The following is a 72,089-nucleotide window of genomic DNA, read 5'->3' on the forward strand; positions in this document are numbered from 1 at the left end:
ATAGGAGATGTGGGAGTTATAGGATGTAACTCTTTAGGTGATAGTCTCTTTTAAATTCTATGTGATGAATTTTGTAAACTTTGTGATTGATTGCTATTCACATATCACCTCACATGTATCTCAAGCTTTTGCTAGTTGCACACACTACACAAGTTACTCTTTGTTAAACTTGGTATATTTTATTGTGTGTGATCTTGTTGTGGCCTTCCAAGATTAAAAGTTCCTTGATTTTAATGCAAAATGTGTTTCAAGTTTGAAAATTTTGAAAATATCTTGAGATTTGTGCAGAACATATTTGTTGCTTAAGAAAATTTCAATGGGAGAATTATTGAAACTTGTTTTTGAGAAAATTGGGTTTAAAATTTGGGTTTTTGAAAAAGCATTCCATCTCATACTCATGTATTTTGCTTTCGTTGTTTAATGCTTTGAGGAGTTGTTTTCAAAATTAGGTTTGTGTTTTTCAAAACTGTGATTTTTCTCAAAAATTTTGTGAGCCTCTGCCTAGTTCGATCGATCCATTCTGATTTTCGATCAATCGAAAAAGTGCTTTAATTTGTTTAAAAATGACTGTTTCATTCGATCAATCGAATGTATTTTTCGATCAATCGAAAGTCGCAAATCAGGTTTTTAAAAAGGGTTTGTTCTTAATCCGAATTGGGGCTTTTGTGAAATTGAGTTGAATTTGATGAAATTGGCTTGTTGTTTGGATGTAATTAAGCATTATACTCTGTGAGTTGTGTTATGTGATGCTCAATTCATCAATTTGTTTAAAAATTCAACAAGTGGTTTTCATATTTTTGGGGTTTTTGTTAGAAACTCTATGCTCAAACCAATTTTGTCAATTTGATCTCAATTGAACTTAATATTTTACTACATTAGTACATGAATCATGGCATTGTATTTGTTCATGCATCATATAGATTTTCATTCTATTATTTTTGTTGCTAACTTGCAGTCTGCACTTGGTTTTGTTTTTCTTGTGTTTTCTTTTGGTTTTCTCTTTTATGTCTCTGTCCTTTCCTTAGCATCATGCCTAGGAAGACTAGAGCCCGTAGGTCCATTCCCTCTTCCTCTCCATCCCCTCCTTCCTTTGACCGTGAGAGGTTTCCGTGTGAGAAAAACCAAGAGCTTTTTGAGAAACTTAACCTTAAGAGAAAAATTTGGGCTGAGCATTCTGTTCTGTTAGATGAGCTTGATCCTGCCATTAGGGCAAACTTCTGAGCGTCGGGGCTGGTTACCCTTGTTAGACATTTCTGATCCTCCTCCTTCTTCTTCTACAGGTACTGCTGGTGAGGATGTTCCTAATCCAGTTGGTGATGATGCTGCTGCTGCTGATGTTCCTCCACCTCCTTCGACCGACTTTGATGTTCGTCGTACTTTGGAGACTGTCGTGACTGTTCAGGCGGCTTATGGTCAGATTTTGGTGGACTTACTAGATGAGATTCGTGCTCTCCGAGCCGATTTAGCACGTCTACATTCACCCTCACCACCTCCTTTTGATGGTGACTTATGATTGCTCTTTGGCATTCCGTCACAAAAAGGGGGAGTAGAGTTTTGACTTGTAGAGAGTTTTTGTTGTTAGGGGGAGATTTTTTTTGTTTGAGAGGAGCTTGTGGAGTTTTTTAGATTGTATCTAGGTGCTTCACTTTGTATATCATTTTTTTTGAGATATTTATGTTAGGGGGAGTAACATTGATTGATATACATGTTTTTTTATTGATTCTTGTTAATTTGTGATTCACTGCTTATTGATTTATATTTATGAGTTGATCATTTATATATGTCTGTATTTTGTGTTGTGTGAATCTTACAAGAATGTTATACCTGTTGTTTTACTCTTTTCCGTCACACATGCGTTTATGCGTTTGTTAAGTATTTCAGGAATATACAGGTTAATTCAACTAAGCTACTGTCTACACTTGCAACTGATGGATAGTAATTAGGCTGAATTTGAAATTTATGAGCATTTCTTTGTAAAGGGCTTTTTACTTGTAAAACTTTGAGCTTTTAATTAGGGTTTTGTCACGGATTGCCAAAGGGGGAGTTTGTTAGGTTCTAAGGTCTTAGGATTTTATGTATTTAGAACTCTAATTTGTAATGTTGGCAAACCATGATCAAAACAATGTATTTAGTCTTGTTTAGGCTTGCTCAAAGTTGGTTTATTATTGTAAAGTTGGAATCGAGTGGCTGTAGAAGTACTTGGGACTTTCTGCCTGGCTCGATCGATCGAAGAATAGACTCGATCGATCGAAAATCGCATAGGTTGAATTTTCTGCAGAATTTTCAACTCAGCCCTACTTCATTAAACGTTTTGGGTTTTATGTTTTTATCCTAGGTATATAAACTAAACCCTAGCCACGTTTTTGAAGGTCGCTCCAATTGTATTGTTGCTCATACATTGCTGTTTTGTGTAAATCTCTTGTGAGATCTAGAGGAGCTTTCCTTTACACAAAGTTTAGGGTTTTCAAGTTGGAGATCTTATCTACATCTTGATGATCAACTTGGTTGCTACCATTGAAGCTTAAAGAATATCAAGCGGGGGTACTTGTAGCTGATTGAAGAATCCAAGAAAGAAGGAGTCTGTGGATTCGGAGCTTGCACGTGGTCGTGTCAGTAAGTTCTTCTAGTGGGTAGCATTAGGAAGTCAAGCGGGGAGCTTGTAGTCCTTCTGTATGAACTTCGATTCTTTCGCATAGTGGATTCAGGTTTACCTTGAGGATAGCTAGGTCAAATCCTCCCTAGGTTTTTATCTTGTGGTTTCCTGGGTCATCATATCTTGTGTTCATTTATTTTCCGCTGCTTTATATCTTGATATGATTATTTGATTGCTTTAACCTAGAATTGCGTAATTTGACTAAGTAATAATTTGGCTAATTAATCTAGGCTAACCAATTAGGTTGTTCTAAGAGGTCTAAAACCGTTCAGTTTTAATTAATTTGTCAAGTTAAGAAACTTAAAATTAAAATCTCAAATATTGGTTTAATTAATTCAACAACCATTTTCTGAAAACTTAGAAAACATGTACTATTATAATAATGTTTTCTAATTTCTACACATAACTGTGACTCCAAAGAAGGGTGGCTTCTTTTTTTTGGTGACTCCAAAGAATAATAATATTTGAGTAATTTTGAATAACCTGGTGCAAGGAAACGATTTTTCCAATGAACCACATAAAAGTAGAAGTATAAAAACATTATTTAGTTTTTCAATGAGATTTGCACATAAAAATGTAATAATAAATAAATAAAAATTGTCAAGTATACATAATACATTGAAGTATTAACTAGCTAGGGGGAGTTTTGGGTGGGGCTAGGGGAAAATCCCCCTCCCCCCTACGCAACCCTCTTGGCGACCGCCCTTGCTTGTGTAAATGAGACAACCATCACTTTCACATTAATTGTACTGACCAACTAAAAATCACCCAACATCAAATACTGAATGACTTGTCTAAACATTAGAGTAGCCCTAATTCAGGCCTATTGTCTCTTTCTAAACTTGATGGAACCACGAGGGTGAGATTGCCCCCACTACATCGTTCCCTTTTTTCCTAGGGGGGAATGATCCCTCAAGACTATAAATGGTAAATACCCCCTTTGGTACAATCAAAGGGGCTGAAAAAAATACATAAAACAAAGCTGGAATGAAAAGGAGGAAAAACCATTGTGAAGAAGAGATAGTCCAATGGGAGAGTTAGAGGCTGTTTGGTTCACTAGTTTTCATGACTCAATTCTCAGTTTTCATAACTCAATTCTCAATAATGGTAGGACCTATAGTAAAATACTCGTTTGCCTAGACAATTTTTTTGTTTTCATGACTCTGTTTTCAATACTCAATTCTCTACTTTTTGAGTTATGAGTTGTGAATACTGAAAACAACTTTTGGCTGTTTTCAGTTTTCAATTTTCAATTTTCTGTTTTTCAATGGCAAAGTTGTAATTAACGTTACATATCCGGTCCCACCATCTGACTTTTGCTCCCTCTTTATCTCCTTTTCTCTTTTTTTTTTTCTTTTCTTTTTGTCTTTCACGTGGTCTGGGAAATAGCTCTGCTACTCCTCTTCTTCTTCTTCTTCTTCTTCTTTTCTTTTCTTTTCACTTTCTGAGCTTGGTTTTTTTTTTTTTTTTCTTTCTTTTCTTCTCTTTTCACTTTCTGGGGTTGGTTCTTTTTTTTTTTTTCTCTTTTCTTTTCTATTCTCCTTTCTTTTCTTTTCTTTTCACGTTAGTTTTTGGGTTTGGTTTCTCTGCTTGGGTTCTTCTTTTTTCTTCTTTTCTTTCCTTTTCACTGGGTTTCCATTCTTTTTTTTTTTTTCCTTCTTCTTCTTTCACTGGGTTTGGTCTTCAGTTCATCCTCTTTTTTTTTTTTTTTTCCTTTTCCTGGGTTCGGTCTCCCCGGTGTTCTTCCCTTTTTTTTTTTTTTTTTTCATTGGGTTCGGTGATCTGAGTATTTTTTTTTCTTCCTTTCTTTTTTCATTGGTTCGGGTTTGTGGGAACTGGGTTTTCCTGGGTTCCTAACATCAACATCAATGGCCTGGGCAGATTTGAGTTTGCTTTTTTTTTTTTTTTTTTTTTCATGATTGAGAAATCTGGGTTTGTTCTAGAATATATTTATGCATGTTTAATTTTGTTCTAGATGAGAAATCTGAGATGATAGAGGTGAAAAGGGAGAAAAATGAAAAATGAAAAAAGAACGAACCGAAGAACTGAGAAAGAAGAAAGAAAAATAGAGAAAAAAAAAATCTGACCAAGTGACAGAGGTGGGGTCCATGAATAGTGTGAAAAATATTGAGTTATTGAAATAGAGTGATGGTGCCAAACAAGTGTATATTTTAGAGTGATGAGTGATGAGTGATGGGTGATGGATGATGAGTGATGAGTGATGAGTGATGAAAATTGAGTAACGGAAATTGAGTGAGCAAAAAAAGGTGGCCAAACAGGGGCTTAGTATCCAGGGCTGTTTTAGGAATTAGGGAAATTTCTTGTAAAGATGGATTGTAATTTTTGGGTCGTTGTTCCTAAGAACAATAATTGATAAATAAATAATATTCAAATTAACATTTAAATAATACCATGTCACATAAATTAGATTTACCATAAAATTAGAGAATAGTAGAGAAATGTTACCTTGATAACGCTTTAAATTAATCTTATAACAAGAACCAATTTACCGTCAATTTATGTTTGTGTTTAGACGGCGGGGTTGAGGCATGGAGCATGTCATTGTCTTGAGACGATACATGCATCTACGGAGTTTCTAGTGTAGTAGACTAAAACATTGTGCATGCCACCCCGGGGATATAATAACCTAGCTACTTGTAGGATAGGAAGCTCTCAATAGTAATTTTCTTTTACCCATAAATATAGTATATACAAGAATATATTATTTTCATGAAACTAGAATTTTGACTCAACAAATATGTAGTGAGTTTTACATGAAAATGGTGCCCATAAGAAAATTTGATTTTTTCATCTCTCATACGGACATTTTGGCTGCATATGCATATAGGCTAAAGAAACGTACAATAAAGATCATGTTATTATGGGTTTTAAATACATTTATTTTATTGCTGTTATGATTATCCTTAAAATGGATAGTAACACACGGCTATCGAATTGCACATGAAAATCAAATAAGATACTAGCCTTTTGAACATTAACAATGCACCGGATACAAAATCCTGATTTGAAAAGTTTCAGCTCTATGACATAAAAGTTTGTGGTAAAAAACAATTTTAAGCCATGCGTTGGAGCAAATTAAAAAGCTTTGAAAACGGTAAAAGAAAATCAATGCTATTATAAGAGACATTATTATATTGATTGAATTTTAAATGTATAAAACCGATTTCATCATTTCACTTGAATGGCCATTTAGTCAAAATTTAATATTTTCATCAAAATAATCCAACAGGGTTTCATTGTGCTTTCCTAACAAACAAAATAAGTTACAAAATAAGTTTTAGTTTTTTCTTTTTGGGTAAAAAATAAGTTGTAGTTGAGTTCAATTAATTTTTACCCACTACAGTATCATACAATTATATACTAACACAAAATTCTCTTTTAAACTAGAAAATGCCGTATTGTGTTTTATAATAAGTTTTGATAGAATTAAATTCTAAAAAGTAATAACTAGTTATGAATTATCTGTACTTCTCTCACTCTTATCTTTTTTTTGAGAATCTTCTCTTACTCTTATCTAATTCATATTAACTATTCTATAAATAATTTTTTACTCCAGCTTGTGCGACTCTCAATTGTCATCAATGGTACTTATACAATATTTAATCATTTATATCCTATTATTTAGCTTGCCTTCATTTTCTATCAATTTTTCTGATGGAAATAAATGTGAACACAGCGGAAAAATAGGTTTAAAACAGATCTATATCATTCGAAGTTGATAACATGCGTTAAGTAAATTTCAGAATTAGAGAACAAGTGAGCGTACCTTGAAGTGGTGAATTTCAAAACCGAAGATTGAAGCGCTTAGGAATACTTTTAGTCTTCAATCCAATTCCGCCAACGCCCAAGAAGTGTGGACTCTCAATAGGTTACAAAGGGATGATTAGAGAGTGACATACACTCACTTCCACACCATTACAATGTTGTTTTTCTTACCTAGAAAATTCTGTACGTTTTTCCTTTTTGTATCTAATCAATTATCTAATTGGGCTAGTCTCTTGGGCCTTTCCAATTGGGCTTAAGTGTGTGGCTTGGAGTGGGACCAATAAGACACTAGCTCCAATGGGCCTTGAGCTTTTCTGTCAACTCTTGACAGGTCCAAAGTTACCATTAACTATATTTAATATTACTATATAAATATAGTTGCACTCTAGGCCTTATCTATAAATTATATCTCAAGACTTTATTATACATGTAACCCCTTCATAAAATATTCATAGTAATACAAAATCATTAATGTAAACTGTCACTTTGTAAATTACTACATCTTAATCCTTGAGTACCTGGTTTAATCCTTTCATGTTATTCATTATATACTTATGAAATCCAATTCCATAAATATATATTTTAGTCTTACTAAAGTGGTTAGGCCTAACTCTTTGAATAACAAACTCATTAAACTTATTTCAAGAGAATACTTTATATCTCCGTTAAGAAACTATGAATTCCATCTTGAGATACATGTTCCATCAACACTAAATGTGACTGCCCAATATACTGAGGTTTTGACCATTACTATAGATCTCACTTCTGATATATCAAAGCAACCTATACCTCATGATCAAGTCCATTATTCTCTCAGGATTAAGAGTTTATGCAAATACAAGTCGTGAGATTTATTATTTATATAACAGTCATTAGGAAAATAATAAATCTCACAGCGGTCCAGTTCAATATGTCTTAATTCTTAAAACATATTAACACATCAACCATCATTAAACACAATATTAAGTCATACATAATGTCATACACAATGTCAAACTTAATATCATACATAGCATCATACAATAAGATTTAAGGTCACTAATCCTAACATTTTCATGATGGAAGGTCACTTATAAGGTTATTTATCTATCTATTATCAATATAGTAATATACAAGTAACATAATAAAAGTTTGAGTTTAAAAATCATGCTTAGCTTAAGTAGATACCTCATCTAATTGTTTTTCATTATTATTTTTATTTTTATAGAGATAATATAATTTAAACCTATAATATCAGCTTCATGATAATTGTTTTCTATCATCAAGAGTCAAGACACTAATTAGTTTTGATGTAAATGAAATTTGAACCACAAATCTCTTATTTGTCTGACAAGAAATTTTATCCGTTGAGTTAATTAGAACGAACACTCTTAACTAATTCTAAGGTATACATCCTTTTATAATAGTTTTACAACTGAATTGTTATTAACAATTCTTGATACACAATTTTTGTTCAATTTATGAAACATTTATATATATTTTTAATTAAAAAAATATATTCTATAAATTGATGATTAAAATCGTGTCATGCACGCCGAAAAAAATCTTTCGAGGAAAATTGACAAATCCAAGCTTTTGATAACATTCAATAAGAAGCCAGAAAACAGGAATGATCTTACCCCATGGACATGCAAGCAAATCTTCTGACCAGCCAGTGTAGAACCATATATCCTTATAACAGGAACCTCATTCACTATGCTACCTTCAAGAATTCAAAAATCAACTTAACACATAATGTACATTTCTATGAATACCATTTTCCTAGTGCTATGTTTGGTTCCCTAGAAAAATGAATAACTACATTTTAACTTTACCATTTTTTCACCACAGCAAAGTATGCAAGAGACATCAAGGATTCTAAAAGACTCTTTTTTTTTTTTTTAATATATATATATATATATATATATAATTAAGAGAAATTCTATTATACCAAGTTATTATAAGCATCGGGATTGATTAAATTCTTCCCTACAATCTGTGCAGTTATAAATAGTTTAATATTACCCTTACCAAGTCCTCACTATCCTTAATTTTTCCTCATAATCCTACATTCATGGACTTTTTCTCTCTTTTAAATCTTTTTTCTTTGACAATTTTAGAGTTATCATATTTTCTATTTTGTCCGTTTGTTTATAACTATTTAACAAGGACTTTTTAAGTAAATCAAAATTTGAAACAACCAAATCATACACTCTTTATAATAGTAAGTGTTAAAGTTGTCGAGTGATTGGAAGAAAGAAAATGGAAAAAGTGGAAGCAAGAATTTAACGTAGTTTGGCCTCGCCCTTGACAACTGCATCTTGTTTATTCAACTTAACAAAATGACAAATCCAATTTAAAGCTTATATACTAGAGAACCCAATTTTAGGTTAATCCTAGACTAAGAATTTTTATGCTTGTTTATCAAAAAAAAAAAAAGAATTTTTATGTTTGCTCTACCAGTAAATGCAAGGACAATAAATTTAAACCCTTTTTTTTTTTTTTTTTCATAACATCTCTAATAGTAAGTATAAGTATAAATTCATCTTATAAACTAAAAAAAAAAAAAAGGGTAAAAATACAATTACACGCCTAAAATTAAACGTTGTGATATATATAATTCCGTTAAATTGTCATTTTAGAGTGCGTAATGCTATTTTGGGATTAAAATGAGTATTTGTAAAAACGATATGAGGAGTTGCTAACCCAAAACAACGTCTTGAGTTTTAAAAACACTTTTTGCATTTGTAACAGTTAACAGTGAATAGAGGAACAAAAATGATAGTTTTGTAAAAGTTAACAAAATTTCAACTTGGTAATCGTATTTTTGCCCCCAAAAAAAAAAAAATTCATAATATATATTTCGAAAATTGTGAAATGAGTTTCACTTTCTTTTCAATTGAGAATTCTATTCCTAATATTAAACATTCAAACAAATTACAGTTAAAAAAGAAAAAAGAATCAAACGGCATCATTTGAGAGTAAAAGTAGAGAAGTGTACCTTGAAAGGTACAGTAAGAGATTTCAAGGCCATGGATCGGCAGTAGGGGTGGCAAATAGGTGTGTTGGATCATAAATGGATTGGATGTGTAATTACCTATTTATCTATTTATGACTCATTTATATATAAATTAATTATTCATTACCAACCTAACCCATCTAATTAGTAATCCACGCATTTAACTCAATATGACCAAAATACCTTTAAAACTACTTGAATACTCTCTTGACCTCCAAAATTACCAAAATAACCTTAAATACTAAAAATGACGCAAATACCCATACACTTCCAAAATTACCAATATACTCTTGGACATCCAAAATTATCCCCAAAATCTCTAAAATGAGCAAAACATTGCCAAAATCTCTAAAATGAGCAAAATACACATGAAATCTCTAAAATAACCAAAATATCCCCCGATATCTCTAAAATTACCAAATATGCTCAAAAACCACTAGAATGATCAAAATATTCCCAAAATCTCTAAAATGAGCAAAATACCCATGAAACCTCTAAAATAAGCAAAATACCCCCTGAAACCTAAAAAATGACCAAAATACCCTTGAAACTCAAAAAAGGACCAAAATACTCCAAAAACCCAAAAATTACCAAAATACTCCCAAAATTCAAAAAACGACCAAAATACCCCCAAAACCCAAAAATGACCAAAATACCCTTGAAACCCAAAAATTGACCAAAATACCCCCAAAACCTAAAAATTACCAAAATACCCCCTAAAACCCATAAAATTACCAAAATACCTCCAAAAACTAAAAATTACCAAAATACCCCTAAAACCCAAAAATTACCAAAATACCTCCGAAGCTTAAAAAATGACCAAAATACCCCCAAAACCAATAAAAATGACCAAAGTACCCCTGGAACTAAAAAATGACCAAAATACTCCAAAAACCGATAAAATGACCAAAATACCGTCAAACCCACAAAATGACCAAAACACCCCCCGAAACCTAAAAAATTACCGAAATATCCCAAAACCTACAAATTACCAAAATACTTCTAAAGCCTAGAAACTTACCAAAATAACCAAAAAATCTAAAAATTATTGAAAAACCCATAAAACCTAAAAGATGGCAAAAATGCCCTCGTAATCTAGAAAATGACTGAAATACCCTTAGAATCTAAAAAATGATCAAAATATTCCCGAAATGTAAAAAATTATCAAAATTCCCTCATAACCTAAAAACTTACCGAAATCCCACAAAACCTATAAAATGATTGAAATACCCTTAGAACCTTTAATTTGTCGAAAATATTCTCAAAACATCCAACATACCCCAAACCTCTATTTTGGTAATTTTAGATGTTTCAAGTGTATTTTGGTCATCTTACATGTTTAGGGGAATTTTGGTCATAATTTAGGTTTCAAGGGTTTTTATCGATAATTTTTTTAGGTTTTGGGGTTGTTTTTGTCATTTTTTGGGTTCTGGGGGGTATTTTGGTAATTTTTTAGGTTTCAGGATATTTTGGTAATTTTTTTAGGTTTCGGAGGTATTTCAGTCAATTTTTAGGTTTTGAGGGTATTTTGGTAATTTTTTAGGTTTTTGGTGTATTTTGGTAATTTTTAGGTTTTAGGGATAATTCAGTCATTTTGTTTTTGGGTTTTGGGGGTATTTTGGTAATTTTTAGGTTTTTAGGGTATTTTGGTCATTTTTTAGGTTTTGGGGGTATTTTGGTAATTTTTAGGTTTTAAGAGTATTTTGGTCATTTTTTGGGTTTTGGGGGTATTTTGGTAATTTTTTAGAAATTTAGATTTTATGTTGTTTATTTAAGTTTTAGATGGGTTTTAGTGGGTATTAGTGAATTTATCCATTAAGACCCATATAATTAAATAACCTAATGGGTCTTTACCCATTTAACCTAAATATTCAAATAGATTGGGTTAAGACTTATCTAAATTAGGTGGGTAATTGGTGAGTTCATGGATATGGATAAAAATTACAACCCCTGCTACTAGGTAACCAAAAGAGTGCTGCTAAAAGTTATGTAGTACTTGTTTGAAAGGTCCTATAGGAGAGTCACGAGGTATTTTGGTGCACTCATATGTGGCGTGCTCATTGAAAAGGTAATTAAAAAAAGAAAAAAAAGAAACTAGATTTATTATTAAAAAAAAAGTGAAGAACAAACTCCAAAAAATATAAATAAATTAAAAGTGAGAAACAAACTGCCAACATATTTATTAGTACATGACATATATAGAGCAACCACATTGGTGCCATTCTAAAAACGATTACATAATAATGTTGCCTGATTTTGCAGTGTGAACGAAATAGCTAGTTATTAGAAATATATCTGGCCATTCATTTCACAAAACACATAGCATTATTCAATTGAAGTGGACATCATCCATGTGTAAAGGATAATTAATTTTTTGGAGGAGTGTTGCCATACTGCCATCGAAGATGATCCATGTTTTGAAAGCTTATACCACCAGCTACCTCTTCTAATGGTACAGCATCAGATATCTCTTTTAGTTCTTCTTCTGTAAGTTTCACCTTCAAAGAGCCAATATTGTTATCCAGGTTCCTGATCTTAGTTGTCCCTATAAAAGTTCAACGTAAATGAACGAACGATATAAGAGATTTGAAACATTGGAAAATAAAATCTCGCACAACAGTTCCAAAGTCATCTGAAATCAGACCCAACTGTTTATGAGCATATTTGTGAACATTGATTCGTTATGTTATTATTCCACGAAACCAAACTACCACTCTTTCAAACATTTAGCAACTAGACAGAGCTATGGCCAATGATGCCATAAAGACATGATGATCACAAACCTGAACCCATTATAAAATCTTATTTAGTTATGAATGCAAGCTAACACATTGTTTATGACTATGTTGACATTAACTAACATCTGAGTTTTTCTAAGGCTGTTATGACATTATAAGTTTATAACAGGCATTATCTATGTAATTCCAGCCATGAAATGGACTGTTTTTATTTTTTTGCCAAACTTTGAAACATGAGGCAGGAAATTGGATCGGGATAGTTTTGGCTTTTTTCCTTGACTTTTAATGTCGTGTTTGCTTCTGTAAGATGCAGTTTATCTTAATTCTACATGTTGCAGCGTAATAGGGGAAGAGCATTACACACTTGGAGTCAAATTGATTTCAATTTGCAGCACAAGAAAATAGTATTAGTAGCATTAATGAAGAGAACTTCAGCCACTTTTCTTTTTCTATTTTAAGAGGAAAACTTAAAATATTTTTGAGGAGATGAGAAAAACTTAATTATGTAAAACATTTATAGGACTCAGAAAAAGAAAAAAGAAAAAGCCAATTACCAGGTATGGGTACAATATCATCTCCTTTTTGTAGAACCCATGCAAGTGCAAGCTGAGCAGGAGTGCATTGGTGCTTTCCAGCAAGGCCTTCAATTCGACTAAAAATGGCCTTGTTCTTGTCCAAATTTTCTCCTTGGAACCGAGGGTACATTTCCTTATAGAAGAAAAAGCAAGCTGTCAGTTTCGTTAAAGCATTTTTATTGTTATTATTACTGTTATTAATATTATTAAGGAGAATGGCCAAAATTCTTGAAATTCATATATAAGATGGTTCTCAATGTATTTTTTTCCTAGAGCCTTTACCCCAAAACTCTAGGGTAAGGTATGGATCCTCAACAAACTAATCAAGAATTCGAGATTGACTATAGATGTATTAATCTTCGATATTCTTTCCCATCCAAAATCATATATATATATATATATATTTTACATTTTTAATTAATGTGCCATTTTCTACTATTTCTATTGATATTATTTTAGATCTCCTCCTATTTCTTTTCGTCCCCTTGTCTAGCATCAAATTGCCCTTCCTCATTAATGCAATAATTAGTCTCTTTTACAAACGACTAAACTATTTGAAGCGCCTTATCCTATTATTAGCAAGATCCTTATCTTTAAATGAGTTTCTTCATTTTCTACCCTATCTTCCCTTGAATGATAACTTAAAAATAAGATAAATGGTTCATTTACATGAAACCCTTTTTAGGGAAGATCCTTTTAAGAAAAAAGTTTCAATAGTAGATGTTACAATGTATAATTCTTTTAAATCTCCAACTAAAAAAACAACGGCGAAGATCCAACTCTTTAAGAAATAAAGTGTGGAATATTAATATAGTTCATCCAAGTCATGTCATGTTAGCTATATAACGTGAAATGTCATCTATGGTATTAGTGAGGCCAGTAGAAAAGTTTAATTGAAAATTTCCAAAACTTCAGGGACTTGGTTGCAAATTTTCAAATATTAAAGATGAAATTGGAATTTCTTGTAAAATGGGATGACTAAAATAGTGTTTTCCCTTGTAGGAATTTTCCATTCAATTATCATTGTTGCCTAAAAAATTATTCAGGCTATTTAAAAGTCTAACAAATAAATGACACAAAATATTGGTGAAATTTGTACCAATAAGCTATTTGCAGCCACATTTTCAACAACTCCTTTGCCAGCAAAAAAACCACGGCCAAGAGGACTGTACGGAACTATTCCAATGCCAAGCTCCCTACATGCAAAAAGCATCAAGACTCAATAGAGCATTCTCATGCTTCTGGATAAGATAATTAAAATACACTGAAATCAAAGATACACATATTGGACACATCCCAATTAAATTTCCCTTATTGTAGCAGTCATTCAAAAGAGATAACAGTATTGGAAACCCAAGAAAGAATAGGAAAAAAAACAGGATAGATTTTTAGGATACAAGAAATCTCTCAATTATAATTGTTCACATTGTCACATCAGAAACTGATAAAACATGTCACTGGTGTATTCTTGAAGATTTTTTAAACATGGAAGCACTAAAGATACACAATTTTTTTTTTTTTTTTTTTTTTTAAAACATCATTTGTGAACAGAACAAACCTGCAAAGTGGAATTATTTCTTCTTCAATATCACGAGTCCAGAGAGACCACTCCATTTGTAAAGCTGTGATGGGATGCACTGCATGTGCCCTCCTTATTGTATCTGGGCTGGGTTCAGATAGACCAATATACTTGATTTTTCCCTCTTCTACCAGTTTCTTAAGTTCACCAATCTACATTCAAATGAGATGTATCGAATTAAATTTGCCACCAAAATCCCACCATCACTACAATGAAATAATAAATTTGCAGAGAAATTGACAATTTCAAATTACAAAAAAGAAATAATTCAAAAACACCAACCCTTGCAGGCGTGCGATTGAAAGGGCATGACAATCACTTACAGTTTCTTCTATGGGTACTTTTGTGTCTACCCGATGCTGATAATACAGATCAATGTATTCCACATCAAGTCGCTTCAAGCTAGCCTCACAGCTTGAGCGAACATACTCAGGGCTACCATTCAATTTTACATTAGGAAGTTCCAGTGTTTGGATGCCAAATTTGGTGGCTATTTGAATTTTCTCTCTTGGCAACTGCTTCAAGGCCTGAAAGATATCTACTTCTTCCAGTTAAAATCACATAGTTTTAACATGGTCCACAATTATTAATCAATTCACTAACAGCAACTATAGAAAATGGTATCACAAAGATATTTCCACATTGGTGACCATATTTTTAGATTTACTACCAGATCGGAACAAAAACTTTTGACTTCTTGATCTTGCAAAATTAAAATTAGTGTCAATTACCTTCCCAAGCAGAATCTCATTAATATGGGGTCCATATATGTCAGCCGAATCAAAGAAAGTGATTCCCTTACTGAAAGCATGCTTTATTACAGCAATTCCATTCTCCTCAGAGAGAGGAGAATTGTAGACTCCAGTCAGGCTCATACATCCAAACCCCAACTTTGAGACCTGGGAAAAATGAGTCAAGAATTTCAAAGAACTGAGCAACAAAAAGTTAACAAAAAACTTAGTAATAAGTAAAGCACAACGAATTATTTTAGTAGAGAAAACTATTCCTTAAAACCTTCAGAACCTGTGCATCTTGAATGGTGGGAAAGATCAACTGCTAGTTTGAAAACAATTTGAAGAATTTATATTTTTAGTTAAATGTATTACTAAACTTTCATGGTTATAGGTTATCTATGCAGGTCCAACCTTATGTCGGGAATCTTTGTAGAAGAAAGGAACAGGACTACATAAGGTCTGAAGTCTCCATCATTTCTGTCGTTTTTAATTCCTCTGAAGCCTCCCACATGACAACATATGAAGCACACAAGATTTGGAGAACTTTAATACATAAAAACATTAATTTCTGAAAATGGAAATGATGAAGGAGGATTTTGTTGATTCCTTAACCTTGTTGTAGTCTCTATTATATAGTGTAGATGATTACCCAATATAAAAATATTAAAATGACATTAAAACTCAACATCCCCCTACCCAGAAAATCAAATTGGTGTGTTTGTATCAATTATATGAAAATTTCTTAGTAGACTAGGCAAGAGAATTTTAAATACTCTTTTAAGTTTAACAGACAGCATCTGCCAGATTGTCACACTGCTGTCTTCAGAAGATTAAACAAATCTCTTTGGATTTAAACTTTACCTTAACAGTTTGACAATCACCTCAATTTATTCAGTTCATCATGTTGAGCTTGGTTTTCAGGAATACAGATGGGTGCATTGGTGTCATAAAACAGAGTTTCAAGGGCGTCAAAACCTCAAGACACTATTCAAATATAAGCATAACCAAATTGCTCTAAAGTAGATTCTCACTATGCCAATTCTATTTGGTTCATCATGTTGAGCTCGGTTATTGGGTACACAGATGGCAGCTTTGCTGTTATAACAGCAGTCTGTTAAGGGCATCATTACATCAAAACACATTTCAATTATAAGTATCCAAAAACTCTTGTTTTAGCATTCCCATTTAAACTTTCTGCCAAGAATGGTTTCTCACTATGCCAATGCTTATAGATTGCCCATTATTAAATCATACCTCTTTTTTTGAGATTGAACCAATTAAAAAAATAACCTACAGAACCGCTGCCATTAACTGCTTATGCTTTGATTTAAGAATTGGGTTTCTTAGCAATGACACAATTCCTGCTGCAGTAGGAAGTTCTTGTTGAAGAGCACGAAATGAATATAGAAGACATAATAATTGCAGCCACATCTTAAGATTGGTAAAGTTTCGCACTTCTCTACAAACTCATTCTCAATCTAGCATGGGACTAACTAAATAGGTTCATACAAATTGTTTGAAATTTATGATGCACTGTTCCTTGTCTCTAACTAACATACAAAACTTGTCCCCAAGATATTCTTACAAAATATACTGTACATACACGGTACCATGTGCAAAAGGATTATTTTCATATAATTGCAGCTTAAAGCTTCTTATCACACAAAAGGTTACTTGGTGACTCCCGAAATTGGTCTTAATTTTCTTCTAATCTTTCCTTTATTCAAACTAGCCTGTAACTTGCATTGTGGGTACATTCTTTTTCTATATATATATATATATATATTTTTTTTTTAAAGTCTTTTAGTGGTTTGGTTTTTCTTAGTGTTTAACTCATCCCACAATCTTATAGTAGCACTTAGACCTTTTTCTTATAAAATAGTTGAGAAGTAAATTTTTTAAGAAGTCTTTTATTTATTGGCTGGAAAAAAAGTTAATATATCTTGGGTTCAAATAAAAAAGGATAATTTATCCTAGAATTTAGTGTATCTCCTCAACCTATCTAGTGCATTGCACCTTAAATTGATGCGATAGTCTTGATTCTAGGAGTTCTAAATTCCTTTTGGATTGATGTCATGCAGTTGATTAACTACAGGGAATTTTTTTTTTTTTTTTTAATGATATGAAACAAACTTTTATTATTATTTTTAATCACTGTCCAAAAGTCTAAATTAATGTTACATGTTGGACTAATTTTCTGTTTCCAACCCCTAAAGATTACTAGTTCTAAAAGGATAATAGATTCTAAATGACAGTTTTTTAAATTTTTTTATCAGGGAATGAGATGAGTAGTTAATATAACATATAAGATACCATTTATCTTAAAAGCTTAACATATGAGTGAGTCCAGTTATGTTATATTAACTGCTCATTTTTGTCATTTGTATCCAATGTGTGACTTTACTACTCAACTATCTGCATTTCTTACACATGAATATTCCAACAATGATAGATAATAAACATGCAAGATTAGAGAAGTAATGAGCATTGAGTTACTGTAGATGGATTATTGCAACTTTAAAAACTTGAAATAGATTAAATTATGCAATGGGTTTTCAAAGAAATGTGACTGGAATATATACAAAGTGGAAGTTTCTTTCCCCAAAAAAAAATAAAAATTGAAAAGGTATTCAAGAATGGCATTGGGTTTTACCTCAAGTCCTTGATTGCCTAGTTTCACCTTTGGAATTTGGAATTCGTTCCCTTCCGCCATCTTTCAAATTGTGTGTTTTTCTTTGCAAGATTTTCAATCTCTGAATCTGTTTCTGGGATGATTTTGCTTTCCATTTCTCATTAAAGTCTCAGAAATATATATAGTAACAAATCGAGTAGAGGTAAAGACCACTGGGAACTAGCTGCTGTGAGCGTGAGATGGCTATGCATGTAATAAAAAATAACGTTTGACTTTTTGAAACGCAGCTCAAAACGTCATCAGTGATGGCAACTAGAGAATTCTAACGACATGTTTGGACGTAAAGCTTTTTTTATTATTAATTTTTGGCAAGAAATATTATTTTAGTCTCTACATTTTTATAATCAATTTAATTCTTATATTTTGATTACTATCAATTTGATCTTAATTATTTTTAACTTGCAATCAATATAGTCACTATTATTAACTTATTGGCGAAAAATGCATGTCACAAACTGTTTGTATAGTTAGCACAATTGAAACTGACGATGGATAATAAAATAATATTAAAATATTTTTAATTGATATTTAAAAAAGCCACCTCAATATCATAAAAAATCCATATCCGAGAATTATTTTTTTCAGCAAAATTTTTTAAAAATTATTAATTCATAATTTAAAAAAAGGAGAAAAAATAATTTTTTTTTTAAAAAATCTCATCCGTCCTTCTTTGTTTTTTTGCCTTCAGTTTCTTGGCTACCAAACACATCTAAAGTTACTGTTCCCTTCCCAAACCCACGATCCAGCACCACCACCACCATCGATCCTTCCTTTCTTTATTTAAAGAAAAAAGAAAAAAGAAAAAAAACACCAAGCTTGAAAGAAAACCGATTTCCCAGGTTTTCTCAGCCACCAAACAGAGCATCGGAACCAACCCACACTATAGAGATCTCGAAATTATCATCAACCCCAGAACCCAAGCCACAAGAAAACTGAAAACCCACCCGGAAGCCACAGATCTCAACCGCACCCCACCACCACCAAAGATCTACCGATATCACTCGTCAAAGAACAACTTTAGATCTTTCTGGGATTGGGAAATTTCTGGGCTTTGGGTTGCTTGATACTATGATGGTGGTGGGATTTTGCTCATAAAATAATAATAATAATAAAAAAAAAAAAAACAACAACAACAACAACTCCTCTTCAATTTACGTTACTGAAGAATATGTATAAAAAGAAATTGAAGAAGGAAAAATTACAGCGCTTGAACACTCTTGAGAGGGATGAAGATAAACTCATTGTTTTGGATCACTCACCAATACAAGAATGTTACAGTGGAGTAGTTGTCAATGTGCTAGAGGAAGTGAGGGTGATTTGTGGGATTTTGAGTTATTTGATTCATAGGCAAAGGTGCTTGATTTTGGAGTTTGTTTTTTTGTTATTCATTTTATTTATTTTTGTTATTTATATTTTTCATTCAAATGCTGATTTTTAGAGTTTTCATTCAAATGCTGATTTTTTTAATATTATTTTATTAGTCGTGTCATTTTTAATGTATCAGCTAAATAAATTGTTTGCCATGTAGGTATTTTTTGTCAGTGAGTTAATGGTAGGGACTAAATTGATTATTATCAAAATGTAACAGATTTTTCATTCAAATGCTATTTTTTTAATATTATTTTATTAGCTGTGTCGTTTTTAATGTGTCAGCTGAACAAATTGTTTGCTATGTTGGCATTTTTTATTAATGAGTTAACGGTAGGGACTAAATTGATTGCAAGTTAAAAATAAAAAGGACTAAATTGATTATTACCAAAATGTAAGTACCAAATTTAGGAATGGCAATTTTTACCCGGCCCGGCCCGACCCTAATGGGCTGGGTTTTACCCGGTCCAATTAGGAATATGGTCGGGTATGGGTTAAAAAAAAAAACCCGTAGTGGGTCCGGGTTTTATTAAAAAACCCAAGACCCAACCCGAAACCCGGCCCGGTAAAAACCCAGTTCATTGAAATTACTAAAATACCCTAATATATATATATACCTAAAATGTTCTAACCCTAATTCCCATTTCTTCTGCATTCACTCACTCAGCAGCCTCCTTACTCCCTCCCTCTCAATTCGACAGTCCTACACTCCCTCACCCTCACTCTATCTCAAACTACCACCGTGAACACCACTAAAAACCCAGACGGCGAGATACCCAACCACCAAATCACAACACCATTGCCTCACCACCATCGTCACAAACCCCACCCTTCAGCTGTCGCCGTTTTTCTTCACCAAATCAGAGCTGTTGTCGCTTTTCTTCGGGCTTGACCAAACTCAGACACGCCGTTGACTTTTCCCGTCGAGCTGTCGCGTTTTTTTTTCAGGCTTGACCAAATCGGAGAGCATTAGTTATTCAGCTTCAGCCTTCAGCCAAATCGGAGAGGATCAGATTTTCTTTAGGTATTTACTTGAGAAGATACCTTTATTGATGGTGTTGGGTTTCTCGAATTTCAGAGACAGATAGAATGAGAGATGGTGTTGGTTTTTGATTTTTGATTTTTTTGGGTGTAATCTAGGACCATTTTGATTTTATGAGTATTGGGCTTGCTTTGTAACAAAGTTGATTTTGAATCTGATCATTTCCAAAATCATTTCCTTCACATACGTACACGGTAAGTATTTATATCTGAATTAGGACACAAAATCATTTTCAAGGAGAGTAAAAATTAAAAACATTACCAGAATCTCTAAATGTTTTTTCCCCTAAAAATGAAATGAAGAGAAAGATGAAATCATAGTAGCCTTAGCCTATGATTTGGACTGATTTGGCATTTGGGCCATGTTAATTATTTAGACTTGAATATGCAGGCTTAATATAGGCAAAATCTGGGCTTAAATCTAGGCTTGAATTTGGGCAAAATTTGAGCTTAAATCTGGGCTCAAAATTATTTTTTATTTTTTTATTTTTTCGGTTGGGCCCTGTTTGGGCCCAATTCCTAAACGGGGCCCGCGGGGCCCGGCTGGGGCGGGTTCGGGCCCCAGAAAAAAACCCGGTACCCTAAACGGGTCGAGTTCGGGCTACGGGTCTTGCCCCGCGGGTTAGGTTCGGGTATGAAAAAGCCCGGCCTGATCTCGACCCGTTGCCATCCCTAACCAAATTGACACCAAAATGTAGGGACTAAACTAGCATATTTTTGCGCTCTTTTATTTTTTTTTTTATAGAAAAACCTAGGAAAGTTTTACTAAAGTTGTAGACTTGCAGTACATTAACTTTCCAAACAAATTCAAACGTATAATTGTGTGGAACAATATAATACAAATAATATTATTTTCTCTCAAGTGAATTAAATTCAATTAAATCATTTTTTTTTCTTTTTTGGTAAAAGGAAGTCATACATTTGAATTTGATTAGAAATTTAAGGTATTGTATCAAAGTTTTGTTTAAAGAAAAGAGTGTGTGTGTATATATATATATATAAATTTTTTTTTGAATAATTTAATAATTGGAAGAAGGAGGATTTGAATCTTTGGATCATTTTTACAACATTTTTACAACAAATCATAGGTGATTAGTTGTTATTGATTCTGTAGGGATGATAGGTCCAGTAGTATATATTAGGCCGGGGGCCCGATCTGAGGCTGCCTAGTAATCCGAGGACGGATAAACGTTGTTATGGAGATCGACATTAATGAATAAAGAAAGAGGTCTGGTCATGATGGTCCAAGAAGGTGGTCCGAGGAGGGATACTTCCTGGGTTGAGCGAAGCAGAGGTTAGAAGATGCGGCCTGCCATCTAGAAGCAATATTCTAGGAGATTTTGTTGATAAGGGTATACATCATGAAAGCACAGGACAAAGGAAAACTATGAAATATTTAAGAAAAAGCTGCTACCATCACATTGAATTCTTTGTACTTAACTCTCTGGTCGCATAAATAAGAAAGTGACACCTGAACAGTAATTTTCAGTCTTACAATTACTTCCAAAGATTTCAGAAATGTGCTAATGGGATAAGGATCAACACCAGCAATCCAATCTACACGTGGAGGGTAGAGATAAAAAGAGGATGATAATATAAAACAAAAATAAGACCCTGAGGAAAAGGGATCGGAGAATTAAGAGAAAAATATTGTAGCAACAAGAATTGTGCTTATAATCAAATTCAAGAGATATATACAAGAAATGATCTCCTCGAATTGTGTTGAGAACGATTTTCTTTAGATAAAACCAGTCTATCTTTAGTTTATTGTCATCTGGATCCATTATAATTGTTACTCAATTCATTAGAGCCTAGTTTTCTAACTCACTATCTACAAATTCATTGTATTGGGTTCTTTAGGCCTAAATCTTTTTACCTTTTGGGCTTAGGAACCAAATTGTGTTCTTACAGGTTCAAATTTGAACTTAACACTAAGAGCATCCGTATCAGATGTGCCAAATGCCAAATATTTGGCACATTTGGCACACGAAACACTAAAAACACTCATTTATCAGATGTGTTAAATGTTCTAAATTTTTGCTGTGCGCGCCCGATACCGAAACCCGTCGGACTGGGCCTCAATTGGGCTCACAACTTACTTGTATAGTGGGTTTGGATTTCCCACACTGGGTCGTTCTTCCCGCTGAGACCTAAGGCCCTTTCTTTTCTTTCCTCGTGGGTCTGAGTCACCTTCTCTTTTTACTCACTCTGTTCATACACTCTCCTTACCGCGCGCCATTTTTTCCAACCCCCTTCTTCTCCAAACTTCCTGCATTTATAGGCCATAGTTTAGTGGGGAGGTCATAATTACTTGCCAACGAGTGCAACCGGCGGTCCACTATTATCGATCGTAAGTGGGTGGTCAGGTAGGAGTGGGAAATTAATAGAATGCATTTAAAAAAAAAAAAAAAAAAAAAAAAAAACTGATCTAGATACTATCCATGGTAAGAAATAAAATATGATGGACCCTGTAAAGTGGCTGGTAGTAGTGTTGAAACAAAGGACCCTGAATCGATTATTGGATAAGCGAAAGCCACAAACAACTAGGATTGATAATTAATGGAAGTCACATGAGATGGGCTCTGATACCATGTTAGAAAAGATAAAACAAAGTTTGAAACCAAACTAGAAAAGATAAGAGATAACTTAGGTCAAATGATAAATCAATGCACGAGAAAGTAAGAAGGAGAAAATATAGGAAATTTAACTTAGTTCAGCCTAATAGGTATACATCCATAGCGAGAAGCCGTTAGTGGCTACATATTTACAATTAGGCTCCATGTATTAAAATGAATATATTGATAGCTATTTATGTTAGGTTAAATAACTAAACTAGCAATACTAGAACTACAAGTGAGAATACAATTGAACATAGATGGGGCTTCCGGTGGCAATCCGGGAAGGGCTGGAGGTGGTGGACTGATAAGAAACAGTGCTGGTGAGTGGGTCAGGGGGTTTGCAAGGAGTATTGGATCAACTACAAGCATTATAGCAGAGTTTTGGACTCTAAGAGATGGTCTACAATTGGCCATTCAGCTTGGTGTTCAATATTTGGAAGTGGAACTTGATGCTAAAGTTGTATTATATGTTATTAGTTTTGGAAACTCCCCTACTGTTGCTTATTCTTCCTTGCTTTTTGATTGCAAATTATTGCTGGAGAAGATTCCTCATTGCACTGTGAAGCATGTATTTAGGGAGGCAAATAGAAGTGTTGATGCACTTGCTAGAATGGGCTGTAATTTGCAGGATGATCTTGTATTTTTTTTATTTTCCCCCATTTGATGTAATTGCTGCCTTAGTGAGTGCAGACAAAAATGGGGAAACGGTTTGTAGACATGTTGCCAACTTAGCCATCTTGGCTATTTAGTTTTTTATATATATATTTCCTTTTAACCAAAAAAAAAATTACTTTGCTTGTACTCCAAGTAAATATAGAATTATTTTACTTGCATTTAAAGAGAAATTAGATAGAATGAACCTAGATTAAATTTATATAACAACTTTAACTAGGATTGAACATATAAGATTAGTTTTAGATACATACTTCAAGAGATTGTACTAATAATATAGGCAAAAATAGCATTTTGGTCTTTACATTTTTGGCTAATTCGCATTTTGGTCCCTACATATTTTATCTTCCTATTTTGGTCTCCAAAACTCAAAAATCATTCTCAATTTAGTCCCTACAATTATTTTACCAACAAAAATTGCATACATAGCAAATGAAGTGCACCACTAACACACTAAATGTGATGTGATCATTAAAATAATATTAAAAAAATTATTTGGCATTTAAAAAATGCCACTTTAGCAAGAAACATGAATATTGTTGTGCTAGTTTTACTCCATTGTAATGCGAATTAAGAAGAGTTGTTTAAGTTAGATTATTTTGTTATTTGAATAAATGTTATGTTATTGTAACATTAAAAGTTGGCAGTTTAGGAGTCCTTTGTTTTAGCACTTGGTTGGGATAGTGGGTCAGTTTATTTCAATGATTTTATGGATTTGCAAGTGTGGGATTTCTGGGTCCGAGTAATTTTTTTTGGTTTGATTATTTGTTTAAAGTGAATTTGTTGATGTGCGCGCCCGATACCAAAACCCGTCGGACTGGGCCTCAATTTGGGCTCACAACTTACTTGTATAGTGGGTTTGGATTTCCCACACTGGGTCGTTCTTCCCGCTGAGACCTAAGGCCCTTTCTTTTCTTTCCTCGTGGGTCTGAGTTACCTTCTCTTTTTACTCACTCTGTTCATACACTCTCCTTACTGCGCACCATTTTTTTCCAACCCCCTTCTTCTCCAAACTTCCTGCATTTATAGGCCATAGTTTAGTGGAAAGGTCATAATTACTTGCCAACGAGTGCAACCGGCGGTCCACTATTATCGATCGTAAGTGGGTGGTCAGGTAGGAGTGGGAAATTATGAGGGTGGCGTTGGAACTTGGTTCCTACCTCCACGATAGTCCTCGGGAGCGGTGGCTCTCCGGGGCGCGGCCGGGTAGGTACAGTGCAGGTCTTCCCGTGAGTCAAATATCTACTACTCCATGGAAAGGTGTTGCCGAGAAACGATGAAGAAGCAAGGCTCGGGCTTGCAGTACGCGTGGCCCGGGGGTGGGCTGCCAGGTATAAGGGGATTGGCCCCATGGGCCATATACCCAGGCCAGGGCCCAAGGCCCAATGTAGGATATGACGCGGGGGCCGTACAATAGCCCCCCCTTGATTCGCTCCCCATTCTCGGGGGTGAATCAAGGGTCGTAGGGGGTAGACACCCGTCTGGGAAGTCGAAGGGTCGTTGCTCGGTCGTTGATGGGGACATTAATGCGTCTCAAAAGACGCGATTGGAGTCGACTGACGACCTGTTCGTCATTATTACCTGACGGTTCGTGTACCGAGGCGTTATGCGTGTGGCAGTTAAGGCGGCGGTCCGCGTGTTTTCCCGCCAGGGGATCATTTAATGCTTCCCATTTCACGCCCCATACTTATAAATAGTCCCTCTAGTCTCTGGTTCTCACTTTTGCATTCCTCATTTTAGAATATTTCACTCTGCCGAGCATCCCTCCTTCGTGGTTCTTTCCCTGGCCCAGAACACACTTCCTCCTTAGAGCCCTCAGTAAGTTCCTCTCCTTCTTCTCATTTTTCTGTTTAGCCTAGTTCAATCGATTCTTTGGTATTTATAGAATTTCTTTTCTCAATTTTCTTTGAAAAACACTCGTCTTGAAAAATGAGTTACTCTCACCTTCTTTTAACCGAGCATGCTTTGGCTAGATTTAGGGAGGCCTATAACGTTCCTAACGATGTAGACATTGCCTATTGCAATATGGGTGATATTGACATCCAGAGGCGCCGTGGTGAGAACACGGTGTTCTTTCCCTTGATGGCCATCTTAGAGGGTGGGGTTAGGTTCCCGGTCGACCCTCTGATTCTTAGTACCCTTAGATTTTACGGCCTTTGTCCCGACCAACTCCCTCCCAACTTTTACCGGGTGGTGAGTTGTGTGAGTAGGTTGAACCAGTTGTACGGGTTGCAACTAAACCACCACGACATTAATCAGATGTATAGCCTGTGCGGCAATGTCGAGTCTGACTATTACTTAAAGACTAGGGATGCGCGGGTACGGCTTATTTCATGCCTACCAGATTCGAACCGTAACTCGGCAAAAGATTTCGTTCGGGTGAGCNTTATAAATAGTCCCTCCAGTCTCTGGTTCTCACTTTTGCATTCCTCATTTTACAATATTTCACTCTGCCGAGCATCCCTCCTTCGTGGTTCTTCCCCTGGCCCAGAACACACTTCCTCCTTAGAGCCCTCAGTAAGTTCCTCTCCTTCTTCTCATTTTTCTGTTTAGCCAGTTCAGTCGATTCTTTGGTAATCGTAGCATTTCTTTTCTCAATTTTCTTTGAAAAACACTCGCTTTGAAAAATGAGTTATTCTCACCTCCTTTCCACCGAGCATGCTTTGGCTAGATTTAGGGAGGCCTATAACGTTCCTAACGACGTAGACATTGCCTATTGCAATATGGGTGATATTGACATCCAGAGGCGCCGTGGTGTAAACACGGTGTTCTTTCCCTTGATGGCCATTTTAGAGGGTGGGCTTAGGTTCCTGGTTGACCCTCTTATTCTTAGTACCCTTAGATTTTACGGTCTTTGTCCCGACCAACTCCCTCCCAACTTTTACCGGGTAGTGAGTTGTGTGAGTAGGTTAAAACAGTTGTACGGGCTGCAACTAAATCACTATGATATCAATCAGATGTATAGTCTGTGCGGTAATATTCAGTCGGACTATTATCTAAAGACTACGGATGTAAGGGTACGGCTTATTTCATGCCTACCAGACTCAAACCGAAATTCGGCCAAAGATTTCGTTCGAGTGAGCGGCAATTGGTTTGCCGAGGAGATCCCCTGTGCACTTTCGCCGCGCGACGTTGGTTGGTGACGAACTTTTATTCACTTTTGTCTCTTTTGGTTTTGGTCTGGTTATGTTGTCACTAACCCTTGTTTCCTCTGTGCAGAGAGCAAAGATTCAAGCCGGACCTTAGAGTGGTGCACGTTCGGGACCTGAATTTCGTGCTCAGGTCAGAAATCTTCGTTCACTCGGACGGACAACTCCGAGCGTCTCACCTTATTCTCCGTGTCAATCCCGTCTACTCAACTTGGCAGCCATTCAGCCAAGCTTTACTAGTTGACAGCCCTCTCCTCTCATATATCGACGTCCGGCACGCGAACTTCTTCCCACCAAGACTAACCGTAGGCGAGGCACGTGATCTTGGCCCCCGGTACATTTGTTCGGACGAACGGCAGCCCATCCGTGACGAGTCAGCCGAACGTGTATCTGCCGAGCGTAAGAGACGCGCCCACGAGCAAATCCAACAAGCTCCTGCTCAGCCCGAGAGAACCGTAGAGCCCGAGGCTCCTGTTCGGGAGGCGGAGGGTGCAGCCGCAGATCCAACTGATTCTTCTGAAACAGGATCCGGCCAAGGCTATACCATGGTGGCTAGGAGGAAGATGACGATCGACCGCTTCGTCCCGAGTGCCTGGCCTGCCGTGCAGCAACAACCAACCCCCCGCCAGGATACTTCGCCCCCCGCTGTCCCGTCAACCCGAGTTCGAAAAAGGCCGCGCACAACCGACCAAACTCAGACGGGCTCGGGCAACGTGCCCCCGCGACCTTCGGCCGGTATTGTCATCCGGGAACCGGTGGTGCAAACCGGGATCGATCTGGCGTCTACTTCCTGTGCTCCGGCGGCATGGCGGCCCTCCTTCCAACTCGGCGGCGAGCCTCTTCCATCTACAGCCAGTGCCCGAGTATGGGACAAAGGTTATGGTGGCCGCGTGGCGCAGTCTGGCGTGCGGCATCCTCTTGCCCGAGGACCTGCATGCTTTCACGGAATCGACGGACGAGTCTCTGGGAAGGCGTTTGCAGTGGCACACCATAGCGGTAACTGTTTTACTTCTCTTTATGATTCTCGGCTTTCTATTTGCCCATGCATGTGTACTTTCCATTTTTCCTCACAAAGTGAATGTTGTGTGGTCAGGCTGCGCAAATGTCGTATGTCGTGGACGGGAGGATGAAGGAGCTGGCAGAGGAGGTTGAGCGGGAGAAGGCTCTGAAGGATGTAGCTGAGGCCATGGCGAAGGAGAAGTCGATAATAGCCGAGGAGGCAGAGAATAAAATCGCCACAGCCGTAAATGCCCAGGCTCTTGCCGAAAGGAAATCCAAGGAGCTGGAACGGCAACTGGGCGGCACCGAGCTTAAATTGGCGGAGGCCCAGAGCTTGAACACCATGCTGGAAGGGCAACTGGCTGACTCAAAGGCGGCGCTGGAGGCTTGTGAAAACAAGTGGTATAACGAGGGGTTCGCGGACACCGAGAATTCGGCGGAACCGGTCATTCGACAGGCCCACAGGCTCGGATATGAGGAGGGCTGGTTCGCCGCTCTACAAGCCTTGGGGATTCCCGAGGATTCTCCGTTGAGGGATCGCAACAAGATCCCTTTCCCGAGCATCCCTCAGACCGAGAATCCCGCACCCCTTGTCATCGATGAAGAAGAGACCTCCAGCATGAGGGAACTGGTGAATGCCATCAACTCTCATGCAGTGCCGATTGATATGGAGGGAACCAGCCACCCCCATGTCGGGGACCAAGCCGGGGAGGAGATCCAGCCGCCAACTTCTCACGCCGACCAACGCTCTCAAGAGGACGCATCCTCCGCACATGTGGCAGACATCTGATAGTTTGAAAACCAACCCTTTTTTATTTTTCCTTTTCTTAAGAATTTTGGAGAGCGGAATTGCCTATGTCACCGAGTTGTGGTGACGGGATAATTTGTTCGTTGTCTTTATTTGCAGTTGCCGGGTTTTGGCAAAAACGCTAATTTTAAGTTTTATGCTTTATGAATGCCTTATCGTATTGTTCTTTCGTATTTGCTGAGTAATGAACTTTTGTCAGTTGCCTTTTTATTGTGATGTGTCTGAACATGGCTATGCTTCCACCTGCTCGGTGGCAGTATTGACCCGAGGGCCAGATTTCTGTCCTTAGAACAAAAAGGTTTAGGTTTCCACCTGCTCGGTGATAGGGATCGAACCGAGGCTCAGGTTTCTGTCCTTAGAACAAAAAGGTTTAGGTTTCCACCTGCTTGGTGATAGGGATCGAACCGAGGGTCAGGTTTCTGTCCTTAGAACAAAAAGGTTTAGGTTTCCACCTGCTCGGTGATAGGGATCGAACCGAGGGTCAAGTTTCTGTCCTTAGAACAAAAAGTTTAGGTTTCCACCTGCTCGGTGATAGGGATCGAACCGAGGGTCAGGTTTAGAAAGGTGCAGATCTGTATGAGAAATATCCTTAGTACAACTATCAAAACATATACAACAGGGTGCGGTGTACCGCCCGTTAATGGTAGTACTTCTTTAGATTATGGACGTTCCACGGCCGGGGTAGCTGTCTCTCGTCTAGGTCTTCCAAGAAGTAAGCCCCTGCGCCGGCCACTGCCGTGACCCTGTAGGGTCCCTCCCATGTCTGTGCCAGTTTCCCGGCACCAGTGTCCCGCATGTTGCCTACGGCTTTTCTGAGGACCAAATCTCCGGCGATAAACTCCCTCGTCCTCACGCCTCGGTTGTATCTCTGGGCGAGCTTCTGCTGGTATTCCGCAAGCCGTATCGTCGCCATTTCGCGGCATTCCTCCATCTTGTCCAAGCACTCTACCATCATTTCGTCGTTTTTGGCTAGATCGAACCGAGCTACACGCGCACTACACAGATTCACCTCGGTAGGGATCACGGCTTCCGCTCCGTACGTTAGAGAGAAAGGGGTCTCCCCGGTGGACCGTCTAGGGGTGGTGCGGTATGCCCATAAGACTCTTGGAAGTTCCTCGGCCCAGTTTCCCTTCGCACCCTCCAGCCTTTTCTTCAGCCTGCCCACAATTACCTTATTCACGGCCTCAGCCTGACCGTTGCCCTGTGGGTAAGCAAGAGTCGAGTACCTGTTCTTGATACCGAGACCACTGCAAAAGTCTCAGAACGCCCGGCTATCAAACTGTAGCCCGTTGTCCGATATGATAGTGTTCGGCACCCCGAACCTGGTGATGATATTTTTCCATACGAATTTCTTTACTTCCACGTCTCGTATGTTGGCCAAAGCTTCCGCCTCCGCCCACTTGGTAAAATAGTCGACGGCCACCAAAACGAACTTTCGTCCCCCCGTCGCCCGAGGGAATGGGCCGATGATGTCCAGCCCCCATTGCGCAAAAGGCCAAGGGCTACTGATCGGGCTTAGGTTGCCCGCAGGCTGGTGGATCAGAGGGGCGTGCTTCTGACATTGTTCACACTTGAGTACCTACTCGGCGGCGTCCTTCTGCATCTGAGGCCACCAAAACCCCTGAGTCATTGCTCGGTGTGCCAGTGACCATCCTCCGACATGGCCGCCGCACACCCCAGAGTGGAGTTCCGCCAAGAGCTCGCCCACCTTCTCCAGGCGTAAGCACAAGAGGTACGACCCTCCGAAGGACCTTCGGTATAAAGTCCGGTCTTCTGCCAACCAATACCGAGGAGCCATCCTACGGATCTTAATGCCTTCCTTCTCGTCACTCGGCAGTCGGTCGTCAGCCAAAAAGTCGATAATAGGGTCGATCCAGCACGGCGTAGGGGCTGCGATTGCCGTGACACTGATACCTGTAGTTCCCAAGTCCCTCATTACTCTGACGCTTGGCTCTGAAATGAGCTCCACTTTGATTTGCCGTGGTATCTCTTCAGTTACTGACGACGCCAGCATGGCGAGGGAGTCAGCATGTCTGTTCTGTGTTCGGGCTATGTGGAAAACTTTCACCGAGTTGAAGCCGGCCATGACTAGCCTCGCTTGGTCTAGGTACGCTTTCATCCGGGGATCTCGGGCTTCAAAACTGCCCTGCACCTGATTAACCACCAGACGCGAATCCGAATACTGCTCAATCTCCCGAGCCCCCAGGCTTAAAGCTGCCCTCAGTCCGGCCAGGAAAGCCTCGTATTCTGCCTCGTTGTTGGATGCCCTGAAACCCAATCTAAACGAGTGTTCAAGTCGTATTCCTTCTGGGGTGACTACAACGACCCCTGAGCCGGCACCCATGGAGCTCGAAACGCCGTCTACGAACACTTTCCATGGGCGGGTTTCTAGCCGGCAAACCATCTCCCCCTTCTCTTTGGGTGAAAATTCGGCGATAAAATCCGCAAGGACCTGGCCCTTCACCGAGCTTCGGGGTCGGTACCGTATGTCGAAGGAACCAAGCCTAGTTCCCCATTTGGCTATTCGGCCCGTAAAGTCCGACCTTTTTAATAACGACTGCAATGGGTATTCGGTCAAGACGTGTACTGTGTGTGCTTGAAAGTAGTGCGGCAGCTTCCTGGTGGCGTGTATTAGGGCCAACACGAGCTTTTCCAAGGGCAAGTATCTTGTCTCGGCGTCGACCAGTGTCTTGCTAATGTAGTACACGGGTCGCTGGATTCCTCTGTCCCTCAGCAACACAGCACTCACAGCGTGCTCGGACACCGCCAGGTACATGAATAAATCCTCACCTGGCTCTGGCGCGGTAAGCATGGGCCCCCGTGCCAGATAATTCTTCAGCTCCGCGAAGGCTTCGTCGCACTCTTCACTCCACTGAAATCCAGTCCATTTCTTCAGCAGTTGGTAGAATGGTCGGCAGCGGTCTGCGAATTTTGAGATGAACCGATTGAGGGCCGCCAGCATCCCGGTTAAGATTTGCACTTCCTTCGGGTTGCTCGGTGGCTTCAGTCTTTTCACAGCTTCTATCTGGTCGGGGTTGACCTCGATTCCCCGCACGCTGATAAGGTACCCCAGGAACTTCCCGGACCCGACGCCAAACGCGCACTTCTCCGCATTAAGGCGCAACTTGTGCCGTCTGAGAATCTCGAAAACCGCCCGGAGGTCCTCCAAATGCTGGGCTTCCTGTTTGCTCTTCACCACCATGTCGTCGATGTATACCTCGACCGTGCGTCCTATCTTGTCTCGGAACATTCTTGTTATCATCCGTTGGTAAGTGGCCCCAGCGTTCTTCAGTCCGAAGGGCATCCTCGTGTAGTGGTAGTTTGCTTCCGGGGAGATGAATGCCGTTTTTTCTTGGTCCTCGGGCGCCAGGGCGATTTGGTGATACCCTTGGAAAGCATCCAGAAAACTCATCCTAGGGTGCCCACACGTGGCGTCCACCAGCTGATCAATCTTTGGCACAGGAAAAGAGTCTTTTGGGCAGGCTCTGTTCAGATCGGTGAAATCGACGCAGACCCTCCACTTACCGTTCTTCTTCTTCACTACCACGGTGTTCGCCAACCAATCCGGGAAGAAGATCTCCCGAATCACCCCTGCCTCCTTCAATCTGTGAACTTCCACTTTTACTGCCTCGGAATGCTCCCAAGCAGACCTCCTCGGCCTTTGCCTTTTTGGGGTGAATGAGGGGTCAACTCCAAGTCTGTGCATGATGAATTCGGGATCCACCCCGGGCACCTCGTATGGACTCCATGCAAATACGTCCACATTCCGTATTAGGAGCAGCAACATTTCTATCCTTTCCCGGTCCTTCATGCTCTCCCCTATTTGGAAGTACTTGTCTTCTTCTGGCAACACCTTTACCTTGATCATGCTCTCGGCTCGCGCTACCCCCTTACCCCTTGCGGGTCCTGTAGTTGCTATAAAGGCTTCTCCGACGACGAACATTTGGGGTTGGCCCGATCCTCCAGGTCGGTTTGTTCCTTCTTCCAATCGACCATGGCGATCAGACATTGCCTGGCCGCCTGCTGATTTCCTTGTACCACCGTGACACCATAATCGGTATGAAACTTGACCTTCATGTGCAGAGTGGACGGGACAGCCCCCATTGCGTGTATCCATGGCCTCCCAAGAATCGCCGTGTAGAGGGAGTATAAGGCAACTGTGACGAAGCTTACCATTACCTCCTTGCCTTCCATGTTTACGGGCAGAGAGATTTGCCCCTCGGGAGTCACCATTTTCCCGTCGAACCTAACCAGGGGAGTGCTGTACTTCGCCAGATCCTCCTTCCTCAACCCGAGCCCCCTGAATAGGTCCGGATACATAACATCCGCCCCGCTTCCCTGGTCTATCATTATTCTCTTCACCACGAAGCCGCCAATCCTCGCCGTGACTATGAATGCGTCGTCGTGTGGCTGAATGGTTCCTTCCAAATCACTGTCATCGAAAGCGATCGGCTCTCGGGCGGGCTTACTCTTTTTTGCGGGGGGCGGCACGCCCGTACTTCCCTCCACAGATGTCACTGTCAACACCCCCTTCGCCTTTGCCGTTGAAACGCCCCTCGGGGCGACGTGAATAACATCAATTACCCCGAGAGGGGGCGGAAGGGGATTCCCTCTGTTGGGAGCGCCATGCACTGTTCTTCGATCCCCAGCGTCCGTCACAAATTCCTTGAGGTGCCCTGCCTTAGCCAGTTGCCCGAGATGGTCCTTCAACACTCGGCATTGCTCGGTGGTATGTCCCCGGTCTTTATGGTAGGTGCAGTAAAGGTTCTGATTCCTTCTGGCGGGGTCGCCAGCCATCCGGTTCGGCCATCTGAAATACGGCTCGTGTTTGATCTTATCCACAATTTTATGTACGGGTTCCTTGAACGTCACGTTCACCTCCCCTACCGGTGCTACTGGTTCTTGAATCCTTAAATTTCCCCGTGTCCTCTGTTGAAAACCGCTCTGCCGAGGACGATCTGTCACCTGCGCCTTGCCTTTGCTTTGCATTCTGTCATCTTCCAGTCACTTGTACTCCTCAATGCGCCTCATCAACTGCCTCATATCCTCGGGAGGCTTCTTAGTTAATGATTCCCTCAACCCCGACTCCTCAGACAATCCCATTCTGAAAGTGCTTGCGGCAATCTTCTCGTTCCCTCCGCCAATCTCGTTGTAGAGCTCCCAGTACCGGCTAGCATAATCACGGAGGGTTTCCCCTGCCCTCATCTTCATAGACAGCAGTGCGTCCACCGGTTGCTGTTCTCGGCTGCACGTCACGAAACGGGAACCAAACTCCTGTATAAGCTCGGAGAAACTATGGATGGAGCCCTTACGCAAACCGTTGAACCACCTCAGAGCTGTGGGGCCTAGGCTGGAGGGAAAAACTTTACACATCAGGGCGTCATTTCGGGTATGGAGAGACATCATCTGGATGTAGTGGCTGACGTGCTCCACGGGATCCGTTTTCCTGCCGTACGAATTGAACGGCGGTCGTGTAAATTTGTCCAGCATTGGTGCTCACTCAATGTTCGCCGAAAATGGGGACCGAGCCGCCCTGTGCAACGCACGGCTCATTGCATCCATGGCCGCGTTCCTCGGCCGTCCCTCTGGAGAGCCCGAGCCCCGATTCCCGTACTCCCGTGACCGAGAGCGATGTCGTCTTCAGCGAGATTCCGCTGAATAGGAGCGGTCTCGTCGGCGACGGGACTCCCTCGAGTGTGAACGCTCCCTGTGGCGGTGGGATCCTGATTGATTCGACCCCATCCCGCGTCTCTCTTCCTCGGCATCAGGCCTTCCCCCTTGGTCGTCTTGACCCATTCGGCGGCGCTCATTCCTCGCTTCTAACTCCAGTTCTTGTACTAACCTCCACAGCCGCTCGAGCTCCTCATCCCTGGCGTCGGGCTGTCCGTGCCGAGAAGTATGGGATGCCGTTCTCCCCGTTTGATAGGACCCTTCTCTAAGACCGGATCGCTCTTCTAGTTGCTCGTAAGCCGGATCCTCGCGTCTCTTCTGCCTCCGTTCCCGCCAGGTGGATCCCCGGGAAGACCCTGCCGAGCCGCTCTCTGCGTTACCTCCAGACATCTTCCGGTAAACAAGTCTCAGCGGAACCACTGCTTAGTAGGATTTCCCACAGATGGCGCCAATTGTGCGCGCCCAATACCAAAGCCCGTTGGGTTGGGCCTCACTTGGGCTCACAACTTATTTGTATGGTGGGCTTGGATTTCCTACTCTGGGTCGTTCTTCTCGCTAAGACTTAACGTCCTCTCTGTTCTTTCCTCGTGGGTCTGGGTCACCTTCTTTCTCTGCTCACTCTCTGCATACACTCTTCTTACCGTCCATTCTCTAACCCCTCTCTTCTCAAAACTTCCTGTATTTATAGTCCATAGTTTAGTGGAGAGGTCATAATTACTTGTCAACGAGTGCAACCGGCGGTCCACTATTATCGATCGTAAGTGGGTGGTCAGGTAGGAGTGGGAAACTGTGAGGGTGGCGTTGGAACTTGGTTCCCACCTCTACGATAGTTCTCGACAGCGGTGGCTCTCCAAGGTACGGCCGGGTAGGTACAGCGCGGGGCTTCCCGAGAGTCAAATATCTGTCACTGCCTGGGAAGGTGGTGCCGAGAAACGATGAAGAGGCAAGGCTCGGGCTTGCAGTATGCGTGGCCCGGGGTGGGCTGCCAGGTATAAGGGGATTGGCCTCATGGGCCATATACCCAGGCCAGGGTCCAAGGCCCAATATAGGGTACGACGCGGGGGCCGTACAGCTTCCAAGACCCATCTTTCTTATAATCCTTCTACCTTATATACATAGCACTTTTCTTAATATTTTCAAACCCTAAAGGCCTATAAAATAGGGGTTAGATAAGAGAAATAAAGAAAGAATCATGTAAGAGCATAAATGTCTTTTCTATATATATATATATATACATATATTAAAATTGTCATTAACAACTACTTTTGTTTGGTTGAGACTTGGAATGACATGCTTATTAATCAATCCTAATAATATCATTTGTAAACAAAATTAGTAACCAAGAGTACAAACAATTGACATGATACATCTACATTTTCACCTTATCTAATTCTTAGATAGAAACATTCTACCTCATATGATATCATAACCTCTCATATTTACCTCTATAGATATATATAGGCTAATTTATCTTTTCTTCCGACATTCTCTTATTTCTTCTTGTTAGAATTCTCTTCCTCTAATATCTCCATTCTCCTTCACAAATGGCTTCTTTCTTAAAGTTGTTCATTTTCTTTCTCATACTCCTCTATTCTTCCAATTCATGAAAGGGCTCCGGTGATAACACTTTTAAGTTTAATGTTGATTTTCCTCAATTCAAAGATTCGTTGAAATTGAGTCATATGTGTTGTTCAATATGAAACCTCTACCATATCCAATTTTGAAAACCTTCTTAAAGATTGTCAATTTTCCAACATTCGTTTTGATTGTACAAAGTTGGATTTAACTTATGATGATTGGTGATGGTATTAACCAGACTTGTTAGGATATATGTGAATCATGTTAAGAACATATGTCATTTAGAATTGGCTAATCCTTTGACAAAATGCACTTTACTTGTAATTGAGTAGATCTAAAATGTGTTTAATACTTCAAGAAACAAGTGAAGAAGGGTTATTCATTAAAACTGGACAAATTCCCAATAGCTCTCGACAAATAATATCTATCAATGTTTAATGAATCTCTACAAATATCTCGACAGATACTATCTATCGAGGTCTCGACAGCTGCTTAACAGATGTATCTATCAAGAATTACAAAATCAGAATTTTCAGATCTGATTTTCAGCCCATGCTAACATGTATGTGTAGGGTTTCTTTTCTCACAATCCTAGACATATATATGGCTTATTTTAAAGGTCATCACATAAGAGAATATATGGAGAACACATGTAAAAGGTGACCGAGTGCCTTATTCTCTCTACAATAAGTTACTGCGTCTTTTGTGCCTTAGGGTTTTGTAACCAAGTGCTTCTTGATCTTCATTGTTGATGAAGTGAAGAACTTTACAGCCAACATCTTCTTCAAGTTGATGAATTAGTCACATACTGGGAGCCGTGCATCATTGGTTAGTTACATACTGGGATCCGTGCATCATTGGTTAGTTACATACTGGGATTCGTGCAAAAAGGGTGGCATTCATATATTGAAGAGTTTAGAGGTTCTGAAATAGTAGAAGGTTTCTATTATAAGTTCATCTACGGAGATTGTAGATTCTAGGGACAAAAGTTTTATACTAGATCTAAAACTTTTCTTTACTATAGTGAATTGCTTTTCAGGAAAGTTTCTCCCTAGGTTTTTTTTACTGTGAAACTAGTTTGTTTCATTAGTTTTCCTAGGTCATCATATTTTGTCTTATTTGCTATTCCGCTATGCATGATACATAATATTGATGTTTGTTTATTCTGTTGTGCATGTAATTATCATCTCTCTTCTCTCTCTCTCTCTCTCTCTCTCTCTCTCTCTCTCTCTCATATCAAACCCAAGTCACTCCTAGAAAAACCTCCATGAATACCCTTTACAAATAATCTCAAAGTACCGGAAAAATCAACACAATAACAGTACCAAAATCTCTACAAAAAAAAAAGCACAAAAAATATATCTTTCAAAATCGATTGAAACCCACCCCCCCCACCCCCCCCCAAAAAAAAAAAAAACAGCAAAAATCCAAGCCAAACAACACACATAAATACCTTTGTAAATTCTCAATGAAATCTCCTAAAAATCCTAACAAAAACCCAAAAAACCAACAAAATTCCCAGCCAAGCAACACAAAAAAATTAACCAACCCCAATTGTCAACCTCATAAGAGAAACTAGAAAAAACACACAATATCACAAGATTGGCATCATCGTCTCCTGAAGAAACACTACCCAAATCTAAAATCCAAAGGCCATGCCGCAATCCACGACGCTACCACAAAGAGGATAAGAGAGTTTGTTGAAGATGAGATCTAGATTGAACCACCACCACCACCACCATCATGTGGGTTCCACTTTGAGAGAGAGAGAGAGAGAGAGAGAGAGAGAGAGAGTAAGTTGACAGCGTCAATCTTGTGGTGGGAATCGAGAAGATCCTTGCATGGTGGTGTTGTTGATGCCAATGACCAAGCCATGAGTTTCGCCAAGGCTAAGGTTTGGTTAGAGAGAGTTTTATGAGAAAGAAAAATCAGAGAAGAGAGGGAGAAGAGGGGAAAGGAACAAGACAGAAGAAAGAGAGAGGAAGAAGAGAAAATCAAAGTAATGGTGTTTGGATGTTAAGGACAAAGTTGTCTTTTGAGGACCAAATTTGTGGATTTTAAAATGTTTTGGATTTAGTTGGTATTATCACAAATCTCAAAGTAAGTTTATAATGTTTACCCTTTATTTTAAGGTTTAGGTTGGGTCAAGTTTAGGTTGATAGTGTTTCAACCAATTTAATCCAACCCAACCTACTATATATTTAAGTTTATTTTATTACCCACTTTTTTTGTTTGATTTATTTTTGGTATTTTGAGAATTACTTTATTTTTAAGGAAGTTTTGAGAATTACTTTTGATGAGTTTTAAAGTTTTGAGAATTACTTTTGATGAGTTTAAAATATAATTTAGACATATTATATAATTTATAATGATTTATTGAGGAAAAAAAAGTGCATGAATATAGTTAGTAAAACCATATGTGTAGTGTGAGCCAATAAAACCATATGTGAAGTGTGACTATGTTAGCATTTTCTTAATTTTTCTACATGTCGTTTTCTTCGAGAGGCTTTGTGCATTCCATAATTTTCTTTTTTTGGATTCCATATTCCATTATAAATAGTAAAGATTGAATAATTGTATCATACGCAATATAACAACCTGGATTTGAACAACCCGTCAATGTCCAAATTCAATTAGCAATTGTCCCATGTGCAGACATATAGCAATGGTCCCTCGGATCTCTAAAGCCATGTGAGAGACTTGTGAAGGCACGGGCATCTCGCATGCCAACCAACAATGGGCACACTCTCTGCATGTCCATTTCATGTGTTTTCTTCATGCCCTTTTGGTTCAACCACATTGAAGGAACTTTTTGACAACTTAAATTACTTTAGTACCTCTAACCTTCTTCTTCTAGAATGAATGTCTCAATAATTTTAAGTTGTAACATGACATTAGGATAAAATATCTTGCTCATTTTAATTAGAAAAATAGATAAATTTATAAGGTTTTTATTTTTATTTCTTCTTCTTCTTCTTCTTCTTCTTCTTCTAGAATGAATGTCTCGATAATTTTAAGTTGTAACATGACATTAGGATAAAATATCTTGCTCATTTTAATTAGAAAAATAGATAAATTTATAAGGTTTTTATTTTTATTTTTTATATATAAGATAGAAACTCTACTCTAGTTTAATCTAAAGTTAATAATTCTTATTTCTTTTACCCCTTGCCTAGGGTATTTGAATACATTTTAGCCAATATCTATCTATCTATATATATATATATATTGGATGTATGAAAGAGAATTATAATTAAGTTATTGATCTTTTTGTAACTAATTACCACTTAGATAGTTTAAACTTTGAACCACGCTGGCCTAATATTTTTGTGGAATATATTTCTTCTACATTTGCATCCTAAATCTAATCGGTACCTATATACAATGCTGGAGGTATAATGACTATGTAGATATGATTATTAGGAAGATAAATATATAATAGGGGTGTGGGAATTTCTCTTGAATTTGTGATTAATTTTGTTAATTTAGAGATCTGCATGTCAAAGGGAAACGGGATCAATAAATAAATAAAATCCAAAAGAATTGATAAAGAGTGAATTGTCCTTTTATGGTAATGGATGGCATCCCCACTAAAAAGAATACAAAGCAAATTTACTCCAAAATTGTAAATTTGTAATTGGAACTACATATTTTCAACTACAAACTAGCATCTAACCATTTTCGCACTAGTGGTTTAACCTAGGATTGAGTAGGAACCCTTGTAATCCAACCCGCCTACCCGACTAGATCCAACTCGACCACGTTTTGGGTTTGGGTCTCAGGACTCACCCATGTAACTAAACTTCGCTCGATCTTGAAATTTAATATTTCTTTCTTTCTTTTTTCTTCTGAGTTTTTACACTATTGGTGGGCTTGTTTAGATATTTTTTTTAATTTTTTTATTTTATTTGCATGAATCAATAATTGAGTTTTAAATAAATGACATATTATCATCCTTTTGTAAGCCTTGTATAAAAACTAAAGATTAAAGAATGGAGAGTGGGTTTTCAATTTTTTAGTTTCTCCCATTTGCATCGGAGTAGTACTTGTGAAATTGAAGTTACAAACAAAATTATTAAAAAAAATGTTTGGTTGTTAGAAAGTTGACTGTGCAGCTGTAGTCTCATCATAGTGCATTGATATGTCATTACGAGTGTTACCCATTTTCTCATTCAATAAGCTCATAAGCCTTGTTTAGTGACTGTTTGGATAGCACGTTTATTGTGTCTGTATTTTCTTTTTTTTTTTTCTTTTTTTTTTCATGCGTTTCAGGGAGATAAATTTCACTGTTCACACATTGTCACACTGTTTATACATTGTTCGCACACTGCTCACGGGATTTACACTTACTTTATTCAAGAAAAAAAATATTAAAAATGAGTTCTACAGTAATATTCACACATTTAAAAATTACTTTGTTATAATATTTTTAATTTTTAATAAAATAAATTGTATCTAAACAAACTTTTAGTGAAGTACTTGCTAAGACTAAGCATTTTCAAATTGGTAAAGTAAGTCCTGGATTGATAATGGTGTCCACCAGTTTACCTACTAGAAAGATAGACCAAATTGATGTCATACTTTGACAATTATTGTCTGCAATGCCACTTTATTTCTTAAATCCAATTAATAAATATCCACTTTTGTTTTTAGTTAAGGATCCGTAAAATGACCAAAGGCCCACGACACCTTGTCACTTTGATTGAAGTGTGAATCGATGAAGAGCATTCTCGTCACTCTGAATCTATGGAAGCTTACGTGGACAGATATGTAGAATTCAGAAGCTCCCAAAACACTGTCCGTGGTGGAGGATTATGCTCTCGTGTTGTACACACACGTGTCACGCTCTTCCTGCTGCATTCACGTTGCTCTACTCTCACACCTGGCACGTCTCTTGAGTCTTGCCCTTTGTCGTCACGTGTCACCATTACAAAATGGGCTGCTTTTATTAATCGGCCATCCTTTGATTTCTTTTTTTCTTTTTTCTTTTTTATAGCAAATATCCTCAGAATTTTTTACTGAAATTTATGGAAGAGGGAAATGGAATTCCTGAAAAAATGTGGAATAAAAGTGGTATGTACGTAACAATTTCTTAACAAACCCTAAATAGTAAATTGTTACTAATTCTAATTTAAATTCACTATTAAAAATACTTTTTTATTTACTAATAATAGCTAATAACAACATGTCACTCAATATTTATTTTGAATATATCATTTCTTAAAGAAAAAAAATCCATCATTATGAGAGACATAGAATTTTTTTTTTTTTTTTTAAGAAACAAATACACACACATGAGAAAGAGAGAAATGAGTTTTAACACAAAAGGCATACCACAAATTTTACTCAAAAATCATGGTAACTTTTAAGGAAGTATGGAGCAAGTTATACTATATACAATACACTTTTTAAAATAATATGAGACAATTACCCTTTTTTTTTTTTTTTTGAGAAACAGACACATACACACGGGAGAGAGAAATAGGAAAAAATGAAGAATGTAACATCCATAATATTTTCACAATAATTATAATTGATAAACTATTACTAGTTATAAAATTTTAATCTGGGCCGACCACTTAAATTACTTTTTTCCTCATCAATAATAACTAATCATTTAAGATTTGTTGTGAAATTATTCTGAAACGTAACATTTCTTAAAAAAAAGAAAAAAAAAGAGGAATTTAATGTAAATCATTTAATAGAAACTCCCCCACAGTTGGATATAGCTAATGACATATAGCTAGCATTTACATGTTACTATGTGAACTCGTAAGTCATAACATTAAAAATGTCTTCTTATAGAATTAGGGTAATCACATTCCAAGCCGTTTGATATAATCTTGAAATTTCATTAATTAAATTGATTAACATATTTCTTATACAACAATAATTTTTTTGAGAAGGTTATACAACAATAATTGAAAATTATATATTTTTTACCTAGTCTTTTTATAAAGTAGTGACAGAATAGTAAAAGGAATATTTAAACATATGAATTTTTTTTTTTTTTGGTAATAAAACTTTTGTTTAATATTTTTTTTTTTGATACAAGATAAAATTCTACTTTAGCTTAATTTATGTATATATGTGTGTAAAGTCTCCTTCTAGAGACTTGAACCCCAGCTTTTGTCCCTTTCCACACTTCACAAGCACTTATACTTATAGAGTGATCATCGTACCAAGAGTGTGCAATGGTAAAACTTTTGATTAATAGATATGCTAGATTAATATACTCCATAACAATTACTCTTTATCGTTAGGCTAATAGTGTATGCAGATATGAATCCAAATCTCTTTATTCGACGACAAAGAACTTTACTAACTTAATTTTTTTTTTCTAATAAATATTTATGCTATGAACCATGATTATCATAAGAATTGTGAATAAAATTCATCACTACTTATTGAATTTTTATAGTCATAAACATGCGCCAGCACACACATGTATGTATAGCATCATTAATGGCAAAATAAGCATTTTGATATAGCATCATTAATGGCTTAATAAAAACAGGAATCAATGCTCTAAGAAGTTGAAATTTCAAGAAGTTACCACCGCGCATCCTTGGTACAACGAGTCCAAATCTTCTGTCTCATCAACTATGCTCTACTTCATGCTCCACCAATAAAATTTAAATAGATAGACTCTCTCATTAAATAAGATAACTCTGACTTTAACTCTCACGTTACTGAAACGTTAACGTTAAAATACCTTTCTTTTCTTTTTCCTTTTTTTTCTTCCGCAGCTTTTTTGGACTCCTCTGTTTCCGACTTTTGATTTCTTTCTTTTCTCTTCTCCATGTGGTTTGAGTCAACAAGAACTTTTGGCTGAGTTTTGTCTCTTGCTGCAGCCTTTGTTTTTGATTTGGACTCTTCCCCTCTATTGTCTCATTATATTACTCTCTCAAAGTGTTTCCAGCTTTTGCTTTTATTTTTGTATGGCACAGAGGCTCCTTTTGTTTCAACTTTTGAGAGACTACTGCTGGAAACAAGCAACCTTCAAGGCTTTCAAGGCATCTTGACAGGTATTTGATTCTGATTAAAAAAAAAAAAACCCAGCTCTTATATTAACCCATAAATTATTCATGCAATTATTTACTATTTGAAAATATTGGATGCTACGTGTGTTAGAATAATTTACCATTTATGACAAGTTTAAGGATAATGTAATTGCACTAACATACGTGCAAAATGTATAAGATAATCTAATTTTTTTTTTCCTTTAATGCCACCATTATGATCAGAGAATCGCCCTCCATAATGATGTCATGCAACCCAACTTGCCTTGTGGCCCAAGTGCTTGACACACACAGGGACGGCCTAACATAATTTGGGGTTTAAGACGAAAAATTTATGCGGGGCCTTTAATATGTAAATATTAATTAAACAAAATTATTTAATACTAATCAAATTAAGGTTAATTTAATACATTAAGTACATAAATAATACCAATTAGATTAATGTTAATTTCATATAGAGAATTGAATATCATAGTTGAACCTATAAATATTAATAAAAAGAAATAAAAATATATTGCGATTGAAAAAGATACTTTATTTTGGATATAAGACGATGCATAGTTAAATAAAATTGTAATCTAATTTTTAATTTTATATTTTGATTTTAAGAGAGAGAGATAGATATTATTTGATGTATGGTTTTGTAGGATATTATTTTACAAAAATCAAAGTCTCAAACTATTAGGAGAGATTAATCTATAATTGATGATTTAACACATTTGCAACATCTTTTTGAAATATTTTAGGGTTTCAATTGAGTTAAGGTTCTATTGGTCTCGTACTTTGAGAGTCTTAATAGAAATGAAAAAGAAAAATGCGCTAATTAAAAGCACTATAAAATGTTCAAAATATAATGTGATATTGTCTCTCATTGATGAACTTCATCAATTTAACTAATGAATGTTTATATCACTTTTTGTGATTAATAACATGGCAATTTATAAGCTAATAGTAAAATTTGTAATATTCTTAACATCACTAATAAAAAAAATGTACAACCTTTAGAAAAAAAAAAATATATATATATATATATATATATATATATAATTTTATAAAAATTTGGGCCTCTAACTATGGAAAGTGGGGCTTTTTTTCCTAAAGAAAAATTTGTTTTTTGGTGGGGCCTTAGGCCTAAGCCCAACTTACCTATGCCTTGAGCCGGCACTGGACACACAGCTACTATCCTTCTATGCTTCGTGCCAAAACACTTTACATAATTTTTACTGCAACATGTGGGAGTTATGAGGGGTAAAGATGTGAATACACTAATATTTTTTCTCTATCACTCATAAGTCACTATATAGTGAGTTGTAACAAAAATTATGTAAAATATTGTGATACCAACATTTCTCACTTTTATAACTAGATACTATAGCTTCTTGAGAAAGTTTAGCAAAATTTTAGTTTTTTGTGTTGTAACTTTTATCACGACTTTAATATAGTCGATTGTAAGTGGTTGACAAAAAATTGTAGATCCATATGACAGTTATTATTCACTACTCATACTCAACCACTTCAGCACATTATGACAAAGTTTATATATATATATATATATATATATAAGATATAAATTCTATTCTAACATAATTTAAGTATATATGTATGTAAAACTCCCTCTTGGAGACTTAAACTCCAACTCTTGCCCCCTACACCCTACAAGTACTTATATTTGTAAAGTGACCGTTGTACCAGAGTCCAAATCTTCTGTCTCATCAAATATGCTCCACTTTATGCTCCACCAATAAAATTTAAACAAGTAANTTTTTCTCTATCACTCATAAGTCACTATATAGTGAGTTGTAACAAAAATTATGTAAAATATTGTGATACCAACATTTCTCACTTTTATAACTAGATACTATAGCTTCTTGAGAAAGTTTAGCAAAATTTTAGTTTTTTGTGTTGTAACTTTTATCACGACTTTAATATAGTCGATTGTAAGTGGTTGACAAAAAATTGTAGATCCATATGACAGTTATTATTCACTACTCATACTCAACCACTTCAGCACATTATGACAAAGTTTATATATATATATATATATATATATAAGATATAAATTCTATTCTAACATAATTTAAGTATATATGTATGTAAAACTCCCTCTTGGAGACTTAAACTCCAACTCTTGCCCCCTACACCCTACAAGTACTTATATTTGTAAAGTGACCGTTGTACCAGAGTCCAAATCTTCTGTCTCATCAAATATGCTCCACTTTATGCTCCACCAATAAAATTTAAACAAGTAAACTCTCTCATTAAATGAGATAACTCTGACTTTCACTTTCACGTTACTGAAACGTTAACGTTAAAATCCCTTTCTTTTCTTTTTCCTTTTTTTTTCTTCCGCAGCTTTTTTGGACTCCTCTGTTTCCGACTTTTGATTTCTTTCTTTTCTCTTCTCCATGTGGTTTGAGTCAACAAGAACTTTTGGCTGAGTTTTCTCTTCTCCATGAAGATGAACACTTGAGACGTCAACCACATATAGAAGAAAAAAAAAAAAAAAAAAAAAAAAAAAAAAAAAAAAAAAAAAAAAAAAAGCAGGCCCAGATAAATTTTATTTTTAGAGGATAAGGTCAAACTTTGTTACTTATAGTTATAGGACGAGCACTGGGCCAAAAGATCAAGGGAATGATGAGGGAAGAAATCATGAAGTTAAATTAGTTATTAATTAATAATCATAAAAACTACCTTCTTGAGAAATTATAGAGTTCTTTGGTAGATAAGTGATATGATCTATTATTCTACTAAAAAATTTTTACTTGTTTAAAATTATTAAGTCAGTAATTAATTTTTGTTTAAAAAAATTTTCTAACTAACAATTTTAAACAAATAAAATTTTTTTAGTAAAATGATGGACCACATTATTTGTTAATTTCTCGATAAACACAAACACGCCGAAAAATAAAGAATAATTACGAAACTGGAGTCTGTTGGGTGGAAAAACTTTTAACTTTGGTTACAGCGTGGCCTTGTGCCGCCACGTGTACAAACAATATAAAGAAGACATTTCTCCTCCTTTCCTCTATCTACCGACTCTCTTTCATTTTCGCTTCAAAACAAACACAACTCGTGTTTGCCTAAGGCTAAGCTTTTAGCCCCAGACCGTTTCACGCTGAAAGCGCGAAAACCCATTTAACAATAACAAAAACCAAAAAGCCAAAGGCCAGAGAAACAGAAAGAGAGTAAAATCTAGGGTTCTGAAAAATCTGATTCGGAATGGGGACGCCATTTCCGGGCCTGCAACACCGAGACGGTGGTGGAGGCGTGGCGGTAATGGCGGGACCAGTGAAAGCTATGGAGTCCACACCGTCGAAAACTTGTTTGAAGAACTCGTCGCTTAAGCCCCCGATCCTAATCTTCTTGTTCTTCCACAAGGCTATACGTTCCGAGCTCGAGAGGTTACACCATGCCGCCGTGACTTTTGCTACCGCCGGTGGCGATATCAAGCCCTTGTTCGACAGCTACCATTTTCTCCGAGCTATTTACAAGCACCACTGCAATGCCGAGGACGAGGTGTGTTTTGTAATTTTTTGGATTTCTTTCAGATTGGAAATTTTTTTTTTGGAGGTTAAATAATATGAATTTTCTATCAGTTTTTGTTTATTTAGGTTTTAGCTTGAATAAAATTGATTATCCTTTTTGGCTGTGTGTTTACTTAATTTGGAATTTTGGATAGTATACGGATTTATGAGTATTAAAAATTTGGAACTGTGTTTTTCAAATTTTACTTAAAAAAGAAAAAAACATTGGAAGGCTTTGGTTGATGATAGTGGTGACGGTTCAATTTTCTTCTGATATTTCAATTGGTTTAATTGAGAGGTTATGTTAATTGGAAGCGAATATCAAATCTTGCTCCACTTTTGTGTTCATTCATGTGTTGGATTGAGCTACATGTGTTATTGTGTGTCTAGCTTCCCCGTTAGGATTGCGAGAGGAAGTTAGAAAATGATATTAGAAGCTAAATCCGCAGTTGGTTGTTGCATTATCATGATAATTTCAAATAATTTAAAATGATGATTTCAAATAATTTAAAATTTTCAAGCTTCTTTGGCAACAATTCATTGTAAGTACAATTTTGCAGAAACGTTATTCATGCTTCATTGATATGTGGCCCTGATGTATGAGTTATCGGGATTTTAATTAGAGTCTTGGATTTGTATATGGGTGCCTTAAGTTACAACTTACTCTGACCTAAATGTATTGTTTCTTGCCTCCGAATGTACTTGCCAATAAAGGCAGTCTTACAAGGAAGACACCAACTGCTGAACTGCCACATGGCTCAAATTTAGGGTTTTTTGGACACTTACATCGCCATATTATTTATATATTTATTTATTTATTTTTAATATTCATGATAAGAAGAAGGGTAGAATCCAGTAAGAGGAATACAAAAACCAGGAACATTACAAAACTGCTGGGTTTACCCAGCAATAATGGGATCACCATATTAATCGGAACACTAGTTTCGATTTACAAACATGGTCTCAGTGACACCTATTTTTGACACCTATCTTGGTATGCAATCCATTGGATTAGAAAACTTTCCCCTTTTATAATAAATTCCAAACTATTTTTGATTTTGTTCATCATTTTAATGAGGTTTATCTCTAAGAAAGTATGAGTGGTTATATTTCTCTCATTTATCACACCACAATAGCATGTAAATTTGACTCACTTGTTCTATTGAAATAAACAATGGGGCATTCCCTCACTTGTAACTCACTGAATGGCTTTGAATGTAGGTAGAGCTTTGTGATTCAAATTTTACTGGATTCATAACTATTTTACTATCAGGAATTGCTTGCATATGTGTCTTTGGGCTATACAATATCACTCTTTTCTAATTTTTAACATGTCTATTGATGTTTGTTGTTTCACTTTGCTCATTAAGAAGATGCTGCCAGGACAAGTGAATAATGGTGTCGCCTTTGCAGCGTTTGCTATAATTTCTTATAATATTAAATAAATATGGTGTGCCGTGCATAGATCTCCTTGTTGTGGTTAGCTTAGGAAACGTTTATTTGGAGCTTCCATTGTTGCTATATATGTTGCTGACTCCATCTGCAGCCCATCAGGACCTTAAATTGCTTGTTGCTCTGACATAGTTGATATTTCAAGAATTGAGAGGATTAGTGTTAATGATAACAATCCAGGCATGTAAGCTTTATTTTATGTTCTGTAGAGCTTAGTTGGCTAGGATATGTTTCTTTTTGCAATATGGGTTATGCTAATGGGGAACGATACTTTGACTTGAGGTATGATGGAGACAAACAGAGTTGGTTCACTACTTTGGGTCATCAGTTCACTTGGAAAGCTAATTTTGGGTCACAATCATATAATGTTTATGTATGTATATATACATATGCACAGACATGCACATCTAAAACTTAAAGATCAAAAGAATTTGTATATAAATTACAGAAGTGATAAGTAACATTCAACACTTTTAGTAGTAAGCTCTTAAATAAATGAGAAATGCAGACTTATTAAATCATGTGTTATCAGTTCACTTTGGAAAGTTCCTTTTTGTCTTTCATCAATTAAGATTATTACATCATTTTTTCTTTTGGCATTGTAGGTTATCTTTCCAGCTCTGGATATACGTGTAAAGAATGTTGCTAGAACTTACTCACTAGAGCATGAGGGAGAAATTGTTCTTTTTGATCAGTTGTTTGAGCTGTTAAAGTCAAATTTGCAAAATGAAGAAAGCTATAGAAGAGAGTTGGCTTCTTGTACTGGAGCTCTTCAAACATCAATCAGCCAGCATATGTTCAAGGAAGAGGAACAGGTGTTTGTTTGTTTCATTTCTATTGTGATAGTTTTTTTAATAGATTATTATGGTAGTTTTATTTCATTTTATTATATTTAGGGTATACTTGATTGGATCTAATGAATGTCATACAAAAACAACAACAACAACAATCAAGTCTTAGTCCCAAAATTTTGGGGTCGGTTGTGGATCCTTAATAGACTAATCAGGGTGGGCCATATGTATTATTTTCCATCATTTGATAATTAAAGGGCAATTTTTTTAAATCCTTGTGTACTGGGTGGCGTTTTTCATGTTCAATAAAATTTTAGTCCTTATATTAAAAAAATAAAAATTATATGAATTATGAAAGTAAGTAGTATACAAGATTTCATAGGGAGTACTAATTTTTTATTCTTTTTGACTGTAATCCTCACTAAAAGTTATATTCATAACAGTAAATGTGTTGTATTTTTTGCACAAATTGGGATATATACATTCCTTGGATGTCTTGATACATTTTGTATTCTCCTCTGGTCATTGCTTCTACTTCAGTAGGCAGCTGTTGTTTGAGTAGCCAGTGATAATTTCAGAGAAGCTCTGATCAGGTCATTTTTTAAGAAGATGCTTTACATGTCAAGGCTCCCTTGAGGAACCCCTCCCTTCCTTTGGCTGTGCAGGAATTTTTTTTTAATGAAACCATCATGGGCCATTACGAATATCCAATTTGAGGTTTGGTGTGTCTAGATCGTTTATATGTGATGTGAGAAAGATATGCATCTTTGCTATATAGTGTTCTGTAAGCTGGCCGGTCTGCAGACATTATATGGAGGGCCTCTATTATGTCATCAAATTTATGAAGAGGGAGGCTTCTTCTTCAGTTGTTTTAAGCTCTCCAAGTTTTTTTGGTCCTGGTTTCTTGCCAAAAGGACTTTTTTCCCCTAAACAGTTATATAATGTATATCACACATCAGTAGTTATCCAAGTGCCTAAGATGTTTTATCGTACAATGAGAATGATTCTGAAAACGATGATAAGCTATTAAACTCATCTTTAATTTTTCCTTAAGGTTTCTTGTCCACGGCTTAGTATGTGTTGCTACTTGCATGCCAAGACATAGAATTTAACAATTTGTTTGATTGGAAGGGAAGAAACAGGAGGGAATGAGGAGGAGGAGGGGGGGGAGATGGCTAACTACCTTTTTCTTCCTATGTTTGGTTGATCAAAGAAGAGAGGAGAGAAGAAATAACAAATGGTGGGCGTGAGTGGAATAAAAAATATATAGACATTAGACAACCATTTTTTCCATCCCGTTCCCTCCACTTATGGATGAAAAAGTTTGGTGGGGAAGAGAGGAAAGGAACCCCTTTCCTCTTCCTTACATTGTTCCACTTTCATCCACACCAGCATGAGTAATAATGAAACCTTCCTTCCTGCTTCATTCTCAGCCAAATGATGTGTAAGTCGTACACGATACAAAATTAGCGGTGGGTTAACTCCTTTAAAATTCTCCATTATATGTTGCTCTAGATGGAGCTGACAGTTGATCATGTGCTCTAGTCTTTAGGATGTAAGATTTGATACTTGTTACAAAATACACGGAACTGAGTTTTTTTTTTTTTTGATAAGTAACGGAAGATATATATTAAAGAAGAACACAGCCCCATACATAGGAAATGTACTAGACAGTCAAAAACAAACTGAGTTTGTTTTTATACTACCCTCCGCACTTCACCAGCCATCCATATAGAGCTTACTATGCAGGGCTAGAACTACTTATCAAAAAATAAAAAGTATGCTGAGTTAGAAGTAAGTTTGGACCTTACTCTTTTGGCAGGTCTTCCCCTTGCTTATTGAGAAGTTTTCATTTGAAGAGCAGGCCATGTTGGTATGGCAGTTTCTTTGCAGCATTCCTGTCAACATGATGGCGAAATTTCTTCCTTGGCTTTCTTCCTCTATATCATCTGATGAACGTCAGGACATGCAGAAGTGCTTGTGCAAAATAATTCCAGAAGAGAAGCTTCTTCAGCAGGTGAGGACTCTTTTTGGTGGAAAATCATTTTGGATGGTTTTATGAGAAAATTAGGCTAACTTTATCTTGGCTCAAGTGAAGGTTGTATTTGCCTGGATGGAAGGGCTAAGAGTGTCTGAAATGCAGAAAAGTTGTGAAGATAATCTTAAGGTCAGATGTCAAGATTCTGTGGCTAGCACCTTTATCAGTCAGACTGAGCAGGGGAAGTGTGCATGTGAATCTTCCAAAACTGGTAAAAGGAAGCATATGGAGCTAAATGCTGATCATACCAATTCCACTGTGTCTTGTCCTATAGATGAAATATTGCTTTGGCATAAAGCTATAAAAATAGAGTTGAATGATATAGCCGAGGCTGCTAGGAAGATACAAATTTCTGGAGATTTTTCTGATTTGTTTGCATTCAACAAGAGGCTGCAATTCATTGCAGAGGTCTGCATCTTTCACAGGTTTGGTTTTTCAGCCATGTTACCTATTTTAATTTTCTTTACTGGAAAATGAGTCTTTAAATGTAATTCTTCAATTGTGGCATACTTAATGTGATTTGCCTTGTGGACAAGGACTAACTATGGGATAATGGTCAGTGGTACCATGGCCTAGTTCACAGACTTCCCTTTTATTCCTAAACCTATTTTTATACTTAGAAGTTCTGTTAATAAAGTATGGAAGGATTCAAGCAGTAAAGTTACCTTAAAGTGCATGGTTTAGTATTTAAGAATTTTTGAATTTGATGGGTCTTTTCTTTTCGCTGTCTGCTGTAAGGCTGTCTGGATTCATATATTTATTATTTTTACTTTTAATTCTTACCTTAGACCTAGAAAGCAATAATTTTTAGTAATGAAAGAGGACATGTAACAGTGACATGTCTTTCTCATATCTTATGAAACATTTTATGAAATGAGCTTCTATTGTTTCTCTGACTGCAGCATTGCTGAGGACAAAATTATATTCCCTGCTGTAGATGCAGAACTCTCTTTTGCTCAGGAGCATGCAGAAGAAAAAATTCAATTTGACAAGCTTAGGTGCCTGATAGAAAGCATCCAAAGTGCTGAAGCCAACTCAACATCTGCTGAATTTTGTACAAAGTTGTGCTCTCAGGCTGATCAAATAATGGACAACATACAGAAACATTTTCATGATGAGGAAGCTCAGGTGAGTACTTTCGCAAGAAATGACACATATTCTGCATTTTACGCCATATTCTTTGTAGAAAACGGTAATAACTTTTTATCTGCATTTAGAACTTGAGAAAGACATTCAAGCATCTTACCTGTCCTTAAAAGCTATCTAACTTTTCCTTTTGAAGTGCAGGTTCTTCCACTTGCTCGAAAGCATTTTAGCCCTGAAAAACAGCGTGAACTCCTGTATAAGAGTTTATGTGTGATGCCCTTGAAATTGATTGAATGTGTCTTGCCATGGTTGGTAGGATCAGTTAGTGATGAAGAAGCCTCATTCTTCCTCCAGAATATGTATATGGCAGGTTCAATATCAGTTCTCAACTTTTTCTTATTTATATATGTTGTTAAAAAAGTGTGTGCTGCTCTGCTTTGTATCTGTTCCTAACTTTTGGAGTTGTCTGATGCAGCTCCAGCATCAGATTCTGCACTGGTCAAACTTTTTTCTGGCTGGGCCTGTAAAGGTCGTTTAAGGAATGTTTGCTTGTCTTCAAGTGCAATCAGTGGTTGTTCTGCAAGGGTATCAACTGGCAAGGAAGAATATGTTAGCCAACCGCTCTGTACATGCGCCTCTTTGTCTTCTACTGAGGAAAAACGTTCATTCACTCAAGCAGATGACAATAGAAGGCCGGTCAAACGTGGAATCTCAATACCACAGGAAGACAGTGATGCTCATCATACTAAAGAAGCTGGTAATTCCGTTATGTTACCTTGCAGTAATCAGTCTTGCTGTGTCCCTGGGCTAGGAGTGAATGGCAATAATTTAGGAGTGACTTTAGCTGCAGCAAAGTCACTACGCTCCCTATCTTTTAGTCCTTCTGCTCCTTCACTTAATTCAAGTCTTTTTAACTGGGAAATAGACATAGCCTGTACCAACGCTGGATCTGCAACACGACCTATTGATAACATATTTAAGTTTCATAAAGCCATTCGCAAAGACTTGGAGTATTTGGACGTTGAATCCGGAAAGCTTAATGATTGCAATGAGACCTTTCTTAGGCAGTTTACTGGCAGATTTCGTTTGTTATGGGGTTTATATCGGGCTCATAGTAATGCAGAGGATGATATAGTATTCCCAGCATTAGAATCTAAAGAGACACTTCATAATGTGAGCCACTCTTACACTCTGGACCACAAGCAGGAAGAGAAACTATTTGAGGATATTTCTTCTGTGCTTTCTGCGCTTACACAACTGCATGAGCGCTTGAACGGTACAAAATTTTCTGATCATTCAATTGAAAGTAACTTAGATCCTTCTGATCATAATGATTCCATGAGAAAGTACGATGAGCTCTCCACTAAGCTTCAGGGCATGTGCAAATCCATTAGAGTAACATTGGATCAACATGTTTACCGGGAAGAACTAGAGTTGTGGCCACTGTTTGACAGACATTTTTCTGTGGAAGATCAGGACAAAATTGTTGGTAGAATAATTGGTACTACAGGTGCAGAAGTCCTTCAATCAATGTTGCCATGGGTCACTTCTGCTCTTACTCAGGAGGAGCAGAATAAAATGATGGACACGTGGAAGAATGCAACTAAAAATACAATGTTCAGTGAATGGCTTAATGAATGGTGGGAGGGAAATTCTGCTGCATCTCCACAGACGACAACATCGGGGAGTAGCATTTCACTAGGTTCGTGTGGTGCTTCTTTTAGTGGTGCATTGGATCCTAGTGTTTGCAGTTTATTTTTTCAGTTCTGTTTTATATATAAAAAAGGATGTCATATAAGTTAAGTTGAAGATTCGTATTGTTAAGATTTCTTTCTCAAAAGTTAAGTATGTTGAAGATTCATATTGTTAAGATTTCTTTCTCAAATATTCCAAATTTACAATATCAGGCACTGATGCTTATGAAAGCTTGGACCACACTGATCTCACTTTCAAGCCTGGATGGAAAGATATCTTTAGGATGAATCAAAATGAGCTTGAATCTGAAATAAGAAAAGTTTCTAGAGATTCAACTCTTGATCCAAGAAGAAAAGCATATCTTATTCAAAATCTTATGACCAGGTCAGTTAATGTTGTGACCCTTAAACTTATGCACCCCTTATTAGATTAATATGCTGTTTGTATGCTTCAATATATAATTGGACTATTTAGATTAATATGTTTTTTACGTGTAATGATATATAAATGGGTTATGTTAGTCGGTGGATAGCATCTCAGCAGAAGTTACCTCAGGCAACAGCAGGTGAAAGTTCAAATTCTGAAGATTTACTTGCATGTTCTCCATCGTTTCGTGATTCAGAGAAACAAGTATTTGGGTGTGAGCATTACAGAAGAAATTGTAAGCTCCGTGCTGCATGCTGTGGCAAGTTATTTACATGCAGGTTCTGCCATGATAAAATCAGTGACCATTCAATGGATAGGTATATTTGTGCCATATATTATTGTCTGCTTGATTATCAATGGACTTCTATGTATTATTTTTTAATATTAATTTATTTGCAGGAAGGCTACAACTGAAATGATGTGTATGTGCTGCTTGAAAATTCAGCCTGTTGGACCAGTTTGCTCAACTCCTTCATGTGGTGGACTGTCAATGGCAAAGTACTATTGCAGTATTTGCAAATTTTTTGATGATGAAAGGTACATACTTTTGTTTTAACTTTTTTTCTCCCTAATTATTTATCAATGAATCAGGTTTTTTTTTTTAGATTTCAATATAATGCAAAATGGACAAAGTTTAGCTACAAAATTAGTTATAGCCTAAGGCTACAACTTCTTTAATAAAATTAACATTACTATATATTTTGAAAATCTAACCGTTGAATTGCATGTTCTTTACATTTTTAATTCACATGTCAAATTCTGTGCCAATTAGATATTATTTATTATATGATTTATAGGCTTATATTTTATGCATAACAATTTATTGATGACATAGTTATTGTTCTTTAATTTTTTAGAAATTTTGGAAGCATGGAGGATATAAGAAGAAAATGTAATCCAATAGTAGATTTGTCAAAATTCCATGAAAAATTATAAGATATATAAGCTCCGTTTGGATAGAAATGATTTGCATCTGCGTTTGGTTTGCTCTGTGTTTTTGGCTCAAAAAAAAAAAAAAAAAAAAAAAAAAAAAAAAAAAAAAAAAAATTTTTTTTTTTTTTTTTTTTTTTTTTTTTTTAAGTCCAGCGTCTCATGAACAGTGCAACCAGGCCAATGAACAGTGACAAAAATAATTTTTTTTTATTGTTTTCAGTTTTCAGCAAAATAAGCAGTATCTAAATGCACACATAATTTATCTGAATTAAATTTTTTTAGACTTAAACAGAGGGCTATGAGGGTCCCCACCAACTGTGGGTTGAAATTATCATATATTGCACATCAAAGTACATGTTTATCATTTATTGGACTTGGAACTTGCTGCTAACCAGCAAATAAGCATGTCTAAAGTCTAAACCATTGGGCCACACACATTAATATATAAATACATAAATACAATTTAAGTATCAAATCCACTAAAAAATTAAATGACATGACATGTCACAATTTTAACTCGGTTGAACCCCGGTCCAATCTCAAAAGCCTTAACCTCTCATTTTTTGGTTCTTTGAATTTTCCGGGTTTCAAAACCATGGTAATGATCAATTTATTTCTTGAGAAGTTTTGGTGTTATATATGTTTGATATGGTAACAAACTGGTAGTGCATGTGTCCATAATCATTTATTGCTATTTAATCCGTAGGGATATTCTAAATGGTCTGTTCAGTATGGCGATTAGGGTTAGTTTCTTCTGATTCTGATCGTTTTGGTAACATATGTGGTTAGGATTGCTGAAGTGGATTACTTAATTTTCTTATATATTTTTATTTCAGGACAGTTTATCATTGTCCTTTTTGCAATTTATGCCGTCTGGGGAACGGACTTGGCATTGATTACTTTCACTGCATGACGTGCAATTGTTGCCTGGGGATAAAGTTAGTAGATCACAAGTGCCGGGAGAAAGGTCTGGAAACAAACTGTCCCATTTGCTGTGATTTTTTGTTCACGTCAAGTGCAACTGTTCGAGCTCTTCCATGTGGCCATTTTATGCATTCAGATTGTTTCCAGGTCTGCATTTTGTTGCCTTCTTTTCTTTAGTTCCTGTACTGAAGTTCTGCTTGAACTTTTGACTTCTTATAACGATTTTATCAGTGCTTAATGTGATATCCTACTTATTTATTATCTCAGGCATACACCTGCAGTCACTATGTTTGCCCAATTTGTAGCAAATCTTTGGGAGATATGGCTGTAAGTGTTTTAATATCACTTCATCTGTTATACTGTTATCAAGATCCATCCATTGATGAGCTCTTTGGGTATCACACTGAAATAACCATATCCAACTTGCCCTTTTTTTCTTTCAAAAAACTTAAAATTGGACTATTTTGAGTCTTAGTGGCATATAGGTGAGGAATTTTCACATATATAATTTAATAAAATTCTCTGTGTTATCATTCTTTTAGGATTATATAAATCTCACAACTATATGAATTTTCTAGATAAGTAATCAAGAGTTATTGAAATTCTGGAAGCCCTAAAGTAAGAGCTTTGTAACGATTACAACCAAAGACTTAAAATGAAATCGGAACCTCCTGATCATTGTACAACATTTAAATAGGAAAGAGTAATGTTAGGGACATTGTTTTTTTGTAACTCTTTTCACAACCATTGACATGGGGTTGTGATTGGAGCAACATCTCTCTCTCTTGGATATACCACTGTCTCCACTTTTATTATGTACCAATTGCAACCTAGGAAGCATGGACATGGCAAAATTGCCAATGTATTGGTGTGAGACATGTATCCGAGATGGACACGTATCCGACATAGACACAAACATGTCAAACACACACTTAGGAAGAAAAAATCATTTTTTAATTAAGTTGTTCTATTTTGATGTTGAATGTTGTTTATTTGAACTCTTTTTATGGGTGTCTGGTTTATTTGAACTCTTTCATTCGTACTTTAAACACTATTTATTGTCTTTAAATTAATTTGAGATATATTTCCAAACATTTCATTGTTTTTACATACGTTTTAAATCCAAAATAAACATAACTTATTCCAAATAAAAAATATATATACCTAAAAATACATATTAATTAATTAATTGTCATATCCTCGTGTATCGTATCCTAGTTTTTCAAGAAATGTCATGTCACTGTATCATGTATCGTGTCTGTATCCGTACTACATAGATTGCAACAGGCCGTTATTAGTTGTGAATAAAATAGTGAAAAATGTCTTGTTCTTGTACTTATTGAATGGAAAATGCAAAAAAGAAGCCTTTAGGTCAACCACGAATCTTTCAATACCTTCAAAAGTATGAACAAATATTGTATGATGATGCTTATTGGCTAACTTAAATGGACCTCACTATAAGCTTAATGAATGTCTCGAACTACTCAAAAGAATCCTACAATTGGTGTGGACTTGATGAGCTAATCTTTAAGTGATACACATCCAAGACGCTTAAGGGTGAAGCTAATAGCAAGTACCACCAAAATTTATACTTGGTTAATAAGTTGTGAAGAATGTATGTTTTTGCATCTGTGTTTTCTTTATTTTCCTAGTATTCACACAACATTCATTTAAACATTGTAAATGTGAATAATACTCAATTGTTATGAGTGAATGGATGCGGTTTGGCTGGTTGGACTGATACTATCACCTGCAGATGGAAGGTAAAGAAAAAAAAATGAAAATTTTTGTGGTGTGCATCCTTTCAGGTTTACTTCGGCATGCTTGATGCTCTATTGGCTTCTGAGGAACTCCCAGAAGAATACAGGGATCGTTGTCAGGTAAAAAACAGCCAGTCCTTTTTCATCTTCAAATTCTTTGGTAACCCTATCAAGTTATCATTATTAGCTGAGTATTAAAGTGACTGTTTTTGTTATTCTAGGATATACTGTGCAACGACTGTGATAAGAAGGGGACCGCAGCCTTCCACTGGCTATACCACAAATGTGGGTTTTGCGAATCCTATAATACCCGGGTAATTAAGGTTGATTCCAGTTACAACTGTTCAACATCAAACTAGTTAGAACATTTGGCGGCTTTCTTCTTGGTTTTATTTGGGTTGTAAATACCTTTGGCGGCAGCATACCTACACAAGGCTTTGTAGAGTAAACATTCCACACCAAAAAAAAAATGGTGAATACAATTTTCCCGAAAATTTCAGTGTTATACCCCAAAACTGGTGATCATTCCCAAAGTTAGGAGGATAGTGGATGTTTGTTCCTTTTTAATGAGTTTTCAACTGTTCTTTTCATCAATATAGAAATGGAAAATATATTGCATTGAGCAGGAGAGTTATTAATAACAATCTTTACCATTGCTAAACAATCAAAGCTGATTTGGGGTTCCTCAATTTTATAGGATAATAGACACGTGGAGCTTTAAGATATTTTTTGGCCTCAGAATACTTCGAAAAAAATGTGTAGTTCCGGGTGTGTTGGACAAATAGAACTGCAACTTATCCTCGGTGCCTCTGATTAATTGCATGGATGTGTTGTGTACATGAATTTGGAAACTGTAACTCATTTTTCAATGTGAAATAAGTGGCAAAAGGGTTATCAATCATGAATCATGGAGGTGGTTTTTTTTTAGGTAGATAGTGGAGGTGGGATTCTAACTATGATATGAAGTACTATAAAGGATGAAATTATTATTGAGCTATTGTTTTTTGTTTTTCTGTTTTTGGTTAGGATTGGGCTATCACTTGAACCCTAATCATGGAGGTAGTTTGATAGACAAATGGAAGTAGGTTAAACCATGGTTGTCAAAATTGGATTTGGATCATAGGATCGCACGATTTTGTGATTTTACCTCACTAAAACGTTTAAAATCGCATTAGGATTGTAAAAATGGTAGGATCATATGTAGAATCGTGTAGGATTGTAGGATCATATGAGATCCTATCGATCCTACCAAAACATTAGTTTTTGTTTTTTGTTATGGGATAAATTTTTGGTTTTGATGAAACTTTAAAGGTTTTTATTTTTCTATGTTGTGATGGCATGACTTTTTTTTTTTTTTTTTTAATAAAAAATATAATTATGTTAACTTAAACAAATGTTTTCTAGTTTCTAGTTTACTTGTAATCAAAATGAAGGATGTTTCATCAGTTCTAAATGAAGAATTTATATTGGCTTTGTTACCTTTTAAGTTATAATGTTGTTAAATTTGTTTGATCAATATATTAATTTGTGTTCTAATATTACTAAAATGTTTTTTTATACATAATTTATTAGTGAGCTTGTATTTGTATATTGATTGATTTTTTTTTTAGCATGCTCTGTAATAGTTGCTAAGTAGTATAATTTGAATAGTTGAGTGTAAAGTTGTATTTTGATCTTTTTTGCAACTCTAGTATATAAATATACAATGTATACATAAATGATGAAACGTGGTTATAAGAACCCTAAAATAGGAATAATTAAATGTTCACTTCACCTCAATATTCATCTTGTTTTTAGATTTCATATTTTAGTTAGTTAGTTTTCATTTGATAACTTATTTTGGATTTTAAACTTGGAACTTGGAAAATATTTTCATATGTATTGATAAATATTTTGTTATTTGGTTGCTAATTAAACGTTGGGTCAAAACTTAAATATATTTATTTTGTTAATATAAATATAGCGATGTATGATATGCAAATTGCATCATATGATGCAAATCTTTGTTTTTTTATGGATAAATTCACAATTTACGTGATTATTTAATATATAAAGTTATTAAATCTAAAAATATGTAGGATCTTATGATTCACGATCCGATTCTATGATTCACAATCTCACCCACTTCCTCCGATCCTACATAAGATCTCGATTTTGACAGGGTTAAATGACTAGTTTGATCCTCTAGTAAAGTTTAATTTGGTCTATCAACAATTTATTTGAGTCAATTTAATTCCTAAACTTCTAAATATTGGGTTTGATTTTCATTAAAATTTTAACATTCAATCAACTATCTCACCGCATTTGCTTTGTGGATTTGATTGCATCTACATACTCTCATCTCATCTGCAAATAGATTTTGCCAACGCAAGATGCAAAATGAGAAAATCGAAACCTTTGATGATGTGGCACATCATTTGGAACTTGAAGCTGAGTGCCTAAAGGTAGCTAAACCGCATAGTTTTGAACACATGGCTAAGACAAGCTCCCGTAACACATCTAGGCCTAAACACAAGCACCTTGATTATTCTCTCAGACCAGTGAGATCTTCTTAGCTACCATCTAAAAAGGCTAGACTGTCAAGTGCAATGCAAAGAATGGCAAGTCTATGTTGACTTGCTATAACTGCGGAAAGAAGGAACACTTCGCTCATGAATGCACTAAATCAAAGAAGGTAAGATCTAATCATATTTCTTGCCATGCTTTTTTAACTAGTCATGGTTGCCCATTCTTCTCCTGGTATGGATTGTAAACATCAACCAAACATATAGCGAGATGAAGTAGGATTTGTGAAGTACTGCCAGAGATTAAGTAGGATTTGTGAAGTACTGCCAGATACCTGTTGGGAGTAGACATATCAAGGTGGAAAATGGAGCTAGTTACTTAGACTTGGTTTCCAGTTTGTCTTTGATAATGATTGTGATTTTATTTGGAATGGTTTTTTGGTTTTGGATAGACTATTAGGCCAAAATGGGCATTTGCCACTTTTGCCCAGGGGCATTTTGCTAGATAGTTTTAGAACAGAGACATTTTGCTAGAAAGTTTTGGCGAAAGGGGCAAATGCCCATTTTGGCCTAGACTATTATGATAATGATGGTTTAGTTTTTTTATTGACTTCATTTGATAATTCAATTGTATGACATATTACGCTTGGCCATATAGGAAAGGATAGGATGACTAGGTTTGCTAGAAAAAAGGCTTATAAGCAATCTCGCTAAGTCACTTTGTCTACTTGTTAACATTGTCTAGTAGGAAAGTCAAAAGGAAAACTGTTTGGAAAAGCCGCTAAGGCATCTTTTCCATTGCAATTAGTCCAATATGATATATGTGGCCCTATGAATATGAGGGCAAGGCATGAAGGTACCTATTTCATCACATACATTGATGATTATACACGTTATTGTCACATCTATTTGATCTCCCATAAGTTTGAGGCTTTTGATTGCTTTAGATGATACATGAGATTTGTTGAGAATCAATTAGACATGAGCATTAAGGCTCTTAGAGCTGATTGTATTTGTGGGCATGAATATCTATTTGAGCAATTTAAAGAGTTCTATGAGGAAAAGAGAATTGAGTCTCTTAACAATGCTTGGTACACCTAAACAAAGTGGTTTGGTGGAAAGCAAAAATCAAACACTACTAGAAATGGTTAAGTCAACGATGACACAAGCAAATTTACTGATTTTGTATTAGGAGATGCACTTTTGACTATGTTGGGGTACATTTCTTTACACCTAATGTTATTTAAATAACACCTATTTATTTTCAAACACCACTAATAAGTTATTGAGTTTTCCCAAATATTTTTTGCTCTATTATTATTATCACAAATGTTTCATATCTCATTATCTAAACTGGTTTATGATATAAAATATCACAAAAAAGCGCAAAAGCTCACATTTTATTCAATTTTATTATCATTATTTAGCTAAGCCCAAAACAGGCCCTATGAACCCGATGAACACATCCTATTCTATTTAAAAGCCCAAGAATACTTCTGCTTGACAATATTTGAAAAGCCCATGATTCAAATCCATAGCAAAACAATTTTATCAATGGAATTCAAATCCATAATCAAAGCCCATAGTTTAAACTCATGGCAATTTATTTATCCAAAAGCCCAATTCTCATTGGTGACATTTAAAGCCTAATTTTCATTGGCAACATCAAAGTCCAATTCTCATTGGCAATATCAAAACCCAGTTTTCAATAGCAATATTTAAAACCCAATTCTTATTGGGAATATCAAAGCCCAGTTCTCCCTGGCAATATTTAAAGCTCAATTCTCGTTGGCAATATCAAAGCCCAGTTCTCGATGCAATATTTAAAGCCCAATTCTCATTGGTAACATCAAAGCCCAATTCTCATTGGCAATATCAAAGCCTAGTTCTCCCTGACAATATTTAAAACCCAATGAGAATTGGCAATAACAAGGCCCAGCTTTCGCTGGCAATATTTGAAGCCCAATACTCATTGGCACTATTTTGTCAAAAGAGCCCAAGATTATTAAATGCTTGGCAAGGAAAAAATATATCATGGTATAATCGTTACTCAAATATTGTTATGACAATCGTCTTATAAAAGCCAATTGGGAGCTATCTTGGAGATTATTATTTTATGCGATAAACCCATGAAGTGTGTGATCACCATTTGTGTCACAACATCAACACTCATGGTAAGTATTCAAACCCACAAAGTTCAACATTTACATTATGATGTGGTTATTAGGAACCACGAGCATTATTTACAATATGGAATTCACGACGAACGATTTACAAAAGCATTTTGAAGCTTGTCCTATTGTTTCAAATATTACAACTAATTGCCCAAAGGCCTATTGCAAGTATCTATGAAAAGAACCTAAAGTATTCACTAACAAAAGCCCATGAGGAATGAAAGCCCATGGCAAACATGTGTTGTTAATGTCCATTTTGTAGGATGCACACAACCTGGCCCAAACGAACTAGCCCATGTATTCAAGCCCAACCCAAAAGACACCAGCAGGAGGGAAAGGATTGAGAATGGGCAACCAGCCCTTGTCCATCCCTAACCAAAAGGCAACTAGAGACCCCTACATGAGAACCAAGCCTTTGAAGATGAACTAGGGGCTGTCCCATCAGTTTTCTGCCACCCCCTACCTAACGTGAACAGTGCCCAAGGGCTGTCATATCAGCTGAAGTTTAAAGAATGATGGAACTCCATCATCTTCCTCATGACTGCACCTCCAATAGAAGGGGAGCTGAAACCAAATTATCCAAACTTCCACAAATCGATGCTATAAATGTTAAAAAAGTTCAAGATGTAATTCATGTGCCAAGCCCATGAATCCTAAAGGGGAAAAATTGGGAACATGTGATTTGGAGAGCATAAAGGGATCTTTAGCGGAACCCTTTGAAGTAGACTAGAACTTGACACCTGGCTTGGGGTGTTAAATCTTACTTCTCAGGGGTCCGAATCTCAGTTGCAGCATTAAGATTCGCTCTTGATACACACTTCAATCATAATAATTAAGCTCAGCCCCAAAATCCTGAAATTTAATGCAAAACACTTTAAAATCCCATCATTATCCAAAAAAGCAAGCCAACTCCTAAAATGGATTTTCCTACTTCTGATAAAAAATCCCAAGAAAGCTAGACCCTGATTCATCACCTCTGAGTGGTCATACGTTTTTTGGATTCTTGTCAATTAATGCTTCTCTAAAAGCTCTATTATAAAAACACAAGCAATGAACCCAAAAAAGGGGGATACCTACCCTCTCTGAAACTCTGCTTTTGTTTACTACTTTGCTAGTGGTTTAGCCTCCCTCAAGCTCACCACTCATCATCCTTAGCCCACACTCATCTAATCTCAGATGTTCTCTTCCCTCTTTCACACAAACACAGCCCATAGATGTCTCTCAACTAGTCATAAACAAGCCACCACACACAAAAAGCCTTAATCTCAGTATCAATTCCATCCAAAAATAGCTCACATTCATCCCATTCATGCCTTATGAATATACACTCGCTAAAATTTTAGCTTAATACTTGCTGCACTGAGTTGGGGATCTTTCTCTCCCTTCATACCATGCCAATCAATCCTTCTTTTCTTTTTCTTATGGAACCTTTGATGTTTACTTTTCATTTTACTGTAGAAGGATATGATGTATTCATAACGATTGAACTCTTCCCTTACATTAATGTAAGCACAATAAATTCCTCTTGAATGAGACATATAAGGACCTAAAATTTGCTTAAATTTATCTAATTATTGATTGTTGGACCATGTAATTCCACCCTTACCGTTGGACAATTCATCTTTTGGACTTAAGTGTAACTTCACCCTTACCGCTGGACAATTCATCTTTTGGACTTAAGTGTAACTTCACCCTTACCGCTGGACAATTCATCTTTTGGACTTAAGTGTAACTTTACCCTTACCGCTGGAGAATTTATTTCCTTTGAACTATCAGAACATGACCACTAATGTACTAACTAAGTATTATAAAGTATTTTTCATTGGGCATTTGTAGTTGTTTTGTTAAGTTTAGCCTTTGTTTCCTTGCTTGGGTAGGCTTGTCATCACACCGATAACCTTTGGGTGTCATCTCAGGAGCCAATAGTTGAGTTTCGGTTTGGTTTCCCAATATCTCATTCAGTGGTATAAATTTCCCCCTCAACAGACTATAACTTATATACTTAACCGAATGCCTTTTAAATCATTACCATCCACACCTTGTGAATTATGGATCATTAAGAAACTTGATTTGAATAACTGATGGCTATGGGTTTAGTAGGTTATCTTCACGATACTTCTCATAAATATGGAAAGTTAGGGCCTAGCGAAAAGAAATGTATCTTTATAAGATATTTTGAGCATTCCAAAGGCTATGTTTTGATAGGTGGAAAACTTAATGGAAGTGTGACTGATTTGGAGTTATGTGATGTAGATTTCATTGAAAGTGAATTTTTGAACAAAGGCGAAATTGATAAAAACTTTGAAACTTAACGAAATAGTGAATCAAGAGGAAGGCACCCCAAGTAGACTAGTAGAGAACAAGAAGAAATTCTTGAAACTCTTACAAATAGTGAGAGTGACTCGTAACCTAGTGGGACCGCACCACTAAAGGAGGATTCACAACAACCTTAGCCACATAGAAGATAATGTGGAAACATTCCTTGTAGTCATTTTTAAAATTAAAGAGAGGAATCTTTCATGATTGCTTAACATAATGATGAGTGGATGAAAGCAATGAACAATGAAAAGAAGTCTATAAGGCTTATTAGGTTTGGGGTCTAGTAGACCTATTGCTAGGGAGAAATGCAATAAGAACAAATAGGTTTTTTAAATCAAATGTAAGGTAGATAGTTCAATAGAAATGTACAAAGCTTGATTATGGGCAAAAGACAACACCCAAAAGGAGGGTGTTGACTATGGGGAAACCTTTTCATTGGTATAGAGGTTTGCCTTAATTCGACTTATTATGACTATTATTGCAAAATTGAATTTGAAATTGTACTAAATAGACATTGAGATAACTTTTCTCCATGGAGAACTAGATGAGGAAATTTGTATCTATTAGCCTACTGGCTTCGAAGCCAAAGGTCAAGAGCATAAAGTGTGCAAACTTAAGCGATCCATATATGGTTTAAAAAAATCATCTAGAAAATGGTACTTGAGATTTCATTGAGTTTTATATCGAATGGGTTTACAATTATCGAAAATGATCACCGAGTCTACATAAAACGACTTAAGGGAAGTTTCATTATTTTGCCATTGTACATTGATGACATATTATTGGCTAGTAATAACATGGAGATGATTATCTTTACAAAGGGGCACTTGCCCTTTAACTTTGAGATTAAGGTCAAGGTTAAAATCCTTAAAGATTTCTCAAAGAAACTTTTTAAGGTTTTTCACAGCAAACCTATATGATTTTTGAGCGTTTCCAAATGCATGATTGCAAACCTATAGACACTCTTATTGCCCAAAACAAGGGCTTAAGTCATAACATGTGTCCTAAGACTTAGGATGTAAAAGAGAAGACAACTTGTGTTCCCTATGCTAATGTAGCTGAAAGCTTGATGTATGCAATGATGTGTACTTGACTTGACTTATGTTATGCTATTGGATTAGTCAACAAGTTTTAGTCCAACCTTGGACTTGCTCATTGGAAACTGGAAAGTAGTCTAGAAGATATTAAGGTACTTAAAAGGACAATGGACTACGTCCTTTGTTATTAAGGTTTAGAATTGCATTTGATAGATGATAATGATGTTGATAGGGGTTGTTACCTAGATGAGCGCAAATCCACATCTAATAATGTGTTTTGCTCAAAAATGGTGCCACCACATGGACTAGCAAGAACCTTGTATAACTTTATCAACTATGAAAGCAACTTGTTCATCAGCTATTTAGAAGGCAGTTTGATTGAGGAGGTTCTTTTAGCACCTTAAGGTCATCAAGATGATACATTGTGATAGCATGGTAACACTTTCCTATGATAAGAACCCTAAGTATCATGGCAAAACCAAACATAATAATACAAGATATCAATCCATTTAAGACATGGTTGCTTATAAATAGGTGGTACTAAAACACATTTCTGCTGCATGATTACTAATCACTGGATGATGCCTATAGGAAGAGATGCTTTCTAGGTTCATGTTAGAAGATTAGGGCTATGTAGAATGTAATGTTATGTTATATTTTAGTTATCACTTGGTATATTGTTTTGGGATATTTATTTTTAATACATATAGTGTTATTTGTTTTTGGTTATAATATGTATGTTACACACACATACACCATATGATGAATTTTTTGGTATGAAAGGTGTTAGACTGGAAAAAATCAGGAAAGTCTTCCATTCAGGTAGATGATCCAAAATATCTTCCATGTAGACGGATGATCTTAACTAAAAGATTGTTCATACAAGAAGAACATCTTCCACCACTAGCTATCTACCAATTAATGAAAAGCGTAATTGATAGAGGCATTTAATAGCGTAATAGGTGACCATTACCCAACAACTACATGCTTATTAAGTCAGAAGATGTTTCAATTAGAGCAATAAATGATAAGTATCATCTAGAGCTAGCATTTAAAGCCAGCATTTAAACAGATGAATAACCATTGTTACATTAAATGGCCAGACGTTACGCCAATCAAATAAATGTACAAAATTAATTGACAGGCAACCAACAGCTAGAAGATATACCTATAAAAGGAAACTCGTCTCCATAGATAGAGGTACGTTGAATATATGTGTTCCATATACACTTTCTAAGTTATCATATTAGCTCTTTGGAGTCTTGACTTAAGCATCAGAGACCCCTAGGCTAGTGCCACTCTAGTGCCCCCTTCGATCAGCCCTCTTTCTTTTGCAAGCTTGTCGAATCATCTAATGCAAATTCTTCGAAAACATCTTCCATCAACATCTCTAGATGAATTACCTAACTGAAGGTGAACTTTCACTCTAACAGAAGTTATGTCAACAGGCTTAGGTCGTCTCACTCATATGAGTGTTGCCTTGGTGCTTGAGTTGTGAGCAAAGATGAGACATTATGTCCTTTTATGGTTATGTAGAATATATAGATGGTTGACACAAATATATGTCACCTTAGTTAGAACTAAGATGAACTCTATAACATATGTAGTTTGATTAGACTATGCATGGATAGCCCATGATCCTCGACTCCACATATCCTTTGGTTAGGCAAATGTAAAACCTTAAATTTGATTCTTAGGGTGGCAAGAAAATAAAGGATTAGGGTTAGCTGCTTGAGTAATGACTAGACTAAGATCTGTACAACGTATTAGGTTAAGACATACACTCTTCCTTAAGGGAACAATATTGTAGCATGTATTTCATATTACTTTTGCTTGTTTGACCAAAAGTGGAGGTGAAAGAATAAAACCTTGCTTCTTCACTATGCAAGTCCTATGGATATTTCATTAAGATCCTACCTACACCCTTTGTTACTTTTGACTATGTCATGAAATAGAGATTTTAATGTTTTTTACTTTGGCATGTTACTTATGGCCATGTTAGATATGTTCTAAAATGACATTGCTAGGAAAGTGATTGGACTAAAGTTAAATGACACATGTGCAAAGGAAAAATTATTCAAAAACACCACTAAATTTGCATTCATTGTTAACAGGTTATAGCATTTAAGGGTAGTGATATAATCGTGAGTACATTGCAATAGTTTCGATGGATCAAGTACAGGTCTAAGTATTATACTCGAGAGGAATTAGAAATGTTTGATTTGACTTATTAGATTATGTTTAGGGCATAATGAAACTTTAGGGATGTTTCTATACTGGTCTTTTGTATAAGATTTAGTATAGTGCTCTTATATTTTTCCTTATTATGCTTGATGGTTGCACAACCTTTTTTTTATTATGAATATACTGAGAAATACATTGAGAGATGAATGGTACTCTCAAGCCTAGAGTGTGCAAATGGGAGACGTTAGAAAATAATGAGAAAAAAAGAGGGGGCACTCAAAGTGGGCATGCCCCTCCATGTTTTGCATGATTAACTCTAATTGAAGCTGGTTAGTTGAAGCAAAGTAATGCCTAGGCTTTACTCAATAGAGCAATGATGCCCCATAACATAGAACACATTTTGCATTCTTTTAGTGTTGCACAAGGTGTTAGTGAGGCTTTTACGTCATGGATTAGTTTACATTACTCTAGTAGCATGCAACTGTAGACACCAAAATTTTATGATGTATCTACAACCGTCCAATTGATCATGATCAAATATCTTTGATTAAATTAATTTCTAATTGATGATGTGGACAGTTGGCAAATGAAATCAAGTCACGTGTCAAGTCTTTGAGTTACCACCACTCGCAAGAAATGACATGTGTCCAAGCCATGTGGCAGTATCAAATGAAAAAATTTATGTGGCAATGTCAGAAGAAAAGACTCATATGGAAAATTCTTATTAAATATTTCTCAAAAAAAAAAAAAATCTTATTAAATGGAAAATGAAATTAAATTCAAAGTCAAATTTGAATTTAAAATTCATAATTAACTCTCAATAAATGCTGAGAGAAAATTCCCAATCAAATACTATTGAGTCACCTATAAATAAAGGCTTCTCATATGAGAAAAATTGGGACATTTAAAGAGAAAAAATCATACTGACATTCTACCAAAATAGAGAGTCATCTCTAAGTCCAAAAGAATTCTATTGTTCATCAAGACTTATTCCTACTCTTCAAATCAAAGTAGGGATTCTCCTTTAGCTTCCTTTGATCTTGTTTTAGATTAAGCTGATGAAAAAAAAAAGTTCAAGCTTCATAGCCCTTCAAATTGTAAAGTTTCTTGGAGATTGAATTAGGGGAGTTTTATTGTATTCTTTGACTGTAAAGAGTCATACAAAAGATTGCACGCGTGCGCGCACACACACACACATATAAAATATGTTAGATATTAATGATGATGATAAAGAAGATCTGTTTCATATCCTTGAATCAAGATCTACTGCTTCATCTAATTCATTAGAAGGGGATTTTCTTTCCTTATCCTATTTTGGCTATCACTCTAATAGTGAAACTTCTGATTCCCCTAATATTAAAATTGGTTGTAGAGATTCTTGTTGCAATACTATTAATGTTCTCTCCAAAGGCCGCAAAACAATTAATGTTTTAACCAAAGGAGAAGAACAAGAAAATTTGCTAATAAATTTGATATGCCAAATTGATGATCCTGAGCTAAAAGAAGAATATCTTAAAAAGCTCAAGAAAACCTTGGTTAAGGATGAAAATGATAAAAAGATTTAATCAAAGATAAGTCTTGATGAATCTTTGGAAAGATTTAATAAAAAGAAGTCCAAAGAGATAATTGTTAATGATTTACAACTTGAAATTACTATTATCAAGAAAGAAATCATTGAGCTAAAAAATGATTTAAAAAATGTTAAAAATGATAACTTTGACTTGAAACAAGAAATATTACTTTTAAAAATTGATAAACATCTTGATAATGAACAATCTGATAGTGAGCCAGATAAGCAAAGAGACGAAGCTGACTCCAACCAACAAGCTCCTCTTTCAAGTGAATTCCCTATACCAAACAGTAAAGCCTGTTTTGCTAGAAGTGTTAGGGTATGAGAGGTAGATGGTTGATTAGGGTATGTGTTATGAAATGCAATGGTTATAAGAATAAACATAACAAGTGAGTGATTAAGCTAGGATAGAATGGATAGATTATTTAGATCCAATTCCTCTATTAGCTCCAGATCTAGTGTCCCTCCTGATATTATAAACGAAGAAGATTACGCTATTGAAGAAATTGATCTCATTGATTTTTCATAATACTTGGAAGGAATTATTCCTTCTTGAATGCAATTCATATCAACACCAGAGTTAATCATTAGCAATAACATTGAATTCATATTCATGGTAGACAACAATTTTAACTTTTGAAAACCATTTAGGAGGGATCAATTTGTTAATAAGACTGAGCCTATTTTTACAGTTCCATCAAGATATTGTTGGATGTGTTCAAGATTTAATTCATCAGAACCTAGCTTAGTAGGCTGAGCTTCTCTTTCCAACAACCATTCTTTGGGAAGATTAATATCTTTACATTGAATCATTTTTGGAACTTGAGCCTTAGCATCAGGAGTGGAACATTGGATTGACAAAGTTTTATCAACAGGGTCTCTTAGCCTAGCACGAGGATTAAGTTGAGTACCTAATAATCTATAATAAATGTGATATATGATAGCAAGGGGCTTACTGCGTTCATCCATATCATAACCAGATATTAAAATATTTAAAGTTAAGGCCTAACAATATTAGGATCATCCAAAGTAAGAGTAATATCAGGATAGTAGTTAAAATAAACAAGACCATCAAACAGAGATGAGGTAATCATGCCAAGAATACTAGTATGGAAATCTTTAAACCTAGCATCTCTTAAGCACATAAGTACAGAAGCATTAATACCTTTTCGAGTAAGGGGTTTAACATTAATACCTTTTCGAGTAAGGGGTTTAACAGCAACTTGAACAAGTACAATATGCAAATAATTGAATTTTTTAGCAAGGAATTCATTAATATTTCTCCTATAAAACAAACAACATTTTTCATGGGTTGAAATAGAATATGTTTGCTCAACAGTTCTGACATTGAGTCAATACTTTAATTTATACTATTATTAAACACTTTGTTGGAAATCCTAATATTTCTTCTCGTATCAATGACTATCTAAACAATTTATGTTATCCTACTATATATATATATATATATAAATTGATTATTTGTTACATTATTTTGTGACTGTATCTTTTACAAAATTTGTGTGTATAGCAATTCCATCAGAGAACCATTTTTGTCATGCATCACTTAAGTTTGAACAAAGAACAAGTTATGGTTGTTGTTCTACATAAAGGATGGCTTTGGATGATGTAGAACAACCTCAAAGCTCCTAGGAGATCACTAGTTCAAGCCAAGAGAGGTGTGCCAAAAACCAATAATAAAAATTTTGTTGCACAATCTCTATTTATAACACATTATTTTGAGAAACATATCAACTCAGCCTACCCTGTTCATGCAAGATTAAATTTTTCCAAGGTCGCAATTTCTTACAATTTGATCTACTTCCCTAACTCTTTTCATTTTTCTCTCTTTAATCTGTGTTCACATTCATTTCTAGCATATTTCCTTCTCTTTTTCCTTTTTTATCAAATAGTTCTTGCACGTATTGAATTATAAAATTTGAGTTTGAGATTTTATTTTATTTATTTATTTATTTATTTTAAGGTTATTAGACTAGACAATGAGGTGAAACTCCTTCTTAACCCCTCCACCTACTCCATGGACTTGCCATTAGACTAGTTGGATCATTTGTCTGGGCAAAACTTATAGTCTCATATAACTGATTTTTCTACATTCTCTTTCCACACTGCTCTTAGTCTAACAAAATTAAGTGGGCAACACTAGCTAGTACTTTCAATTTGTTCCATGCGTTAATCGAGCTTAGACAAATAAATAAACACTATTATACCCGTTTCAAGCTCATGAATTAACTTCGTGTATCATAAAACTATTTCCCCGTGAGTTTCAATACTATTATACCTAGCTTGGCATTACTAAATGTAGAGTAACCTTTATGCTTTTTTTTTTAACCTTGTGATCAAACCATATAGAATACACTAAAAGATGGAAGGGTTGGTAGTTGGTAAACTGGAATTATGATTGGTGTGATTGATTTAAAAAGCAACATTAAACCCTCCATCATTTTAGCTACAAAGAGGTTTTTATCTTGTACAATATGTAACATTTGCTATCCCTCCCCCACAACCCACCTAAGGAAAAAAAGAAAAAAAAAGTTTGTTTGCATTTTGCAAGGAAATGCTTTGTGGTCACCCTAGCTTTACACTTAATTTTTCTAGTTCAACCCTCGTGCATAGTTATGTAAATCAAACCGAGCATTGAACTATTAAAGGAGTGGTTTGAATCGTTTGATGATTCATTGATTCAATCGTTGGGTTATTAGTTCAATAGTTGGGTCATTAGTTTAATATTTCAATTAATGTTTAATTCAAATTTAAAAGGTATATAAATAAATTAAATAATACATAAAAGAATAAAGATAAACTATGAAAATGTAATGATATTCAATTCAAACATAAACATACAAGTATGCCAAAGATTGAAATTAATATAATATTATTGTTCAAAAAATTTATGCAAATACAGCCTTTATTGTTTTTTTATATATAAAAAATGATAAAAATAGAGCACTCGAAATGATTTTTGACTACTTACTTC

At 36.1% G+C, this 72,089-nt stretch overlaps 3 protein-coding genes across 3 annotated transcripts; 1 reads left to right on the plus strand and 2 right to left on the minus strand.

Annotated features, from left to right (window-relative positions):
• Positions 1-11,577: 11,577 nt before the first annotated feature.
• On the minus strand, positions 11,578-17,909 carry LOC136061017 (probable aldo-keto reductase 1). The gene is made up of 7 exons (XM_024058270.2): positions 17,717-17,909; positions 15,061-15,228; positions 14,653-14,856; positions 14,309-14,481; positions 13,850-13,946; positions 12,730-12,883; positions 11,578-11,982 (listed from the first exon to the last, which is right to left on the minus strand). Exons 1-7 carry the CDS (start codon positions 17,774-17,776, stop codon positions 11,804-11,806), a joined length of 1,035 nt encoding a protein of 344 aa, XP_023914038.1. The 5' UTR covers positions 17,777-17,909; the 3' UTR covers positions 11,578-11,803.
• Positions 17,910-32,325: 14,416 nt separating this feature from the next.
• On the minus strand, positions 32,326-33,399 carry LOC112016716 (uncharacterized). The gene has a single exon (XM_024049216.1). The coding sequence runs from the start codon at positions 33,397-33,399 to the stop codon at positions 32,326-32,328; it is 1,074 nt and encodes a 357-aa protein (XP_023904984.1).
• A 12,301-nt stretch (positions 33,400-45,700) lies between these two features.
• On the plus strand, positions 45,701-57,931 carry LOC111984053 (zinc finger protein BRUTUS). Its single transcript, XM_024015682.2, has 14 exons — positions 45,701-46,196; positions 48,262-48,471; positions 50,270-50,464; positions 50,546-50,910; positions 51,388-51,613; positions 51,773-51,941; positions 52,047-53,273; positions 53,479-53,650; positions 53,788-54,009; positions 54,092-54,229; positions 55,462-55,696; positions 55,817-55,876; positions 57,358-57,429; positions 57,531-57,931. The coding sequence occupies exons 1-14, from the start codon at positions 45,900-45,902 to the stop codon at positions 57,666-57,668; spliced, it is 3,726 nt and encodes a 1,241-aa protein (XP_023871450.1). The 5' UTR covers positions 45,701-45,899; the 3' UTR covers positions 57,669-57,931.
• The last annotated feature ends 14,158 nt before the right edge of the window (positions 57,932-72,089 follow it).

Source organism: Quercus suber, unplaced genomic scaffold, assembly GCF_002906115.3.
Source record: "Quercus suber isolate HL8 unplaced genomic scaffold, Cork oak 2.0 scaffold_828, whole genome shotgun sequence".
Taxonomy (NCBI): Eukaryota; Viridiplantae; Streptophyta; class Magnoliopsida; order Fagales; family Fagaceae; genus Quercus; species Quercus suber.

What these genes read in the sequence shown, in the direction of transcription:
- LOC136061017 (XM_024058270.2), bottom strand. Translation starts at nt 17,776, where the DNA reads ATGGCGGAAGGGAACGAATTCCAAATTCCAAAGGTGAAACTAGGCAAT. An exon ending in ATGAGATTCTGCTTGGGAAG is followed by an intron (nt 14,857 to 15,060) that starts GTAATTGACACT and finishes GATATCTTTCAG; the next exon opens with GCCTTGAAGCAGTTGCCAAG. An exon ending in AAGTACCCATAGAAGAAACT is followed by an intron (nt 14,482 to 14,652) that starts GTAAGTGATTGT and finishes ATTTGAATGTAG; the next exon opens with ATTGGTGAACTTAAGAAACT.
- LOC111984053 (XM_024015682.2), top strand. Translation starts at nt 45,900, where the DNA reads ATGGGGACGCCATTTCCGGGCCTGCAACACCGAGACGGTGGTGGAGGC. An exon ending in AGTGACCATTCAATGGATAG is followed by an intron (nt 54,010 to 54,091) that starts GTATATTTGTGC and finishes ATTTATTTGCAG; the next exon opens with GAAGGCTACAACTGAAATGA. An exon ending in AAATTTTTTGATGATGAAAG is followed by an intron (nt 54,230 to 55,461) that starts GTACATACTTTT and finishes TTTTTATTTCAG; the next exon opens with GACAGTTTATCATTGTCCTT.
- LOC112016716 (XM_024049216.1), bottom strand. Translation starts at nt 33,399, where the DNA reads ATGCAAAGCAAAGGCAAGGCGCAGGTGACAGATCGTCCTCGGCAGAGC.